Source organism: Pristiophorus japonicus, chromosome 6 (genome assembly GCF_044704955.1).
Source record: "Pristiophorus japonicus isolate sPriJap1 chromosome 6, sPriJap1.hap1, whole genome shotgun sequence".
NCBI lineage: Eukaryota > Metazoa > Chordata > Chondrichthyes > Pristiophoridae > Pristiophorus > Pristiophorus japonicus.
This window is the reverse complement of record NC_091982.1, coordinates 74,851,483-74,923,571: the sequence shown is the minus strand read 5'-3', so window position 1 is coordinate 74,923,571 and position 72,089 is coordinate 74,851,483. Positions and strand designations below refer to the sequence as shown.

General features: G+C 45.2%; 1 protein-coding gene across 2 annotated transcripts; it reads left to right on the top strand.

Annotated features, from left to right (window-relative positions):
- Window positions 1-13,403: 13,403 nt before the first annotated feature.
- LOC139265694 (TNFAIP3-interacting protein 3) lies at window positions 13,404-54,981 on the top strand. Of its 2 annotated transcripts, none has more exons than XM_070882943.1 (8): window positions 13,404-13,654; window positions 13,861-14,080; window positions 26,733-26,907; window positions 31,719-31,862; window positions 42,438-42,563; window positions 45,893-46,129; window positions 47,254-47,379; window positions 52,904-54,981. In XM_070882943.1, the coding sequence occupies exons 2-8, from the start codon at window positions 13,950-13,952 to the stop codon at window positions 53,156-53,158; spliced, it is 1,194 nt and encodes a 397-aa protein (XP_070739044.1). In that variant the 5' UTR covers window positions 13,404-13,654; window positions 13,861-13,949; the 3' UTR covers window positions 53,159-54,981. The 2 variants fall into 2 exon arrangements, with proteins under 2 accessions (XP_070739044.1, XP_070739043.1); XM_070882942.1 differs by having other exon boundaries at window positions 13,858-14,080.
- Window positions 54,982-72,089: the final 17,108 nt, after the last annotated feature.

Below are 72,089 nucleotides of genomic sequence, written 5' to 3'. Positions count from 1 at the left end.
CAGGGTGAAAAAGATGCACCAGTACCTTTTTGGCAGAAGGTTCGAGTTAGAAACGGACCACAAGCCGTTAACATCCCTGTTGTCAGACAGCAAAGCTGTCAATGCCAATGCATCAGCTCGCATACAGCGATGGGCTCTCACACTGGCTGCATATGACTACACCATACGGCACCGGCCAGGCACCGAAAATTGCGCTGATGCACTCAGCAGGCTTCCACTGGCAGCGGAGCAAAGCGCTGAGATGGTCATGGCCGTTGAAGCCTTTGACAGCGCAGGCTCCCCCATCACAGCCCGCCAGATCAAAATCTGGACCAACAGAGATCCCCTCTTATCCTTGATTAAGAAAAGTGTCCTGACTGGGGATTGGGCGCCCGCACACAGAGCATGCCCCGAGGAGGTCAGACCATTTCACAGACGGATGGATGAGATCTCCATCCAAGCCGACTGCCTAGGTAGTCATGCCAAAGAAGGGAAGAGAAGCATTCATCAGGGAACTCCACAGCGAGCACCCAGACATCGTACTAATGAAGGCCATTGCCCGGTCACATGAATGGTGGCCGGGAATTGACTCAGACCTGGAACACTATGTTCGCAGGTGCACGACGTGTGCCCAGCTGGGCAATGCCCCCAGGGAGGCCCCACTCAGCCCGTGGCCCAGGCCCACCAGGCCATGGTCACGTATACATGTAGACTACGTGGGCCCGTTCATGGGAAAAAAGTTCCTCATTGTTGTTGATGCGCACTCGAAATGGATCGAGTGCATCATATTGAATTCATGCACGACATCCACCACTGTGGAGAGTCTGTATGCGGTCTTTGCGACCCATGGCTTGCCGGACATCCTGGTTAGCAACAACGGCCCGTGTTTCACTCGCTATGAATTCTGGGAGTTCATGTTGGGTAATGGCGTCAAACATGTCAGGATGGCACCGTTCAAGCCGGCTTCCAATGGCCAGGCGGAAGGTGCGGTCCAAATCATAAAACAGGGCATGCTCCGGATTCAAGGACCCTCCCTTCAATGTCGCCTATCGCGCCTCCTGCTGGCCTATAGGTCCCGATTGCATTCGCTCACGGGAGTCCCGCCCGTGGAACTACTCATGAAACGTACACTTAAAACCCAGCTGTCCCTCATTCATCCAGTCCTGTCAGACATTGTTGAGGGCAAGCGCCAGTCCCAAAATGAGTGCCATGACCATAACTCAAAGGCGAGATGTATAGAAATCGATAATCCTGTATTTGTTCTTAATCACACTTTGGGGCCCAAGTGGCTTGAGGGTACTGTAATTGGCAAAGAGGGGAATAGGGTCATCGTGGTCAGACTTAACAATGGACAGATATGTCGCAAGCATCTGGACCAAGTTAAAAAAAGGTTCAGCATGGACACTGAGGAACCTGAGGAAGATCATGAAATGTTGCCCACACCACCGCCAGTGAACGAGCAACAAGAACATTCAGCAGCATGCACAGTCCCTGCGGCCAGCCCGGACAAGCCGGAATCACCACAGGTGACAGAGACGCATGCCAAGGCTCAACAACCAGAGCCCCAACTGCGGCGCTCCACGAGAGAGCGTCGACCGCCTGAAAGACTTAATCTTTGACCCCATAAGACGTTGGGCGGGAGTGGGGGGGGGAGGTGATGTCATGTATGTAACCTTCATGTAACTGTAACCTTCAGAACAACACTGCACACTGTGTACACCTAAGAAATGCACACGTTGACCACAGGGGTGAACTTGTGGGAGACACTCCTCACCTGGTCATCTAGGTATATAAAGGGAGGTCCCACGAAGGGTCATCACTTCTTGGTCCTGTGAATAAAGGTCCAGGTCACAGAGTGACCATGTCTGCAGAATGTGCCTCGTGTGAATTTATAGAAGTGTGTCAGGATATTACACGGCCCATTAACCATCAGGCACGAGCGGTACCTCACATGATGAGGGAGATAGTGGAAATCGAGCTGGACAGGCTGCAACGCGAGGGCATCATCTCCCCAGTGGAATTCAGCGAGTGGGCCAGCCCAATTGTTCCAGTACTCAAATGTGATGGCACGGTCAGGATTTGCAGCGATTATAAAGTAACTATTAATCATTTCTCGCGACAGGACCAATACCCACTACCTAAGGCAGACGACCTATTTGCGACGCTGGCAGGAGGCAAGACGTTCACCAAGCTCGACCTGACTTCGGCTTACATGATGCAGGAGCTGGAGGAGTCTTCCAAGGGACTCACCTGCATTAACACGCACAAGGGACTGTTCATCTACAACAGATGCCCGTTTGGAATTCGGTCGGCTGCAGCAATCTTCCAGAGAAACATGAAGAGCCTACTCAAGTTGGTACCACGCACGGTGGTTTTTCAGGACGACATATTGGTCACGGGTCGGGACAAAACCTGGAGGAGGGCCTCCAGCAACTGGATCGCGTAGGGCTGCGGCTGAAGAGGTCGAAATGCGTCTTCATGGCAACAGAAGTGGAGTTTATGGGGAGAAAGATCGTGGCGGACGGCATTCGGCCCACAGATGCCAAGACAGAGGCTATCAGGAACACACCCAGGCCACAGAACGTCACGGAGCTGCGGTCATTCCTGGGACTCCTCAACTATTTTGGTAACTTCCTACTGGGGTTAAGCACCCTCTTAGAGCCCCTACGTGTGTTATTGCGCAAAGGTGAGAACTGGGTATGGGGAAAAAAACAATTAATTACTTTTGAGAAAGCCAGAAACATTTTATGCTCCAACAAGCTGCTTGTATTGTATAACCCGTGTAAAAGATTGTGCTAGCATGTGATGCGTCGTCGTACGGAGTCGGGTGTGTATTACAACAAGCTAATGTTGCGGGGAAGTTGCAACCTGTCGCCTAATCCTCCAGGAGCTTGCCTGAGGCTGAAAGGGCCTACAGCATGATTGAGAAAGAGGCAATAGCATGTGTGTTCGGGGTAAAGAAAATGCATCAGTACCTACTTAGCCTCAAATTTGAGCTGGAAATCGATCAAGCCCCTCATATCCCTGTTCGCTGAAAACAAGGGGATAAGTACTAATTCCTCAGCCCACATACAAAGGTGGGCACTCGCGCTATCAGCGTATAACTATACCATCCGCCACTGGCCAGGCACCGAGAACTGTGCGGATGCTCTCAGTTCACTACCATTGCCCACCACAGGGGTGGAAATGGCGCAGTCTGCAAACTTGTTGATGGTGGCGCAGCCCGCAGACTTGTTGATGGTCATGGAAGTGTTTGAAAATGATAAATCACCTGTCACGGCCCGCCAGATTAGGACTTGGACCAGCCAAGATCCTCTGCTGTCCCTAGTAAAAAAACTGTGCACTGCATGGGAGCTGGGCCAGCATCCCCGTTGAAATGCAAGAGCTAATCAAGCCGTTCCAGCGGCGAAAGGACGAGCTGTCCATTCAGGCAGACTGCCTGTTGTGGGGTAACCGCGTAGTGCTACCCAAAAAGAGCAGGGAGATGTTCATCTTGGATCTCCACAGCACACACCCGACCCGGGTATAGTAATGATGAAAGTGATAGCCAGATCCCACGTGTGGTGGCCCGGTATCGACTCTGACTTAGAATCCTCTGTACGGCAATGCAGCGTGTGTGCTCAGTTGAGCAATGTGCCCAGAGAGGCACCACTAAGTTTGTGGTCCTGACCCTCCAGACCATGGTCAAGGATTCATGTCGACTATGCAGGCCCATTTCTTGGTAAAATGTTTCTGGTGGTGGTGGATGCTTTTTCAAAATGGATTAAATGTGAAATAATGTCGGGAAGCACCGCCACCGCAACCATTAAAAGCCTGAGGGCCATGTTTGCCACCCACGGCCTGCCTGACATACTGGTCAGTGACAACAGGCCATGTTTCACCAGTGCCGAATTTAAAGAATTCATGACCCGCAATGGGATCAAACATGTTACCTCGGCCCCGTTTAAACCAGCCTCCAATGGGCAGGCAGAGCGGGCAGTACAAACAATCAAACAGAGCCTTAAACGAGTCACAGAAGGCTCACTCCAAACCCGCCTGTCCCGAGTACTGCTCAGCTACAGCACGAGACCCCACTTGCTCACAGGGGTGCCCCCGGCTGAGCTACTCATGAAAAGGACACTTCAAACCAGACTCTCGCTGGTTCACCCCAACCTGCATGATCAGCTAGAGAGCAGGCGGCAGCAACAAAATGTAAATGTTGGTGACGCCACTGTGTCATGGGAAATTGATCTGAATGACCCTGTGAATGTGCTAAACTATGGACATGGTCCCAAGTGGATTGCGGGCACGGTGATAGCTAAAGAAGGGAGTAGGGTGTTTGTAGTCAAACTAGACAATGGACAAATTTGTAGAAATCACCTGGACCAAACGAGGCTGTGGTTCACAGACTGCCCTGAACAACCCACAGTAGACACCACCTTTTTCGACCAGGAAATCGAACCCATCACGCCCAATAGCCCAGCAAGGCCAGGCTCACCCAGCAGTCCTGCAGAGCCAACAACACGCCAGCCCAGCGAGGGCACAGCCAACACACCAGAACAGACATTTGTACCGAGGCGGTCCACCAGGGAAAGAAAGGCACCTGACTGCCTCACCTTGTAAATAGTTTTCACTTAGACTTTGCGGGGGAGTGAGGTTGTGTACCTGTAAAGCTTGCGCTCCCATGTTCCACCACCAGGGAGTGCATCCCCTGAAGTCCCAAGGGATTCCAGCATCCCTTGGGAGCACTGTATATAAGCCGGCCCCTAAGGCCTGTTCCTCACTCTGGGGTGTCTTAATAAAGACTGAGGTCACTGTTACTTTAACCTCCCTGTGTGCAGTCTCAACTGTGTTAGGAACACAATACCAACCTGAAGGAATAATATCACCGGTTGAGTTTAACGAGTGGACCAGTCCTATTGTTCCTGTGTTGAAGAGTGATGGCACTGACAGGATTTGTGGAGTCTACAAGGTTACGATTAACCGATTTTTGAAACAGGATCAGTATCCGTTACCGAAAGCTGATGACCTGTTCACCATGTTAGCTGGTGGAATGTTGTTCACTAAGCTAGATCTGACATTGGCCTTTAGGATACAGGAGCTTGTTGGCACTTCGAAGAATCTCACTTTCATCAACACCCATAATGGACTGTTTGTCTACAACATGTGTCCTTTTGGAATTCGTTTGGCGGCAGTCATATTTCAGAGGAATATGGAGAGTCTACGGAAGTCCATTCCTAAAACTGTCATGTTTCAATATGAAATTCTGATCACAGGTTGCGACAGTACTGAACATCTGAACAATTTTGCAGAAGTCCTACATCATCTGGACAAAGTGGGACTCAGACTGAAACGTTCGAAGTGTGTCTTCATGGCACCTTAAGTTGAATTCCTGGGGAGGAAGATTTCTGCTGATGGCATCAGGCCTACTGATTTGAAAACCAAGGCCATCAAAAATGCACCCAGGCCTCAGAATGTGATGGAGCTGCGTTCGTTCCTTGGGCTACTTAACTACTTCGGTAATTTCTTACCCAGATTGAGCACTTTATTAGAGCCACTGCACATGCTACTCAGAAAAGGTGACAACTGGTTCTGGGGTCTGTCTCAAGATAGAGCCTTTGAGAAAGCTAAGAATCTGCTCTGTTCAAACAAGTTGCTTGTTTATTACGATCCGTGTAAGCGTCTTGTATTGGCCTGTAATGCTTCATCATATGGGGTTGGCTGTGTACTCCAACAAGCAAATGAGTCGGGTAAGCTACAACCTGTTGCGTATGCTTTGAGAAGTTTATAAAAAGCGGAAAGAGCTTACACCATGGTAGAAAAACAAGCTTTGGCCTGTGTGTGTGGGGTAAAAAAGATGCATCAGTACCTGTTTGTTCTTCGTTTTGAACTCGAAGCGGATCACAAGCCACTCATTTCATTGTTTTCTGAAAACAAAGGTATCAATACCAATGCATCATCCCGTATTCAGAGGTGGGCATTGACATTGTCTGCCTATGAATAAGTTATTTGTCATAGACCCGGTACTGAGGATTGTGCCGATGCACTGAGTCATCTGCCTTTGCCCACCCCTGATCTGAAATACACCTCAACCTGCAGATCGACTGTTAGTAATGGATGCTTTTGAGAGTGAAGGAACTCCTGTCGCTGCTCAACAAGTTAGGATCTGGACCAGCCATGATCCTATCTTATCGGTTGTGAAACATTGTGTCCTCAGTGGTGATTGGTCTGCAATACCTATGGAGATGTATGATGAGACCAAACCTTACAACCGTCGCAAAGGTGAGCTGTCCATTCAGTCAGATTGTTTACTGTGGGGTAATCGTGTCAGCATGCCAAGAAAGGTAGAGAAAAATGTGAACGTGAACTACATAGCACTCATCCCGGTATTGTCATGATGAAAGCCATTGCTAGGTCTCATGTATGATGGCCTGGAATTGACTCTGATCTGGAATCGACTCTGATCTGGAATCATGTGTGCATTAGTGCAATACTTGCATGCAGCTAAGTAAAGTACCAAAGGAATCTCCGCTGAGTCTTTGGTCGTGGCCATCTAAACCATGGTCGAGGATTCACATTCATTTTGCGGGTCCGTTCCTGGGAAAAATGTTTTTTTGTTGTGGTGGATGCATATTCAAAGTGGATAGAGTGTATCATTATGTATCCAGTACACTTACAGCCACTATTAAGCGCCTTTGTGTCATGTTTGCTACTCATGGCTTACCTGACATTGTTGTGAGTGACAACGGATCTTGTTTCACAAGTCTTGAGTTTCAGGAGTTCATGAAGCTCAATGGCATTAGACTTGTGAGGTCAGTTCCATTCAAACCTGCTTCTAATGGTCAAGTAGAGCGTGCTGTTCAAACGATCAAGCAAAGTATGAAATATGTAACTCAGGGTTCACTGCAGACTCGTTTGTCATGTATATTGCTCAGTTACAGGACACGACTTCATATGCTTACTGGGGTTTCCCCTGCTGAAATACTGATGAAGAGAAATCTCAAGACCAAGCTCTCTCCTATTCATCCTGATTTAAATGATTGTGTTGAAAACAAATGTCAAAGTCAGCAATAGTATCATGATCGTGCTGCTGTGTCATGTGATATTTCTTTTAACGATCCAGTTTATGTACTGAACTATGGTCAAGGTCCAAAGTGGATCGCCGGTACTGTTACAGCCAAGGAGGGTTACAGAGTGCTCAAGAATGGGAAAACATGCAGGAAACATGTTGACCAGGTAAAACCGTGGCACACGGATGAACTGGAACCATTTGAGGAAGATGCAGTCAGTGACCAACCAACCAATGTTCATTCATCAGAGGACTCTGCTGTCATTCCTGAACCTGTACCTTCAGTCTAATGTGGTCATTACCATTCCCACCAGATCTGTTACTCAGCCTTCAGTCACAGCTGACTTAGAACGCTCGCCTAGAATTAAAGTTGAACTGAGACGATCAACTCATGAGCGGAAAGTCTCAGACCATCTTAATTTGTAAAAAGATTGCTATTAAGATCTTGAAAGGGGGATGTTGTTATGTATTGATGCCTGGGGTCACTAGATACCAGAGGGCGCTACTGTCGGAGGTCATCGGCTGTATGCGTGGTGCACAGTCACGGGTATATATAAGCACGGGTACTATGTCACGCGGGTACTTTGGGCGCGAATAAAGGTGGATCAGGTTTACACCTGACACAGTTTACAGTAACAAGACTCTTGAGTCATTACATCTCCCTGCTCTTGTATTCTATACCTCGACTAATAAATGCTAGTATTCCATATATGGAGTTGTCAAAGCCAATCTGCACTCCTTGCCTCTGGTCTCTTTTGGAGTGATAGCTCTGTTCCTGTTTTCTAGACCAGGCAAGAATGACTTCATCATTTGCGAGGGGGATCCTGTGAAGGATCGTACAAGTGTCAGTTCAGCTTGTGGCTATATGCCCCATGAATGGTGAATGGTATTTTATATTGCCAGTGCAGTCCACTCCCTCTTCCTCTTCTTCATTTTCCTTTACCAGCATGGCAGTATTTTTTTTATTACTAAAGAATAAATTATGGAGATTTAAAAAGAGAATTTTAAGTCATCCAGGAATTATCAAGCACTGGTGACCACTGGTTCACTTGTCCGGGACGAACCCTTTCAAGTCTGGGTTATTAACATGCATCAAAGATTAACTGTTGTGTCTATGACCAGATAAATTGTTATACTTTCGGCTGGATTTTCGAGGGATTTACGACCGGGTTTGCGCCGCGTTTTGACCCTCCGCCGCGAAAAATAGGATACTCAGCTGTTTTTCACCCGGTCGTGATCCTCGGCTCAGTTTTTGCGGCAGCTTTTAGAAGCACCGCCAGGGAGAGCTGCACTGGGATGTGATGACTCTGATTGTGACAATGTCCGAGTTTCAAGACTCACCCGAACCGCATGCCGCGCTCTGATGACCGCCAGGGAAAGCATGGCGGTCCAGCTCTGCCGGCAGCGGTGAGTTGAAAAAACTCAAAAAAATGTAGTTTAACTTTTTATTTTTTTATATTTTTGCGTCAATTTTTCAGGTAAGGGTTTTGGCAATATTTTTTGATTTTTTTTTCCCTTCCCAAGGCCTCTCTCGGAGCGCTCCCGCCACCACACTAAAGTTGGCGAGGACCCCGTTTTTGCGCCGCAAAAATAGTGCAACGCCTCCCTTTACGCTGCACCCCTGGCGCAGAACCCAAATACCGAAAGTTAGGCATTTAATCGGTAACGCTAATTGGGCAGTAATTTTCCCACCCCACCTCTGTTTTCACCCCAAAACGAAGAAAGCCGAAAATCCAGTCATTTGCGTTTCTTTGCTCGCTCAAAAACAGCTTTTTCTTCAGTTTTCAGGCAAGCAGAGAGCAATATTTTGAAAGTTACACTTATTTACACTGATTTCATTATTTTTATAAACTTGATTTTATTTACAATTAAAATCTTAGAAATAGTAATAGCCTTTAGAATTACCACATTGCCCCCAATCTTAGCCACCTGACTGAAGGCCAAGATCTTTCTGGTGGGAATGTGGGTGGTGGGGGTGGGGAATGCGGGATGATGAGGGGAAGTCTTAATTGGGTTACACTGTCATGTGATCAAGAGGACCATTGCTGATGGCCTGCTAACAAGATGCCCTTCCGAGCCACAAAAGATGCCGGGTCTGCAACAGAAGAGAAGCAGCAGAAAAGCAAGAGAAGGGTGACATATGTTCACGAGAAAATTATAACACCCTTTAAAAAAAAAGCACCTAAAAATTGTCACCCACACCTTTTATATATAAACAACACCTTGCATTTATATAGCACCTTTAACATAGTAAAAGCGTCCCAAGGCGCTTCACATGAGATAAAATATTTGTCACTGAGCCGACTAAGTAGAAATTAGCACAGGTGAGGTAGGTTTTAAGGAGCGTCTTGAAGGAGGAAAGAGAGGTAGAGAGGCTGAGAGGTTTAGGGAAGGAGGTCCAGAACTTGGGGCCTAGGCAACAGAAGGCTCGGCCACCAATGGCTGAGCGATTATAATCTGTGATGCTCAAGGGGACAGAATTAGAGGAGCGCAGATATCTCGGGGGGCGGGGTTTGTGGGGCTGGAGGAGATTATAGAGATAGGGAGGGGCGAGGCCATGGAGGGATTTTACAATTTTGAAATCAAGGTGTTGCTTAACCGGAAGCCAATGTAAGTCAGCGAGCACAGAGGTCATGGATGAGCAGGACTTGGTGCGAGTTAGGACACGGGCAGCCGAGAAAAGAAAAATGATTGTTAAATTTTGAGACAGGTTACACCTGAAACTTTAAACTACCTTTCTCTTTAAATGTTGATCAGTCTTCTGAACATTTCCAGCATTTAAAAAAAATCAGATATCCATTATTTATGTCCTTCATTACTTATGCGAGCCTGTCCCTTTAATGCCCAAACTTTGTAATATTGTAAACACCCAAGGTTAGACTTACAGCAACTGTTACAGGGAACCTCCAACTGGATGGTGTTCAGATGCCAAGCAGCACCAGTCTTATGTGGGACTCGTGTCTTTCCAGTCTTGCTAAATGTGTATTGATGAGCTGCTCAGGGGTCAGAGAGCAGAAGACTAGTGTAATTCATTGATCAGCTGGGCAGAGGCTTAAGGAGTCTGCCACACACAGCAGATGTCCACAGGTGGTGGGAGATCACTGGAGATAATACAGAAAGCACCAGGACATTCATAAAGTAATGGAGAGTGGAGAGGGTGATACACACAAATAGGGAAACCAAAATAGAATCTCAGAAATGGGGGGGTGAGAATAACAGACATTCAGAGAGAGCAGCAAAAAGGACGAGTATAAAGGAGGACAAATATATAGGTAAAGAGAGTCTGGAGAGTAGATAGAAGGAGACACAGACATGAAAAAGGCAGTCAAAGCAAGGTAAAAGGGAGAGAAACAGGAACACAGTGAGAGAGAGACTGATAGTAAAACAAGGGAAGAGAGGTACAAGGACCAATAAGGTGAAAGAGGGTGTAAATGTTACATAAGAACATAAGAACATAAGAATTAGGAACAGGAGTAGGCCATCTAGACCCTCGAGCCTGCTCCGCCATTCAACAAGATCATGGCTGATCTGGCCGTGGACTCAGATCCACTTACCCGCCCGCTCCCCATAACCCTCAATTCCCTTATTGGTTAAAAATTTATCTATCTGTGACTTGAATACATTCAATGAGCTAGCCTCAACTGCTTCCTTGGGCAAAATTTCCAGTCATTGCAGCAGGAACAAAACTGCTTTTTTATTAACATTACCAGCTTTTTAGTAAAATTTAATTTAAAGAGGAATATCAGTCCAAGGGAAAGAATAACACAGTCTCTTAGTGGGCAGAATCCGCATTGCGACTCTGGGAGGAGCTCTTCAGTCACTGGGAGGAGCCGATTGAGGAGGATTCTTGCGATAATTTTCCCTGTGGCAGACAGCAGTGAAACTCCTCTGTAATTACCATAATCAGACTTGTCTCCTTTCTTGAAGATGGTCATGATTACAGCATCTCTGAAATCCCCTGGCATGCTCGCCTCCTTCCAGATAAGAGAGATGAGGTAATGGATCCAAGAGTACTTCTCCGCCATGCTTTAGTACTTCAGCAGAGATTCCATCTGCTCCGGAAGCCTTTTTGTTTTTCAATTGTCGGATGGCCTTTTCAACCTCATGCCGGGCTGGGATTGTGCCGAGATAGTGAGGGGTAGCATGCTGTGGGATGGTGTCAAGAACACTCACATCAAAGACAGAGTCTTAGTTAAGGAAATCTTTGATTTGATCCTTCCAGCGGGCACATACTGCCTCTCTGTCCTTGATGAGCACCTCCCTGTTCATAGCTCTCAGTGGGATAGGTCCTTGGGTGGTTAAGCCGTAGGTTGGTTTGACTATGCTAAAGAATCCACGCCGTCATGATTGCCGGCTAGTTGCTGGATCACCTGCGCTCTTTCCATCCACCATGTATTCTTTAGGTCACGAATTTTTTGTTGGACCTCGGCCTTCAATTGTCTGTTTTCTTTCCCTCGAGTTGTGATGATATTTGCAACTCAACAACATCTTACGTTTAAGATTTATTAGCTCCTCAAACCAGTCTTGATGTTTTCTAGTAGAGTAACCAAGAGCCTCTGCACAGATGCTAATTATGGTGAACTTGAGGGCAGACCAGGCACTATGGACACTCTGTGGCTCCGGTTCATTGGGAGGCGTCAGGTTGGCAATGAGGCTTTGTCTGCATAGAGCTTTCTTTGCAGGGTCTTTGAGTGCTTTAGCGTTGATTTTTCTATGGCAGCATTTCTGTTGCCGCCGCCATTTTGAGACTAGTTTGATGGAAATAACAGAGCGGATTAGGGGATGGTCAGTCCGGCAGTCGCCAGCTCCTGTCATGACGCGGACGTCCTTGTGGTCCCTCGCTCGGACGATGACATAGTCTAGCAGATGCCAATGCCTGGAACTAGGGTTTTGCCATGAGGCCTTATACTTGTCTCTCTGACGGAACAAGGTGTTGATTATGATAAGATCATGTTCTAAGCATTTTGTCAGGAAGAGGATACCATTGGAGTTTGTTTTCCTTGCCAATCATAGCTCTCCAGAGGGCTGTGTCCTTTCCAAATCCATTGGCAGGATAGGCGTACCAACGTCAGTGTTCTCTCTCAGCCCAACATCCCCAGAATCGAGACATTGCTCATGCTCAATCAGCTCCAATGGACGGGCCACATTGTCTGCATGCCTGATACAAGATTCCCAAAACAAGCACTCTACACCGAGCTCTGTCACTGCAAGCGAGTCCCAGGAGAACAGAGAAAACATTTCAAGGACCTCCTCAAAGCCTCCTTGAAAAAATGTAACATCTTCACTGACTCTTGGGAATCCCTGGCCCAAGACCGCTCAAAGTGGAGGAGAAGCATTCGAGAAAGCGCCGAACACTTCGAGTTTCTTCGTCGGGAGCAGGCAGAAGCCAAGTACAAACAGCAGAAGGAGTGTATGACAAACCAAGCACCCCACCCATCTGTTCCTTCAACCAACACCTGCCCCACCTGTGGCAGGTCTGTAGATACTGCATAGGACTCATTAGTCACCTTAAAGAAAGACTTGGATTTATATAGCGCCTTTCATGACCACCGGACATCTCAAAGCACTTTTTACTTTTGGAGGGGAGTCACTGTTCCATTGTAGGAAGTGCGGCAGCCAACTTGCGCACAGCAAGCTCCCACAAACAGCAATGTGATAATGACCAGATAATCTGTTTTTGTTATGTTGATTGAGGAATAAATATTGGCCAGGAAACTGGGGATAACTCCCCTGCTCTTCTTTGAAATAGTGCCATGCGATGTTTTACGTCCACCTGCAAGGGCAGACGGGTTTAACGTCTCATCCAAAAGACGGTACAGCACTCTCTCAGCACTGCACTGGAATGTCAGCCTAGATTAGATTCATATTACTGTGGAAGCAAGTCATCCTCGACTGGGGGTAACTGCCTAAAGAGAAGAAGGGTGGGAGGGGGCTCGTGCGGAGCATAAACCCTGCATGGACCTGTTGAGCCGAATAGCCTGTTTCTGTGCTGTAGACTTGAGGTAACTGGAGGGTAAATGCACTCTAAATCACGCTAAACCTGACTCACAGCTGTCACTGAAGACTGCACCGCTTGAACTGGTTGGCTTTTAAGTGGAAAGTACATATTTGAAATAATAGTCTGATGCCGTGGAAAGTACAGATTTTTTTTTCCGGGGTAGTGGAGGGGATACAAGAGTCATCGTTACACATCGGACTGACCACAAAGACAAGGTCGGCAGCGTGGGCGATGAGCCGAGCAAATGACCCGTTGTCCCAGTTGCAAACAGGTGCGGGCCAGCTGGGAGCGCACTGGCCGGCGTCCAGCCGAGAAGGGGCAGGACTGTGACCCGCACCAACACTTTGTTCAACAAAAAAAACAAAAGCAAAAACCAGGATCAGCTCGGCGTGGAGCTGAGCTGTAGATCGGACACTCGCTTCCCTCTTCCGCTTTCTTGTATGTTCTGGAAAGTCCCGGGGCATTTTCTGACACCGCAGCGATCACATCCGCCCGTCTGTGCAGTCTCGGAATAGGTATTCACGTGATGAAAAGTTTCTTTTGAAATAACAAGGAAGTTTGGCATCCAAATTACAAAATGCAGCGCTTTGGAAAGACGCGAGCTGAAAGTGATGCTGTGAATAATTCATGTAAGATGTACTCACACTTCAAAATTAGTGAAACATGCGGTTGTTCGTCATTTTTAATGATCGGATTTACTGTCATTTGTTTTAATAGAATATAAACGTGGGGAGAGCTGTATGTAACTCCTGGTTGTCTGTTGATCCGCACCTGACGCTGAGTAAATTTCCTTCTGAAACTGAATCAAAGCCACTTCCTCTATTTGATCCAGTAGGTTGAAAGGCCGGCGACAGGGCTGCTGCAGTCAGTACTGGCAGGATCTGTGGGACGGTGCAGTGTGCTACCACAGTCTGGGATTGAAGAATGGAAGCCAAGGCGATGCCGATGCCCCACTCCACTCACAGCCAGAAGCTGCAGCCGACGTTCGACAAAGCTTCCAAGCTTTACCACAAAGATGAAAGCAAAGACATCACCACACCTGAAGTTGCTTTAGGGTAAGTTGTTAGAGAGATTGTTCACTTTATTTAGAGAACTGCTTCCACCCCATTCTCCTCCCCGCGTCACTCAGCAAGTCTATGCAGTGAGTAGCTGAGGTCGACAGAGCAGGAAGGTCTTCGGCTCGATTGCTGAGTCAACTGGGGTCTTAACAGGGTCATTATGATTGACTTCGGCCTTTTTGGGTTGCAAAGGGAAAATCAGGTAGGTTGTCCCGACTGATTACTATTCAGTGCCTCCTAACTGGGTCTGGGTAAAATGTGTATGGCTTTTCAGTGAGGACAGGTTCAGGCGCAGGCTCAGCTGTGATGCCTCCCATAGTCAAATATACATCGTTGAGGCTCATGTATGAATATTGGTCACTGGAGTGAGATATAAGAAAATACTCAGCAGTCATGGGATCATACTCTAGCAAGGGGTGAATACTTTTCTAAATTTAAAATATTCTTAACGTTATTATGTATAGCGTTTAATTGCTTCAGGTGTTTAATTATGAATAAGCCTCTTCATTAAATATTAACACCAGATATCCTGACTTTCACAACCCCATTTCAGAGAGTCACTGCCAAATCCATTTTCAGAAATGCTACATGCAAGTGCACATTAAGATCATTTGTTTTGTGTTTCTATTGAGACATATTTAAATAGGGGATTTTATTTACTTACCTGCATGATGACATTTCTGTCAGGGACAGGGCTGAAAGTTTTGCAGGTTATCTATTTTTGTCATGTTGTGAATTCTTTGCACAATAATTGTGTGAAATACATCAAGTCCCCTCGACTTCACAGCGCTTCAAGAATTCCGCAGACAAAAGTATTTCCCTTACAAAAAACAGCCCTAATTATGAACAAAACTGGACCAATGAGAGGTCAGAAAAATCAGGATACAGGGATAGTCCTGCAAATGAAGAAGCAGTTGGGACATCTGATGATCATAGTATCATAAGGTTTATGATTATAGTTTCATAAGGTTTAGATTAGCTATGGAAAAGGACAGGGAGCAACCTCAAGTAAAAATATTTAACTGGGGGAAGGCCAATTTCAGTGGGATGAGAATGGATCTGGCCCGGGTAAACTGGAATCAAAGATTGACAGGAAAAACTGTAATGGAACAGTGGGTTCCCTTTAAAGAGGAAATTGTTCAGGTACAGTTGAGATACATTCCCACTAAGGGGAAAAACAGGGCATCAAATGTCAGGGCTCCCTGGATGATGAAACAGATAGAGAATATGTTGAAGTAGAAAAAGTCGTGTATGACAGATGTCAGGTTCCAAATGCATATAAGAATCAGGCTATATATAGAAAGGTCAGAGGAGGTGAAAACAAAAATAAAAAGGCACAGAGGTTATCAGCGTAGAATGGCAACCAATATAAAATGTAATCCAAAAATATTCTCTCGGCATATAAATAGTAAAAGGGCAGTAAGAGGAGGGGTGGGGCCAATTAGGGACCAAAAAGGAGACCTATGCCTGGAGGCAGAGGGTATGACTGAGGTACTAAATGAGTACTTTGCATCTGAGTTCACCAAAGAAGAAGATGCTGCCATAGTCATAGTAGAGGAGGAGGTAGTGGAGACACTTGATAGGATAAAAATTGATAAAGAAGTGGTATTAGAAAGGCTGGCTATACTTAAAGTAGGTAAATCTTCAGGAGCAGATGGGATGCATTCAATGATGCTGAGGGAATTGAGGGCGGAAATTGCGGAGGTACTGGCCATAATATTCCAATCCTCCAGAGATACGGGGGTAGTGCCAGAGGACTGAAGAATTGCAAATATTACACTATTGTTCACAGAAGGGTGTAAAGATAAACCCAGCAACTACAGGCCAGTCAGTTTAACCTCCGTAGTGAGGAAGCTTTTAGAAACAGTAATCAGGACCAAAATTAACAGTCATTTGAATAGGTGTGGATTAATTAAGGAAAGCCAGCACGGATTTGTTAAAGGCAAATCGTGTTTAACCAGCTTGATCAAAGTGTCACATAGTAGGTTTTCCAGCAAAGTTGAAGCCCAATGAAATGAAAGGGACAGTGGCAGCATAGATACAAAACTTTGCTAAGTGACAGGAAACAGAGAGTAATGGTGAACGGTTGTTTTACATACTGAGGAAGGTACACAGTAGTGTTCCCCAGTGGTCGGTTCTAGGACCACTGCTTTTCTTGATATATATTAATGACTTGGATGTGGGTGTACAGGGCACAATTTCAAAGTTCACAGATGAAACAAAACTTGGAAGTATAATGAACAGTGAGGAGGAGAGTGATAGACTTTAGGAAGACATAGACAGGCTGGTGAAATGGGCGATGGCAGATGAAATTTAATGCAGAAAAGTGTGAAGTGATACATTTTGGTCGAAAGAATGAGGAGAGGAAAAATAAACTAAATAGTGCAATCCTAAAGGGGGTGCACGAACAGAGAGACCTGGGTTTTATGTGTGCACAAATCGTTGAAGGTGTCAGGGCAGGTTGAGAAAGCAGTTAAAAAGGATGATGAGATCCTGGGCTTCATAAATAGAGGTATAGAGGCCGAAATTCAGCCTCCCAAAAAGGCCTCTTACCCCCAAAAGTGTCAGCGAAGTGACGGAGTCCAATGGCCGCCGCCAGCGAAATTCACCTCGGGAGTTTTTCCTGTGGTCCCCACTTCCGCTCCACTGCTGCCGACCCGTCCTAGCTGTGTAATCAAATAGCGCACCATCAATCTCCCGCACCGCCAGCAAAATTTAGCTCCAAAAATCTTTGATCTGCCGTGCAGTGCACCCACAGCTTTTTCTGTCGGTGCACCTTGCTTTCAGTGTGTGAGCCATGGCAGTGTGGCGGCCCTTCAAGGGGAGGGCGCACTGCCCCATGATTTTTTTTTGTCGGCTGACTACCAGGTCGGGCTGACAATTATGACCCCGGGTTCGGCCGGGCCATCAACAGGCAGTCTGTCGCTCCTCTTGGGTGCCAGGCCACTGGCCCGACCAAAACCCTCCCTGGTGGCCCAGTGGACTGAAGTTTTAAAATGCCGAAGGCTCTCCCCTTTAAGTTAAGGGGAGAGCCGTGGTGACGCACACGCATCATGACATCATCACCATTCCGCTGATGATTGACAGCAGCGGAGACTCTGTCGCGCCTCCACTTCTGCCTCTCTTGTTGGTGATCTGCTGCTCACTGCCCGACTTCCACCCCCATTATGACTGACTTCCAGTCCGCCTGAAAAAAAAGACAGAACTGAATTTACCGAAAGAGACACCTCATCTGATGCAGTGGAAAAAACACTTCAGGAGCAGAAGGTGCGACCCGTTTCGGGCGGGGGTGAATTTCAGTCCCATAGAGTACAAAATTATGTGTGGAAATTCTGATGAACCTGTATAAAACATTGGTACAGCCCCAACTGGAGTACTGTGTCCAATTCTGGGCACCACACTTTAGGAAGGATGTGAAGGCCCAAGAGAAGGTGCAGTAAAGATTTACGAGAATGATTTCAGGAATCAGGGACTTCAGTTACTTTGATAAACTGGAGAAGCTGGGGTTGTTCTCCTTGGAGCAGAGAAGATTGTGAGGAGATTTGATAAAGGTGTTCAAAATCATGAGGGATCTGGACTGGGTAGATAGAAACTGTTCCCATTGGCAGAAGGGTCGAGAACCAGAGGATACAGATTTAAGGTGATTGGGAAAAGAAGCAAAGGCGATGTAAGAAAAATCTTTTTTATGCAGCGAGTGGTTAGGATCTGGAATATACTGCCTGAAAAGGTGATGGAGGCAGACTCAATCTTATCTTTCAAAAGGGAGTTGGATAAGTATCTGAAGGAAAAAGATTTGCAGGGCTACGGGGGAAGGTTTGGGAGTGGGACTAGTTGAGATTTGGCACGGGCTCGATGGGCCGAATGGCCTTTTCCGTGCTGTAACCATTCTATGATCTGTTAAAAACATTAGTGAAAAGATAGGCTGCCATTTCAGAGTTTGTAAAGATGCATAAGCCTGTATTTCAAGCATTTCTGCATTTACATACATGTCATTGAGTTAATTTCACATAGCATATAATTTAGGCCTCATACTTAAAAATGTTAAAAATGTAATCTATTATCTTCAAGATTCACTGTTCTATTTTTAATTTCAATGTTACTTGTTTTCTATGAAAACGAACCTGTCCAATCTTTTTAAATCCCTTTCTCCTTTGAAAAATCCATTTTGGGAGATGAGTTGAAAAAGTATTTTTCATAGACCGAGAACTAGCATTTAAAGTCCCTTTATTTTCAACCAATTGAATGTTCTGATACTAAAAACTGATATCATGGGTTTACTTTTATATGTGAAAACATAGATGAGGCTAAAAAGTAGGAATGTTTTTTAAAGAACATTAATCCTAGTTTTTCTCAATCAAAGTAAGACCTTTTACGATGTCAACACTGGTCCTTAAAGAAGACCAAAGCTCGTATTTCAAAATAAAATATTATGAAACAGCAGTTATTACATTTACTTACTTGGATAAAAGTAGGGATGAGCCAATAGCTGTTGTTGAGGGAACTGTTCAGTACAGGTTGAACCTCCCTTATCCAGAATTCCCTTATCTGGAAGCACCTCTCGTCCAGAACCATTCCCGGCCATTGGGTAGCACATGCGCAGAACTCCGACATGAACAGATTGAAGTCTTTCCTTGCTGCCGACTCCTGCAATCGCTGACCTGACCCCATGATCCACCCCACTCCATCGCCCCCCCCCACCGTCATGATCTCTCTGTCACGCTCCCAGCCCCAAGCCAGCCAGCCCCGATATCTCCTTGCTCAGTACCTGTACCATCCAATTTAACGTGACCACCCCTCATCCGGAAAAATTCCTTATCAGGCACAGGCCAGGTCCCGAGGGTTCCGGATAAGGGAGGTTCAACCTTTATTAACTTTGAGCTTATTCAAACAATTCAGGCTTTTATTAACACCTCCTGTAGTTTGTTTGTTAATGGTTTATATTAGAATGGAAGTAAGATGTGCATGTTATTGCTTTGTGTACCTCAATAAACTCTGGTAGTAAGTGACATCAGTTAATTGAGATGTATGGGTTGAAACTTAAGCCAATGTTTTGAAGTCAAGGGCTGGACATCACACTGTACAATATTAGTAACAAAATCTTAATCAATTCGCATGACATTCATCTCTGCTATTTTTAACATAAGGACATAAGAATTAGGAGCACGAGTAGGCCATATGGCCTTTTGAACCTGCTCTGTTATTCACTAAGATCACGGCTGATCTTCGATTTCAACTCCACTTTCCTGCTCGATCCCCATATCCCTTGATTCCTCTAGAGTCCAAAAATCTATCTTATCTCAGCCTTGAATATACTCAAAGACTCAGCATCCACAGCTCTTTGGGGTAGAGAATTCCAAAGATTCACAACCCTCTGAGTGAAGAAATTCCTCTTCTAATCTCAGTCTTAAAAGACCGACCCCTTATCCTGAGACTATGGGGGTGAAATTGGGGAGCGTCCCATTTGAGACGCTAACTTTTAAAAGATAGAAAAATTAGCAGCAGGCGCTAATGATTTAAATCTTTTAAAAAAAATTTGTGTTTGTGCTCCAGGAAGGAAGTGGAGTGCTAAATCCAGCTTCCTGGAGTGCACTGGCCAGTAGATGGAGCGGTGAGTGGAGCAGTGCTGTACACTGGGCCGTGCAGTGCTGCCGCGTTGAAAGGCTCCTTCCCTCCCTTAAAGCAAAGGAAAAAAACTTACCTTCTCCACGACGGCAGCTACAATCCCGCCCGATCAGCCTGGCACTCAAGCAGAGTGCCGGGCTGATCGATCGCGGGCAGGAACTAGCGTGAAAACCTGCAAGAGAGAAGGTACGCTTTTTTTTAAATTACCTCGGCCACCTTGCCTTTAAGCATCACCCCCGAAGCAGCCGGCTTGCCGATGCACGCCTCCTGCTGCAGGGGGCGGAATGCAATTTCGGGTACGCAGCACTACCGGGACGATGCACACGACGATGATGTCACGATCTCCAGGCGAAGGAGATCGGGGCGCAATGCCGTGCTGCCACCGCAAACCTCCCACCGAATTTAGCGGGAGACGCTAACGGGAGGCGCAGAGGAGTCCAATTTCGCCCCCTATACCCCCTAGTTCTAGACTCTCCAGCCAGGGAAAACAATCTCTTAGCATTTATCCTGTCAATCCCCCTCAGAATTTTATATGTTTCAATGAGATCACCTCTCATTCTTTAAACCCCAGAGAGTATTGGCCCAATCTACTCAATCTCTCCTCATAGGACAACCCTCTCACCCCAGGAATCAATCTAGTGAACCTTTAAATTTTTGTTTAAAGTCTCTGCCATTTATTTCCTTGTTCCCCATACAATTTCTCCTGGCTCAGCCTCTAAGATTTTGCTTGATTTTGCTACCCTCTTTCTTTTTACATACTGGACTGTGTTATTCTCAGAGACTCTTGTTGGTTGAAATATTACATTCTTGCTGCGTGACTTGAAGCAGGTCTGAGAAAGTTATTTGAGTTAGACTCAATTAATGTTCTTTTTAAGATTCTGGACAATTCTAGAAGATTTCAGTGAAAGCAAGAATCAAGTAATAGCTAGAAAAATAATATTCCATGCATATAAAGATTGGACCTTTAACATATAAAAGACAAGGTAGTCTATACATTACTAAAAATCTTGTCCACAAACTTTGTTTCCTGTTATCATGAATTTTGGTCACGCTTTTGTGTCAATATTCACCATTGTAAATTGCTATGTAAACATTTCCCATTCAATTTTACTTTCAACTGCCACAACATAGTAGCAAACTTTGACTACTAGGTTGTTTGGTGGGGTGTTTTTTTGGAGTCTCTCTGAATGTCATTGACATTGTTTATAAAAAAATCTCTCGTTTTCATCAACTGAATGTGGTCAATTTACAGGTAGAGCTGATCCGTTTATGCATTGCATCCATGAGTAGCATAAAAATTGGAAGATTTGCTCTGGTCACTTTTGGTTGCTTCTTTTTAAGCACATTTCTGATTTTGCTACAAACCTTGTCCAGAAAAAGTCAATGAATTATTTAGGATGTCGCTATACATAGAAACCAGAGCAATTTTTCCCCAATCGTATCACAACAGAGCCCATGATTATACTTCTCAAAGGGAGGTAATGAGATGTCAAAAATTCCATTGTATTATACATTTTTTCTTCTCAATAAAAATATATTATTTGAATTGAAATCAGTGTGTTTACTTTTCCAAAGGTAAAGTGGTAAAATGGTCCAACTATGATCTGACTAATGCAACCTTCCAGCAATGTGTTGCAAAAATTCTGAGTGGCCAGTGAAGTATGGCATAGACCCTTTATGAAGTGACTTCCTTCAAAAAGAAGCAAACATTTGTGATCTGTTCCAGACTTAGCGCTCAAATCAAAATTGTTGGCTGATTTACTACTTAATCTAAATTGCAAAGTAGAAAATTTATTTTATGAGAATGAATTGGGAGAAAAATTGCAATTAGAGTAGCTTCTATTAGAGGACTATTGTTAAAAGCTTTTTCATGCAGTGCATGACCTCGATTAAACAGCTTGGCACTAATTATTTTCATGTTCAAATCTAAAGAGATGTGCTTGCTCTGTGTAAATTAACTCTTAGGTACCTTTACTGGAATTTGTTATGGATCACACTAACGTGAATCTCAGTTGTAATCTTTGCATGAGAGATGCCTAACTGTGTTGTAAAGGTGACTGGAAGTTTGCTATTTATTTTGCATGGCTAACTTTCTGTTATTTGACAATGATGTGTTACTGACAATACAACACTAAAAGAGCATTAATGTTCTGCAAAAGTTACTGCCATTGTATTGGGGTGTAAGTAGGAGTGTGCAATCAGGTGATTGCTGATATAATTGCATAACTTATCATGTCAACCACTGAATAATTTCTGTTTTATTGAATATTAATGAAACATCACTGTGCAAAAACCACAACCAAGTCGTTAGTACTGCAGCTGTTGTAACATGGGATGTGGCACACTCGTGCTGTGCCACATAAAAGGATGGCACTGGATTTTTGTGAAGAAATTGTTTCATGAACTGGCAGTGCCTAAAATTCCCTGAATTTTAAAGATGGCCCTTTAGAACATGTAGGTGATACGTAAATATTTGATTTCACAATTTACCATCTTCTCAACTGCACTGGAGGCACCAAATGCCATGAACAGAATATGATTAAAACATAATGAAAAGAAGTGAATATTTTGATCGAATTGTTACCAGAGAAATATGGTACAATGCCATGAAATAAGCATCACACATCATGGTTGTTAGGCTTGAGAAACACATAAGAGATTTATAGACTTTAATTATTGAGTTCTCTTGTGTAAATGTGGATAGTACTTTAGATGTTGAAAAATATGACAGTCTGGTATGACTCAGGTGATCTTTTCCAGTTCCTTCATGTCTCATTTCTTTTTTTTACTTCATAACTTGGGAGTGCTGCCATCAATAAATCAAGAGTAGCATATCTATAAAGATACATTGGCATGTGCAAAAGCACAGAGCTCGCAGAAAACTGCCTCTATTATAGAATTACTGAACACTGGTTTTCCATGTTTTAATGCCTTGTTATGCTGCATTATCAGAGTTCCAATTCACTACATAATTTATCTCATTACCAAGGATTGTGTTATAAAAAAAGACAATACTGGGAGTTCTCTCACACTAAGGCCGCGATTTCGCCAACCGAGGTGGGCTAAGTGCGGCCGAGGTAGGTGGCAGATTGAGACCCCGCTCCTGGTTCCATCACGTTCTGTTGAAGTGATTTTGCCCTGATTGGGCTTCTTAAGCCCACCCAGCGAGGTTTCCGGCCAAGTAAAGGAAGCGGGTCTGATGACTTCATTTGATGATGCGTCATCAGCCGGTTTCATTAAAGGGACCATGCCCACATTCACCTTGACAGTTGTGCCGTCACTGTTCTGCAGCATTGAGATTCTGAAAACACTGACAAGCACTGCACAAAGGTGCATGACTGCACCCAGGCTCTCCCATGACTCCCTCCATATGCTTATGGAGGGAGACACAGCACGCAGGGAGGTGTCAATCTTTTAGATTTTGACAGCAGACCCGCCTCCGAATCCACCCTCTAGAGCACCGGCAAAATCCAGCCCTAACTTCCCTCCTTCCCTCTACCTGGCTGAGAAACAAAGTAGTGTCAGCTTCTAAGTAACAGCAGCTTGCTAATCACGTCATCTCTATTCTTTCTCTACTGTTGCTGCACTTAATTCTTTTGAGGCCTGTTGCAGCTCTGTCCAACACGATTAGATCAATGTTTCAGGAAATTAACATTTGATTCCATTTCTTTCTGATTAAATGATTATTAATGAGGACAAATAATCATTCAATGGAATTAAAAACAAACAAAAAATCTTAAAAGGACAAGAGTAACTTTTGAAAGCATTTGTCCAGCCCCAGGTGTAATGTGTATATTACTTAACTGTAATATATAAGTGCCAAGGCAAAAATGTTTATTTGTAGATTTTGATTAGTCAGAAACTTCTCCCAGTGTTGTATTGCAGAATAACTCTGCCTGACTTCAGCAGTGTAGCACGAGTGTGTTATATTGCTGAAGTAGGGCAACTTTATTGGGGAAGAGCAGAATGTGTCAACCATGGCTCAGTTGGTAGCACTCTTGCCTCTGACCAGATGGTTATGGGGTCAAGTCCCACTTCAGAGACTTGAGCACAAAAATCTAGGCCAACACTCCAGTGGACTACTGAGGGAGTCCTCCACTGTCAGAGGTGTTGTCTTTTGGATGAGACATTAAACTGAGGCCTCATCTGCACTCTCAGATGGATGTAAAAGATCCTATGGCATTATTTCAAAGAAGAGCAGGGAGTTATCCCCAGTGTTCTAGCCAATATTTATCCCTCAATCAACATCACTAAAACAGCTTATCTCGTCACTTTCACTGCTGTGGGACCTGGCTGTGCGCAAATTGGCTGCTGTGTTTCCTACATTACAACAGTGACTACACAGCAAAAGTACTATATTGGCTGTCAAGCACTTTGGGACATCCTGAGGTCATGAAAGGCACTATATAAATGTAAGTCTTTCTTTTAAATTAATGGATGGAAAATGAGGGGCCATGCACCCAGATGTGACCTCTGCAAGCATCACTCCATTACTGGCTTTGTGAATTGCAGAATCTTCTCTGACATTTGGCTTTGTTGTACCAAACCTGAGAATATTGGTGCACAAAGAGAAAAGTTCTGTTGTCAGCAGGATGTGCCTTATCTTGATGAACAGAAAAGGCATTTGAAAAGCTTTTAAAAGGTAGGAAAATATTATGTGTTTGGAAGCTAAACAATTGGAGGTTGATAAATAAGGACACAGCAGGAATAATTTTCACTTTCGCTGCCTGGGCAGGTGATCTGGCAGAGTGGATTTCAATAGGATTAAAATCGAGGGGATTCTATAATGGGCAGGTGATCTTTTCCACCAGGTTGATACCTAGCCAGTGAAATTGAAAATGAACCCCAGTGCATTCAAATGAAATTAGCATTTTCCAGAAAGCACGCATGTAGTGCAGAGGGGCTTTAAACAGATTGATTTTAGTAGGGATAACACTGCAAGGAAAATGGCCTTTCTCTAAAACCATAGCACAGACAGGAGCATATCGGTCTCAATGGACCTCGCATTGCTGCACTCGATCTGTCATTCCACAATGTACCTTGTTTCTACAAGTAACCATGTTCCAGTTTACACCAGATGTTGCATCCCCCCCTGCTGTAATAAAGTCACCCTCTATATTGCAAACGTCTGGGACATCAGTCAGAGCAGGTGATGCACAATCTCTGTCTAAGAAAGGAATCATTTAACTCCTGATTCACTGGCTACATCTGACATTGATTGTTTGTGGCATTGGGTCTCTGCCACGTTCTCTACATGTGCGGTGATAATGAGTTTATTAAAATATTATTGGTGTAAAGACATACATTATTAAACAAGAACTATTTGCCGCTTCAGGTTAACCCGACAACGACAGCAATCTACTTATGAGTGAACAGATGTTTACATTGGATATTTCATCAGTCAGCTGGCTCCAGAGAAGTTAACCTCTTTATTGAGGAAAGTGGTGTTTGAATAATTTGTGTGTATCCGAGATAGGTTCCTTCAACAGTACTTTGCGGAACCAACCAGGAAGCAAGCTATCTTAGATCTTGTACTGTGTAATGAGATAGGGTTAATAAATGATCTCCTAGTAAAGGATCCTCTAGGAATGAGTGACCAGAACATGATTGAATTTCAAATTCAGTTGGAGGGTGAGAAAATTGGATCTCAAACCAGTGTCCTAAGCTTAAATAAAGGAGACTATAAAGATATGAAGGCAGAGTTGGCTAAAGTGGACACAAAAATCTGCAAAGACAGGCTAAGTGAGTCGACAAACATGTGGCAGATGGAGTATAATGTGGGAAAATGTGAGGTTATCCACTTTGGCAGAAAAAATAGAAAAGCAAATTATAATTTAAATGGAGAAAAAATGCAAAGTGCTGCAGTACAGAGGGACCTGGGAATCATTGTGCATGAAACACAGGTACAGCAAGTAATCAGGAAGGCAAATGGAATTACAAAAGGGATGGAGCATAAAAGCAGAGAAGTCCTGTTACAACTGTACAGGGTATTGGTGAGGCCACACCTGGAGTACTGTGTACAGTTTTGGTCTCCGTTTTTAAGGAAGGATATACTTGCATTGGAGGCTGTTCAGTGAAGGTTCACCAAGTTGATTCCGGAGATGAGGGGGCTGACTTTTGAAGATAGGTTGAGTAGGTTGGGCCTATACTCATTGGAGTTCAGAAGAATGAGAGGTGATCTTATCAAAACATATAAGATAATGAGGGGGCTCGACAAGGTGGATACAGAGAGGATATTTCCACTCATAGGGGAAACTAAAACTAGGGGACATAGTCTCAGAATAAGGGGCCGCCCACTTAAAACTGAAATGAGGAGGAATTTCTTCTCTAATGGTTGTAAATCTATTGAATTCTCTGCCCCAGGGAGCTGTGGCGGCTGGGTGATTGACTATATTTAAGGTGGAAATAGACAGATTTTTGAGCGAAGGGGAATAAAAGGTTCTGGGCAGGGAAGTGGAGTGGGCAGGGAAGTGGAGCTGAGTCCATGATCGGATCAGCCATGATCTTATTGAATGGCGGAGCAGGCTTGAGGGGCTGGGTGGCTTACTCCTGCTCCTATTTCTTATGTTCTTATGTTCTTTTGGCTCAGTTTGGACACAAGCTGAGCCTGTTATTCATGTGTCATGCGCCTTATTATGTTTTAATTTATGAGGAACTGAAGCTTTGAAATAATATAAAAATTGGAAGTGTTTATATTGGCAGTATGATTGGATGAAATCCAAGTTGAAATGAAAATACCTCAATGGGAGATTTTGAAATATTATTGGACAGTTGAGAACATCATAGTTTACAGGACAACAAGATGTTTTTCTCATTGATGGGAAGCTTTGCACTCATCCTCTACTGCTTGTGGCAATGGTTTGAATTTCCATGCACTGGAAATGAACATTGGCGCCGGAACATAATTTACCTACCAGCTATTCTAAGTATTGCAGTGTTAGTGGTCCAGTGTGTTGTGTTATATGATTGCCTGACTGCAATGTCCTAGATTGCTGAGCTCTGATATTAAACAATATCTTCTTTTTAGAGAAAGTATCTCAAGAGCACCAAATGAACCATTCCAACTGATCCAAACTGTGAATGCTTTTGGAGATGAGGAGAATGTGACCTTTATCACAGAAAGCATGAGTGTCACTACTGCAGATGAGGAGAAACTACTGCTGCTGAACAGGAACACTGAATTGAGACGCATGAACAAAGAGGTATTTGGTCCTCTTGCACTTCTCTATTTTGTTCAGCAACATGCGTACACTTGATCATTTGCATAGGCAAAATCTATTGAGCAACACCCCACTGGAGTTTCCCTCCTGAGCAAAGAGCAACACAGACAGCACTTTAGAATTAGCACAGTCCTCTTCACTACAAAATAAAATCAATCAAGCACATAGTTATTAAAATGCCTTGAGGATATTTATGTTTCAACGTACGCTGTTGGAAGTTTGCCACTGAAATACCAGGGATGTTGCCAGCACCACATCAAAGCAGCACATATAATTAGCTGGGAAGCCAAGTCCATTATTATAAATGTCATTATGGGAGAGGTTGCTTACGTTGACCATCAGATCGAGGCATTTAGACCACATTTGGTTTCATTCCATTCCATTCTATAATTAAATGACGTTCTGTGTACATGTCAGATTGACTAAAACACCTAGCAATATGAATGAATGTAAGTGACTCTGAAACTATATCATAGGTGCAAGTGCTCAGCTGAATTCAAAAACGGAAATGACCCAAAGTGAGCCATTTTAAGTTGGTTGGAAAGAAATAAGAAAGAAAGAAAAAACTTGCATATATATATAGCACCTTTCACAACCTTAGGACATCCCAACGTGTGTTATAGTCACTGTTGTAATGTGGGACTGGGGGAGGGGGGAGCGGGGATGGTGGGGGGAGGGGTATGGGTGTGGGACTGGGGGAGGGGGATGGTGCGGGGGGAGGAGTAAGTGTGTGGGACCGGGGGTGGGTGGGGGGAGAAGTAAGGGTTTGGGACTGGGGGAGGGAGGGGTAAGGTTGTGGGACTGGGGGAGCGGGTGGGAGGGGTAAGGGTGTGGCACTGGGGGAGGGAGAGGGATAGGTAAGGGTGTGGGACTGGGGGAGGGGAAGGGATAGGTAAGGGTGTGGGACTGGGGGATGGGGAGGGAGGGGTAAGGGTATGGGACTGGGGGAGGGGGTGGGAGGGGTAAGGGTGTGGGACTGGGGGAGGGATGGGTAAGGGTGTGGGACTGGGGGAGGGAGAGGGATTGGTAAGGGTGTGGGACTGGGGGAGTGGGAGGGATGGGTAAGGATGTGGGACTGGGGGAGGGAGGGGTAAGAGTGTGGGACTGGGGGAGGGGGAGGGAGGGGTAAGGGTGTGGGACTGTGGAAGGGATGGGTAAGGGTGTGGGACTGGGGGAGGGAGAGGGATTGGTAAGGGTGTGGGACTGGGGAGGGGGAGGGATGGGTAAGGGTGTGGGACTGGGGGAGGGAGGGGTAAGAGTGTGGGACTGGGGGAGGGGGAGGGAGGGGTAAGGGTGTGGGACTGTGGGAGGGAGGGGTAAGGGTGTGGGACTGGGTGGGTGATGGTGGGAGGAGGGGTAAGGGTGTGGGACTGGGGGGGGGAGGGAGGGGTAAGGGTGTGGGACTGGGTGGGTGATGGTGGGGGGAGGGGTAAGGGTGTGGGACTGGGGGAGGGAGGGGTAAGGGCGTGGGACTGGGTGGGTGATCGCGGGGGGAGGGGTAAGGGTGTGGGACTGGGGGAGGGTGGGGTAAGGGTGTGGGACTGGGGGAGGGGGAGGGAGGGGTAAGGGTGTGGGACTGGGGGAGGGAGGGGTAAGTGTGTGGGACTGGCTGGGTGATGGTGGGGGGAGGGGTAAGGGTGTGGGACTGGGGGACCTGTCGATATACCAGCTCTGCTAAGTTGTTGTGTGGCGTGGAGGCCCCGACCTGCGTAAGAACACCAGTGGCAGATCGGGGCCATAAAAGATGCGGCGAGTGACCCGAGAGCAGCGTGGAGGCATACTACTCCAGGGAGCAGCGTGAGCTGGTGCAGGAGGGCGACGGCAGTGAAGAGTGACATCATCAAGGTCCAGGTCTGTGATTGGAGCGTGGGCCAACACAGCAGGAGCGGCAAGAGACTGGAGGGATGTGATCAGGGCCCAGAAGAGGCCTGAGTTCGCGGCCAGGGGCCCAGGGGCAGCACAGGCCAGCCCACACTGCGATATGCGTGCATTAGGTCCGTGCAGCAGAGCTGGTCTCCAGTCGTCTTGGGTAATCCTTGCCACTGGACCAAGACCTAGCTCTGTCAAGCCCATGTGGTGGCTGATGTGCAACGGCCACCCCACGTTAAAAAAATCCACGCACAAGCATCTTCCACCCTTGAGGATGTAGATCGGATCCTGGAATTTTAGGTCCTTCATTGAAACACCTGTGAACTCATCCTTTTTTGGTGTGGAAGCAAGTCATCCTTGTTTCGAGGGACCGTCTATGACTGATTATGAATGTGTAAAATGTGGCAGCCAATTCGCACACAGCAAAGTCCCACAAATAGCAATGAAATAAGTGACCAGATCACCTTTTTAATTGTTGGTTGAGGGATAATTCTTGGCCAGGCAAATGGGGGAACACCCCTGTTCTTTGAATATTTGACATTTTGACAAGTTTGAATTATACAGAATTCTGTCCCTTAAAATCCTATAGTTGTGCATGTACAGGGGGATCATGTATACCCAACATTATTTTATATGTTACTTGTCTTCCTTTAGCATTGCTCATAATAAGTTAGAATTAAAGTAGGTTATATCTGGAGTGCTGTCATTGTCAGCTGACATTGTACTCCCAAAGTCTGTGACCCACTATAAAATCTTGTGTCAGAACATTTTATTTGGTCGCTGGATGTGCTCTGCTTGTTTTGGTGCACCTTATTTTCTCCCTGTGGATACACATGAAACAAAATATGCTGCATATTATCAAGAAAGGGAATGGAAAACAACAGAGAGACAATGCAGTGGATCGCAGAGTAAGAGAGTGAGTGTACTGCAGAAAAACTCTGAGTTGGATGACACGGCAGCATGGAGCGAGGTTGTAGAGTAGGGATGAGACTTCTGAGTGGCCGTGGAACTTGGCATGGTGCATTTGTATGGGTTAGTCAAAAGCATCGTGTAACACAGGTGTCAGTTGTGGCAGTGGGTAATATGACTATAGAGTGAGATCGGGGATAGAGTCTGCCTGTACGTGTTGTATTCATGGATCAGCAAGCAGCAGGAACTGGTGCAGGCATTGGTGACAGAGAGTGGCCAAGAGAGATGTGGGCCCATTCAAGACAGACGCAGGGAATATTACAATTGACCACAAGGCAATGGTAGATTTGCAAAGTGAGTACTTTGTATTCATTTTCAGAGTAGAGGAAGAGGATAAAATATCAGTGATAGAAGGGAAATGAAAAATAAATCAAGGGGAAGAACTTATTGGATTCAATATAAGTAACACAATGGTAACAGAGAAAATAATGGGACTTAACATAGATAATTCCCCAGGACCTGATGGTTTCCAACCCAGGGTATTAAAGTAAATAGTTGAGGGAATTGCAGAAGCGTTAGTCATAATCTTTCTTGGCTCTCTTGATTTGGGGATTATACAGTTCGATTGAAAAATTTCTAATGTCACTCCATTATTTAAAAAGAGTGGGAGAGATAAACTAGATAACTACAGGCATGTTGGTTTAACAATAGGTGTGGGGAAACTACTAGAATCTGTCATTAAGGATAGAGTGACTTAGCACTTGAACAAACATGAGCTGATCAGAGAGAGTCAACATCGCTTTGTTGAGGGTACGCCATGTAAGACTAATCGAGTTGAATTTTTGAGGAGGTCATTAATAGGGGGATAAAGAAATGTCTATGGATGTTATCTATATGGACTTCAGAAGATATTTGATAAGGGATCACAAAAAATTATTAGGAATAATGCGAGCACATGGAATTGGTGTTAGCTTTTTGACTTGAGTTGGAAATTGGTTTGGAAGTAGGGGACAGAGAGGGGGGAATAAAGGTAGGCACTTTGTTTGGTGGGATGTGACAAGTGGTGTTCCCCAGGGATCTATTCAGAAGCCTCAACTTTTTACCATATTTATTAATGACTTGCATGAAGGAATAGAGAGCTATATATTCAAGTTTGCAGATGACACTAAATTAGGAGGCACAGTAAGTAGTGCAGATGGGAGCAGGAAGTTGCAAAGGAACAAAGACAGATTAAATTAGTGGGCAAAACTGTGGCAAATGGAGTTCAGTGTAAGCAAATGTGAGGTCATTCACTTTGGACCCAAGAAAGATAAAGATAAATCCTCAGAGTATTTTCCAAATGGTGAGAAACTAGGAACTGTAGAGGAGCAAAAAGATTTGGGAGTCCAAGTACACAAATCATTAAAAAATAATAGATGGGTCCAAAAAGTAATCAAAAGGCTAATGGAATGTTGGCTTTTATCTCAAAGCAGCTGGAATACAAAGGGGCGGAAGTTTTGCTTTAGTTGTATAGAGCCTTGGTCAGACCCCATCTGGAATACTGCGTTCAGTTTTTGACACTGCGCCTCAGGAAAGATATGTTGGCCTCGGAGGGGTGCAATGCAGATTCACCAGAATGATACCAGGGCATAGAGGGTTAAATTATGAGGACAGGTTGCATAAACCTATCTTGTATTCCCTTGAGTACTGAAGATTGAGGGGTGATCTAATCAAGGTGTTTAAAATGTTTAAAGGATTTGATAGGGTCATTACGGAGAAACTCTTTTCCAAACAGAGTGGACACATTGTCATTCAGTGAAATCCATGTCCCTAACAGATGATAATGAACTATCGTTCGTTTGGTCAATACTGCTTATTTACTAAGAAATAATGCCCAATTGATCAGGAAATTCCCTCTCCAGTAATTGATTTAATACAGTAAAAGGAAAACTGGAGATTGGGGTGGTAGGTAGTCGCTGAACACCAGCTAATATGGATTACCTGCTTCCATTCTTTTCATATGAACCTTCTTTCAGCTGATGAAACTCAATCAAGACTGGGACCAGATGTTTCGAGCAACCACTACAGGACTTCAGCAAAGAGTGGCTGTGTTGCAGATGGAGATTTCTGATACCAATCAGCATGCAAGCACACTTTCCAAGAAACTGGATAATGAGCAGGTATAGACAGCACCACCAACTAGATTTACTGATCAATGACTATTACTCAAGAGCATATTGTTTCCTCGTAAAATTCCTTTGTTTATAGATGTCAAGCATTAGTGCTTTGCCCCGACATTTAGCATTTTGGGGGGCTGATCAATGTTTCCGTGTTTGATGGCACAAACCAATGTCACTGAATCTATTTCTGAACCGGCTCTTCCCGAGTCTAATGGCTCATACACCAGAGGGCCATTTTTATGCTTTTGTGAACTGGATGGTGGAGATTGATGTGAGACAGTGACAGCTGGAGGTTATGTGAGGGTTAGTGACAGTTGAGGTAACGTTTGGGTAAGTAATGCACTGTTCAAAATCTATATGTTCCATTGTTTTTTTTACTTTTCAGCTTAAAAATTGATTAATTTGTGAAATGTAAAATTGTTAGGGACAAATTTCCTCGGGTTCCACCGGTTTCCTAGAGATGGGCCTGTAGTGGTGCTTACACCCACCTTCCCCCATGCAAAAGAGGTATCATCCCACTAACCCCACAAACTCTGGTAAGATCAGTGCTGGGAGGTACTGGTGGGAACAATCCAGGTGTAAACAAGGAATTTTGGCCCCCTTAAAATTAATCATAAATCACTTAAAGGCTGTTCTTGGGTTGTCAACATTTTGTGAGTTGTGTCAGCTTTTCTGAAGCTGTTGATCAGCTTTTGCTACTTTTCTATGTTGGCATGGATATTTTCTTGCAATGTGATGAAGAATGCCTTTGTTACAAAGGTGTAAAATATAATCTCTTCCAGTTGTGATGTGAAGAGAATGTTCTTGTAAACATTTAATGGTGGCCTAAAATATAATGGCACCCAATAGACTGAAGGAGTAGCAAGAAGACTGTCTGGTATAGTGCATAGATGGATATATTCGTAAAAGCATAAAATAAATAATCCATGACCGAGACAGCGGTATGAGTTGTAACATCCTCAAGGATCTTGGGAGCCTTGCCAAAGTGACTCCACTGGTCTGGATGCTGTCAGGAGCCCTAAATTATATTGCAACCTTAAACTATTGTCCCAGCTCTTCTTGGATAGAAATAAATGTTCTCTTTCATTTATTTCAGAATGTTTTAAAAGTCTACATGGGAAGAATATGTTTCTTTGCAGTAACAGTGGTCTCTACTGATGACCCCATTTTAGAAGTCTGTATTTATAACTAGAATTCAAGCACAGTGCTGCTTTTTAAAAAAGAGTTAAGTTTCATAAGATGCAAAATCATAAGCATAATCATGACTAGTTCTCTGCTTGTGGGATGAATGTGCAATCTTTTGGTAACCTCATACAGTAATGGGCCCACTCATATAGAAGATAGCTTTTTTCCTCAGAACACAATCATAACAGGTTGAGTTATATTTTCTGAAGGAAAGTACATTTTAAAGGTATATATTTGAATAAAATGATCTTTAGACCTGCTAATTGGTTAAAGCCCACGTCATTTATTTTACTTCTTGCTAGATGACAGTAAACTGCTGCATAGAAGCTTCTTGCTCTTACAACACAAGCTCAAATCCAGTAAAGTTGGATAATAGTAAACATGCGGAATCTACAATTTTTAAAGTATCAACTTGAATAAAGTCAGTGGTGGATTCTTTATCTCAAGTGCATTGGTATGAAGGTCACATTGCTGAGTCTCCGTAATTGTAACATTGTGGCGGGTTGGATTTGTCTCAGCACTGTTTTTGCTGTCGCCAGACATGCTGTTGTAACTGCAGCAAAGGCTGTATGTTTTGCAGTAATTAACTTCAATTCCTCATTTCAAGCAGGGTACTTATAGAAACATAGAAACATAGAAGCATAGAAAATAGGTGCAGGAGTAGGCCATTCGGCCCTTCTAGCCTGCACCGCCATTCAATGAGTTCATGGCTGAACATTCAACTTCAGTACCCCATTCCTGCTTTCACGCCATACCCCTTGATCCCCCTAGTAGTAAGGACCTCATCTAACTCCTTTTTGAATATATTTAGTCAATTGGCCTCAACAACTTTCTGTGGTAGAGAATTCCACAGGTTCACCACTCTCTGGGTGAAGAAGTTCCTCCGCATCTCGGTCCTAAATGGCTTACCCCTTATCCTTAGACTGTGACCTCTGGTTCTGGACTTCCCCAACATTGGGAACATTCTTCCTGCATCTAACCTGTCTAACCCCGTCAGAATTTTAAATGTTTCTATGAGGTCCCCTCTCATTCTTCTGAACTCCAGTGAATACAAGCCCAGTTGATCCAGTCTTTCTTGATAGGTCAGTCCCGCCATCCCGGGAATCAGTCTGGTGAACCTTCGCTGCACTCCCTCAATAGCAATAATGTCCTTCCTCAGGTTAGGAGACCAAAACTGTACACAATACTCCAGGTGTGGCCTCACCAATGCCCTGTACAACTGCAGCAACACCTCCCTGCCCCTGTACTCAAATCCCCTTGCTATGAAGGCCAACATGCCATTTGCTTTCTTAACCGCCTGCTGCACCTGCATGCCAACCTTCAATAACTGATATACCATGACACCCAGGTCTCTTTGCACCTCCCCTTTTCCTAATCTGTCACCATTCAGATAATAGTCTGTCTCTCTGTTTTTACCACCAAAGTGGATAACCTCACATTTATCCACATTATACTTCATCTGCCATGCATTTGCTCACTCACCTAACCTATCCAAGTCGCTCTGCAGCCTCACAGCATCCTCCTCGCAGCTCACACTGCCACCCAACTTAGTGTCATCCGCAAATTTGGAGATACTACATTTAATCCCCTCATCTAAATCATTAATGTACAGTGTAAACAGCTGGGGCCCCAGCACAGAACCTTGCGGTACCCCACTAGTCACTGCCTGCCATTCTGAAAAGTACCCATTTACTCCTACTCTTTGCTTCCTGTCTGACAACCAGTTCTCAATCCATGTCAGTACACTACCCCCAATCCCATGTGCTCTAACTTTGCACACCAATCTCTTGTGTGGGACCTTGTCGAACGCCTTCTGAAAGTCCAAATATACCACATCAACTGGTTCTCCCTTATCCACTCTACTGGAAACATCCTCAAAAAATTCCAGAAGATTTGTCAAGCATGATTTCCCTTTCACAAATCCATGCTGACTTGGACCTATCATGTCACCTCTTTCCAAATGCACTGCTATGACATCCTTAATAATTGATTCCATCATTTTACCCACTACCGATGTCAGGCTGACCGGTCTATAATTCCCTGTTTTCTCTCTTCCCTCCTTTTTTAAAAAGTGGGGTTACATTGGCTACCCTCCACTCCATAGGAACTGATCCAGAGTCAATGGAATGTTGGAAAATGACTGTCAACGCATCCACTATTTCCAAGGCCACCTCCTTAAGTACTCTGGGATGCAGTCCATCAGGCCCTGGGGATTTATCGGCCTTCAATCCTATCAATTTCCCCAACACAATTTCCCGGCTAATAAGGATTTCCCTCAGTTCCTCCTCCTTACGAGACCCCCCGACCCCTTTTATAACCGGAAGGTTGTTCGTGTCCTCCTTCGTGAATACCGAACCAAAGTACTTGTTCAATTGGTCCGCCATTTCTTTGTTCCCCGTTATGACTTCCCCTGATTCTGACTGCAGGGGACCTACGTTTGTCTTTACTAACCTTTTTCTCTTTACATATCTATAGAAACTTTTGCAATCCGTCTTAATGTTCCCTGCAAGCTTCTTCTCATACTCCATTTTCTCTGCCCTAATCAAACCCTTTGTCCTCCTCTGCTGAGTTCTAAATTTCTCCCAGTCCCCAGGTTCGCTGCTATTTCTGGCCAATTTGTATGCCACTTCCTTGGCTTTAATACTATCCCTGATTTCCCTTGATAGCCACGGTTGAGCCACCTTCCCTTTTTTATTTTTATGCCCGACAGGAATGTACAATTGTTGTAGTTCATCCATGCGGTCTCTAAATGTCTGCCATTGCCCATCCACAGTCAACCCCTTAAGTATCATTCGCCAATCCATCCCAGCCAATTCACGCCTCATACCTTCAAAGTTACCCTTCTTTAAGTTCTGGACCATGGTCTCTGAATTAACTGTTTCATTCTCCATCCCAATGCAGAATTCCACCATATTATGGTCACTCTTCCCCAAGGGGCCTCGCACAACGAGATTGCTAATTAATCCTCTCTCATTACATAACACCCAGTCTAAGATGGCCTCCCCCCTAGTTGGTTCCTCGACATATTGGTCTAAAAAACCATCCCTTATGCACTCCAGAAAATCCTCCTCCACCGTATTGCTTCCAGTTTGGTTAGCCCAATCTATGTGCATATTAAAGTCACCCATTATAACTGCTGCACCTTTATTGCACGCACCCCTAATTTCCTGTTTGATGCCCTCCCCAACATCACTACTACTGTTTGGAGGTCTGTACACAACTCCCACTAACGTTTTTTGCCCTTTGGTGTTCTGCAGCTCTACCCATATAGATTCCACATCATCCAAGCTAATGTCCTTCCTAACTATTGCCTTAATCTCCTCCTTAACCAGCAATGCTACCCCACCTCCTTTTCCTTTTATTCTATCCTTCCTGAATGTTGAATACCCCTGGATGTTGAGTTCCCAGCCCTGCTCATCCTGGAGCCACGCCTCCGTAATCCCAATCACATCATATTTGTTAACATCTATTTGCACAGTTAATTCATCCACCTTATTGCGGATACTCCTTGCATTAAGACACAAAGCCTTTAGGCTTGTTTTTTTAACACCCTCTGTCCTTTTAGAATTTTGCTGTACAATGGCCCTTTTTGTTCTTTGCCTTGGGTTTCTCTGCCCTCCACTTTTCCTCATCTCCTTTCTGTCTTTTGTTTTTGCCTCCTTTTTGTTTCCCTCTATCTCCCTGCATTGGTTCCCATCCCCCTGCCATATTAGTTTAACTCCTCCCCAACAGCACTAGCAAACACTCCCCCGAGGACATTGGTTCCGATTCTGCCCAGGTGCAGACCGTCCGGATTGTACTGGTCCCACCTCCCCCAGAACCGGTTCCAATGCCCCAGGAATTTGAATCCCTCCCTGCTGCACCATTGCTCAAGCTACGTATTCATCTGAGCTATCCTGCGATTCCTACTCTGACTAGCACGTGGCACTGGTAGCAATCCCGAGATTACTACTTTTGAGGTCCTACTTTTTAATTTAGCTCCTAGCTCCTTAAATTAATTTCGTAGGAACTCATCCCTTTTTTTACCTATGTCATTGGTACCAACGTGCACCACGACAACTGGCTGTTCTCCCTCCCTTTTTAGAATGTCCTGCACCCGCTCTGAGACATCCTTGACCCTTGCACCAGGGAGGCAACATACCATCCTGGAGTCTCGGTTGCGGCCGCAGAAACGCCTATCTATTCCCCTTACAATTGAATCCCCTATCACTATCGCTCGCCCACTCTTTTTCCTGCCCTCCTGTGCAACAGAGCCAGCCACGGTGCCATGAACTTGGCTGCTGCTGCCCACTCCTGATGAGTCATCCCCCTCAACAGCACTCAAAGCAGTGTATCTGTTTTGCAGTGGGATGACCACAGGGGACCCCTGCACTACCTTCCTTGCACTACTCTTCCTGCTGGTCTTCCATTCCCTCGCTGGCTGTGGACCCTTCTCCTGCGGTAAGACCAACTCGCTACACGTGATACTCACGTCATTCTCAGCATCGTGGATGCTCCAGAGTGAATCCACCTTCAGCTCCAACTCCGCAACGCGGACCGTCAGTAGCCGGAGGTGGACACACTTCCCGCACATGTAGTCGTCAGTATGTCAGTACAGTACCTTGAAAAAAGAACGTAATTGACCAAACATTAAACATTCCAGTTCTGCCTGGGTGGATCACATCAGGAATTTGAAGTATTATAATAGTGAGATCTGCACTGTAACTTGCATTTCAGGCAGCTCCACATAGCATTCTCACCTCTGAGTCAGAAGCTCATGGGTTCACACTCCATTCCAGAGACTTCAGCACATAATCTACACTGAAAGAGTACTGTACTGTCGGACGTGTCCTCTTTCAATGAGTTGTTAAATTGTTAATCTGTCCTCGAAAATGAATGTAAATGATATGATGATCCCACTCAAAAAAGAGCAGGAAAGATCGTATGGTGTCTAGGCCAACCTTTATCCCTCAACCAACCCCACTGAAAGAGTTTATCTGGTGATTTATCTCATTGCTGTTTGTGGAACCTTGCTGTACTCTCTGCATTACAACAGTGACTGCACTTCAAAAAGTACTTTGTTGGCTGTAAAGCGCTTTTGGACATCTTGTGGACATGAAACGCTCGATATAAATGCAAGTTATTTTTTTTACAAGAAATGTTAAACTGCCTGGGCAACTAACCCACTTAATCAACAATGGACAAATTCAAATAACTATTAAAATATTCAAAATCCAAGCACAATCATCCCAAAAAATTCAAGTAGTCATTGTTTAACTGGAGTTGTGCTTATATTTGTGCCCACTTCATTGAGCACTGGTTTAATCCAGTTGTCTAGCCAGTTAACAATTTATAAAAAAACAAGGTTTTAAATTGGTTCATTGGTTCAGAAGTATTCAAGAAAGCTGTCAAAATAACTTAGTTTATAGCCGAGAAGAGAATGCTTTTCCTCAAAACATTGTCACTGGAGTGCCTTGCTGATGTGGGGGAGGCTGATAATAAAGACCCTTAGACACAGGAATCATTCAGTTACAGAGGGACAGCATGAATCCTCAGAAAGCCTTTCTGAATAGTATTTCAATTATTCTAATACACTCCAGTTGAATACTAAACTGAATCCAAACTCTGAATTGCTTAAGAGATATGACCAAATTTTTCTGTGGTTTTTGTGGCAACACTTATTTCCCACATGTAAAGCCCAGTAAAAAAAGAGTGCGATCCATGGTGGCAGCTCCCCACCCCTTTCTGTTGCCTCGGGATTTCTGGACTTTCCCCTGGGAGAGGTGCCATCACAATGCTTGTGTCAACGATAGCTGTAGGCATGTTAGTGATGTGGGCGGGACCATTCCTGCCACTTCTACCTCAATTTCTGAGTATAGCTTGAAGAAGGCCCCACTGCTGAAAGCCAAACCCACTGCCTCTCAGGACAGCCACAGTGCCAAGCTTTCCAGCCTCAATTCTGAGTGCAAGCCCCTGTCATGGGGAACAGTGGGGCAGAACCCACAAAGGTGTGTGGGCCGGGAACATTCAGGTTGGATTCTGCCTAGTGCTCTTTAGATGTGCTGTGTTGGACCAGCATTCAGGCTCGGGAGGAATTGAAAAATCACTAACAGGCGTAGATTTGTAAACAGTCCACACTTGTGCCCAGTTTAGATTCAAATATGGTTGTTTCTATGAAATCAAGTTCTCGCTGTAGACTTTACTATTGTCTTAGCCCCTGTTCACTGAAGCTGAGTAAAATATTGAAGCCCTTCGGTATCACTTTCTCTGTAATACTGTGGCCTCTGATATAATCATCACTCCTTCTGGTTTTAACTATACATTGGGGATGGTGGCAGAGAAATCAAGTGGCACAAAGCTGTAGATCTCACAAATATCACACACGAGAGATTATGGCATCTTTATTACTATCCTCAATATTACTGCCAGCCAGGGCTGAACGGGTTACTGGTGGATGGTGAGAGCTGAGTGGGGATTTCACGAGACTCTGAATTTGCCACCAGCTTTTGTAAGGTCTATTTTCAATTAAATTAATCAAATTATATATCCAGCAATATTTTGTTTATAGCAGGTCAAATGCTTTACCTCATAAGCATTCTTCACGTGCTCTCCCCTACGCTGTGGCAGCTGCACTCGACATCCCCCGCACCCCATACTGCCTCAGTCACACCGAGACACTCCCCCCCCCCCCCCCACGACCCCTACACTCCCCACATCCACCCCCACATTGCCTGAGTCACGCCCAGAACCCCCCCAACCCCTAAACCCCCCTCATCCACCCCTACACTGCCTGAGTCACACCCAGACCCCCTTCCCCAACCCCTACACTCTCCCTCATCTACCCCTACACTGCCAGAGTCACACCCAGAATGCCCCCCCCTCCCCTACACTGTCTCAGTCACACCCAGATCCCCCCTACCCCAATCCCTGCACTGTCTCAGTCACACCCAGACCCCTCTCCCAACCCCAACACCTAGTTGCATCATGAAGATGGGGTCATCAGAGGAACCAACAAACTCCACATCAAACCAGGAAGCTCATTTTCCGTTCTGTTAATAGTGGTGCTTCCATCTTGGATACTTGTATCATTCAGCTTGCCGGTATTATCAAACAGTTACCCTGTAGCAGCGTTATATGATGGCCAGTATATTTTATTTTACTATTTAATAATATTCCAGCACGTAAAAATGACTAAACCATACAGTGATTTCTAATCTGCAGTTACTAGCAGCAAGCTGCTGTAATAACGTAAAAATATATCCTGATTTCTTGCACCTGAGCAGAACCACAGTTGCAGCAGTCTGGCCATAGCAGAAGAGCTCTGCTGAGCTGCATTATGGGAAGTTTAAATCTCCTGTTCCTGTTTTGTCAGCAAATGTTAACAAGCAAACAGTAGAGTAAAAATGCTGATGCCTGGCTTGTGTGCCTACTTCCTAATTTACGTCTTAGTTATAGTTGAAATAAGTCCCTAATTTGAACATCAACAGTACAGACAGTTTCCCTAGCTTAACCTAGGGAGTTTTAGTGTTTGCTACGGGTCATAGAAACATAGAAAATAGGTACAGGAGTAGACTATTTGGCCCTTCGAGCCTGCACCGCCATTCAATATGATCATGGCTGATCATGCAACTTCAGTACCCCATTCCTGCTTTCTCTCCATACCCCTTGATCCTTTTAGCCATAAGGGCCACATCTAACTCCCTTTTGAATATATTTAACGAACTGGCCTCAATGGCTTACCTCTTATCCTTAGACTGTGACCCCTGGTTCTGGACTTCCCCAATATCGGGAACATTATTTCTGCATCTAATCTGTCCAATCCCATTAGAATTTATATGTTTCTATGAGATCCCCTCTTATTCTTCTAAATTCCAGTGAATATAAGCCCAGTCAATCTAGTCTTTCTTCATATGTCAGTCCTGCCATCCTGGAAATCAGTCTGGTGAACGTTCCCTGCACCCCTTCAATGGCAAGAATGTCCTTCCTCAGATTAGGAGACCAAAACTGTACATAATATTCCAGGTGAGGCCTCACCAAGGCCCTGTACAACTGCAGTAAGACCTCCCTGCTCCTGTACTCAAATCCTCTCACTATGAAGGCCAACATGCCATTTGCCTTCTTCACCGCCTGCTGTACCTGCATGCCAACTTTCAATGACTGATGTACCATGGCACCCAGGTCTTGTTGCACATCCCCTTTTCCTAATCTGTCACCATTCAGATAATATTCTGCCTTCCTGTGTTTGCCACCAAAGTGGATAACCTCACATTTATCTACATTATACTGCATCTGCCATGCATTTGCCCACTCATCTAACCTGTCCAAGTCACCCTGCAGCCTCTTCGCATCCTCCTCACAGCTCACACTGCCATCTAGCTTAGTGTCATCTGCAAACTTGGAGATATTACATTCAATTCCTTCGTCTAAATCATTAATGTATATTGTAAATAGCTGGGGTCCCAGTATTGAACCTTGCGGTACCCCACTAGTCACTGCCTGCCATTCTGAAAAGGACCCATTTATTCCTACTCTTTGCTTCCTGTCTGCCAACCAGTTCTCTATTCACATCAATACATTACCCCCAATACCATGTGCTTTAATTTTGCACACTAATCTCTTGTGTGGGACCTTGTCTAAAGCCTTTTCAAAGTCCAAATACACCACATCCACTGGTCAGTAGATTGGCAGTGTCAAATATATGACGGAGAGGTAAAGACCCTCTGGTCCATCGAGCATGTCACACACAATTGCGATTCCTTATGTATCATAATATATATTGTCCAGCGCACCTGAATCCATGTGGAAGAGCCGATAAAAAACAGGAAAACAACAGGCCAATTTAAGGGGAAAAAATTCCTCTCCGACCCATCTAGGCGATTAAAACTAGTCCAAGAGATCACTGAATTCCCTGCAGTACCTACCTTTGGGCAGGGAAATGGAGCTGAGCCCATGATCAGATCAGCCATGATGTTATTAAATGGCAGAGCAGGCTCAACGGGCCAAATGGCCTACTCCTGCTCCTATTTCTTATGTTCTGTAAGAGGTGATCTCCGCCCCAGCCTGAAACAGTTGAGAAGTTTAGAATTCTGTATTTTAATCGGACATGCATGCTCTCGTCTCTCAGAGAGTTTAATTGTTTAGCTAGGTCTTAACAATGGAAACTAAGAATGTCAGAATATCTCACTTAAGTCTGTTGTGGGAACAATTTCTCTTGCCATTCATTTGGTCAATATTTGTATTAGTGCAGTAACTCCAGCCTCATTATTTGAATGGACATAGTGCCAAAAATGTTGTTTGCTAATTAATGCTAAGTAGGTTCACTTGACCAGATACCATTAGAACCAGATAGTCATGTCATTTTTAATCAGTGCATACAGTGTATTTAATATTTTTTGTTCATTTTGAAATTAGCGCAAAAGGGAATATTATGAACAATCCTTAATCCAAGAGATGAAGAGGAATCAACAGCTCCAGGAATATGTGAGACAATTGGAAAATAAATTACACAGCATGAGAGAAAGAGTCCGATCACCATTGGTAAGTCTTTAACCCGTAAAGAGCTGGAATAGAGTTTAACATGATGTGCTGGGCGAGATTTATCGCCCCTTCATAGTGAATGGCCAGTAAATCTTGCTTCAAGTCAAGGACAAAGACCTTTCTGTCCACCAAAGCTCAATCCCTGCAGCACTGTAAGCTCATCAAGCATTGTAACCAACTACATTTTAAATGTTCTCAATGTCTCCAGCTTTAAATAAATTATTCCAAGCACAAAAGATTTGGTACAATGTGGCATCCTGCGAATTTCTACACTTACCATATGTAACAACATTTGCTGCCCCAGTCACTGCAGAAAAAGTGCAAGTATTTGAGCAGTTATTCACAATAATAAATCGCTTGTCCTAATAATGCCAAACATTTATCACACTTTGGGATAAGATTTATTTTTCTAATAGCCATTGTAAAGTTCCATTACACTAATATAAATTTATCTTCGGTGTTTCGACTGACCTGGCTCAACGTGAAGTAATGCTCTGGGATTACTTCAACTGTAACCTTTAATATTCTAGATACCACAATAAGATCCTTCCTTAATTTTTTTCTGTAGACTGTATGGCCTAAGTTTCTACGAACTTTTCCTACTGGCTCATCCCATTTACACAGATCATTCTTGGTCATTTTGGCACTTTCCCTGCTGCATGTATGTTCATGTTGCACGTTGATGAGCATTACTCCAATTATGCTCTGACCACTATATTTTAAAGTCTTACCGAGTATGATAGCAATGTGCAACAGCCCCCTTGCCCCCCCCCCCCCCCTTTTAACAAAGCAGTGGAAGACTTGGAACTAGAATTAAAACATATCCCAATGATGATGGGATGTCTGTCCCATAAAAGTATATAACCCATTGTTATAGCCTTGCAGTGCAGTGGTTTAAAAAAACATTGATCTTATATTTAGATAGATCGAGGATTAAGTCCTGAGCCAGCACGTGAAGCAATTTGATAAAGGGAAAAAAAATGCTGATCCCATTTTACCTTGCAACAACGCAAGTTAAGTGACGTCTGTAATAATATTTCAACATACGATGTAGAAATATCGATTGCAGTATGGGGAAGTCCTCATTCTATCATTCCCCATTTGACACTTAATTCAGGCTAATCTACTTATATTGAGCAATTTCAAATTATACTTCCTACTCTCTGGTATATGACAGTACTTTAGATAAATATGTTTAATAACTATGGTACTTTAAATAAATAGGTTTAATAACCACTACAAGCAGTGCAAATTAAGATCTCCCTACATAATTTGTAGTACTGTGCATATAAAGAAGTCCTGAACTTCGCCCATTATGCAAATAATTACACCTCCCAAATTCACTGATACTATAGAACTCTCTGTTCATTCCAGTATTCTTCCTTGTGCAAGTAAATTTATCACTGCACCAGTGCAAGTTTTACTGATCTGGTGAATCAGGAAGCAAATTCCAACATCAACACATTCTCCCTGTACTATACTCCCGGCCATAGAAAGTTCCAAATGCAGTCTGTTTTCAGATTATCTCCAACAACCATATAAGATGGATGAAGCACTATGTCTAGTTTCTGTTATGTTAGGTGCGTGTGCATGCGTACATATATAATAGTGTAAACTAATAACTGAGTAAGTACTTAACTTTAAGTCTTCCTCAAGTAATTTTCAAATATTTTTCCTTTCCTATTCCACTGATGTCCACAGAATATTAACATTGCACCTGAATTTGCTAAAAACTTGGTATGATATGAAAACTATGGTAGGGTAGGGTATGTATTACCTGAATATTAAGAAATTTATGGATCTGAATTATCTGAAAACTGCACCATAGATCTGTGACATACAGCATTTTTATGGTGCAGAAATTACAGGAAATTATGGCTTCAGTAACTTATGCCATTCTGTACACCGTGTCGTAATTTGCTGGGACTTTTGTGCTGCTTCAGAATCATTATTCAATCACTCTGCAGGTTGTCTGAGGATAGACTTATTCCAGGAACTTAATTCAAATCTTGAATCTCAGTTAAGTAACAGAATAAGTGTTTTGAATGACAGGTATGTTCTGATTTTACCCTGACTGATATTATTTGTATATTAATATTTATTGAGCTTGTGCGCTAAGCATGGATTGCAACTGGTATTTAAATACAGTAGGGGATCACAGGGATTGGGAGACAACCCTATGCATACAGGTCCCTTCTTAACCGCTATTTGTTTCAGTACAAACTCATCAATCAAATTAAACCCGACCTTGTCAGACCATTCTCTCCATACGGACTGCGACCCATCCCCAGGTTATCAGATCGGTGCCATTGATCCTACATGCCACCCTATTAAATAACCTGTTGTTCCATTCTGCATCGGTCCCCGACGCCTTGGTTGTGCATCAGACATTTGCAGCCTTGCTCACGATCCATCACAATGTAATTATTTTCCAGCAAATTGTGGCATTAAAAATTTGCCACTGGAGGATCAGGGAGCATAAGGGGCCCTTCTGATAAGGCCTCTGGCCGTCTGAAAGTGGCACCCACAGGGCGATGCGGAATGGCTGCCGAGTTTCTGTGGAGGGGCTGCCATTTTGAAATTGCCCTTCCTCAGTTTTGGAGCGGTGTCCGGGTCCGCTCCACCTGTTATCCCGCCGCGGTGATCCCTTACCGACTGGCGGGGACCCCTTCACGAAATTGCCCCTCAGGAGATTGCTCCTTTCCCGCAAGAGCAGCCCCGCCGCGGATTGATGCCTCCGACAGCTTTTGCTGTCTGTACACTCTCTGTGGCATGGCTGCTCCACTACCCTTAAAGGAGAGGGCGCACTGCTGTGGCCACCTAGTCGGGCCGACAATTATGACTGCGGGTTCAGCCGTGCCGCCAACTGGCAGCCTTGGCACCCCACTATTCGGTGCCAGGCCACTGGCCTGGCCAAAACCCTCCCAGGTGGCCCAGTGTTTACCTCTAAAGTAGCTGCAGAGTTTGCAGCGGGGGAGGGACGTTGTGACGCACCAGCGCGATGATGTCATCAGCCCGGCGCTGATGACTGAAAACCTCGGCTACTCCATCCCCACTTCTGCTCCCATGATGAGGCCACTTCCGCCCCACTCAAAAAAAAAATCTCCGAAGTGCTGAATTTCAACAGTTAGGTCGCCCCGTGCATTGGGGCAGCCAGAACACATCGAAACCGGTAGGTGCGCTTCATTTCGGGCAGTGGGCAATTTCGGCCCCTAACAGTCTAAGTTGTGGCGTTCATCATCAATATCGCCAGCACAGCAAATTCCAGGCCATTATATTACACCTACTAATATCCCTCAGGGCATGTTTGTATTATGTACTTTGTTTAGAAAGATGAGCTGTGGAGACAAATTCTAAGCGATGAGAAAACAGGCAATGTCTATCACCAACCACAAAACGATGCAACGCTCTCATCAACAAAAGATGTGCTGGTCCCAGAGAAGACAAGGGACCACAGTCAGTGCAGGCTGCCCAAACCAGAAGCAGTCCGACATGTAACCAGCAATGGAGACTCACAAAAGGAGTGCAAGGAGCTTCAGGACAAAGTAGTGGCTCTCGTGTGTCAGGTAGGGTGTAATGTTTCTCCTTGGGGTTTGTTTTCAATCTGTGATAGAACCTTACTTACCATGGAGGGTGAAGGAGGATTAAAAATGTTAGCCTTCTCTAGACCAAGGAGGGGGAGAATATTGGTTTTGAGAGCAAGAACGACCAAATATAAAGGAAGGAGTCGGTTCTCTTTCATCATATGACTTTTGATTGTTTCTTTTTTCTTGAATTTATCTCAAAGCTTCGACAATGGCATTCATTAGATCCTGCAGCAGAAGAGATTTAATATTCAATTGTTTCTGTCTGCCAGTATAAGTTTGACAGTTTATATTTTGAGGTGATCATGTAATGGCAAATAATGTTGAAGAAATGAGTTCAGCAGGACTAGATTGTACCTGTGCTGTATGTTAGACTAAACAAATTAACAATAGCAGCTGGAGCTGATAAATGCTTTTTGGACTAAAGATTGTTCAAATCCAAAAGTAGGTCTGTGTCTGTGATAGGATAAAATTGTTTGGGGTAGAAATTTTCGCATGCAGGCTAAGATACCTGCACTTGAATGGTGAGGTCCGAGGTGTCTCTGAGATTGGGCCTCAGGACTCATTTCCATTAAGCTGGCCAGGTGTGAAGAGCCTGCCAAGGAAGAGTCAATGAAGATCGTCCTGCTAATAGCATTGTGTGGGCCTCAGGCAAGTGAGGACCCGGGGTGTGGGGGGATATCGAAGGTCCAGGTTCATTCAGTTACGGATAATGTAATTCTTACTTTATTGGTAACATGCAATCCCAAGACCTGGTTTTACTGAGTGAAACTGACCTGGGGCCGACTTCCTCAGGGCAAACCAATCTTGTAGTGGGGGCCTCAAAAAGGTGTTAAGCCCTTTATCTGCATTTGTAAAAGCCTAATATCTGTTTTGGGCCGGGATAACGATTCTTTATCTTTTCCTAATGTGGCTGTGGCGTACTTCCAGCCGGAAATGCGTGTGCGGTTTGTGTCCGCCACATTTGGACCTTAGTCAGCCGATTGGTGCCCGTAAAGCATGCACTGCACGGTCAAATTTGTAGGCCATTGATTCCAACTATACCAGAAATTAAGTTTTAATCTAGAATGAGTCCAATATTTGATTCACAATTCTCTTAAATATAGACAAAGCTCTATGAATCTGATTATAAGACAGAACGCAAAGACCGACAGCGCACTCAAGTTGAAAATGAAAAGCTCAGGAAAAAAACAGAAGAAATGTATTTGCAAATGAACCTTCTTCGGGAACAGGTTAGTTACACTTTTCTTATTCCAATTTCTCCCCATGGTGCAGACCATGAGTAACTGCAGCACCTGCTCAACTTTCTATGCTCATGAGTAAACCTGGTCACTGGTGATAGGCAGGCAGCTTGACTAGAGAGCAGTGTCGTGGAGCCCATCCTGTTCACGCAATTTCCATCAGGCTGTGGTCAGACGCCAACCAATTTCACAAAGGGGCCTGAAATAGGCGTTAGGGGGCCGAAATTGCCCGGCAGCCGGTGATGAGGTTGCACTAAAGGGTTTTTGCCCGGGCCCAGGATTGCCCCGGGGGGTCACCGGGTGAAAAGGAGTTTGCGCTGCACATTGCCGTGCGCGCCAACCCCTTATCACCCCGTGCCAACACCTTTGTGCCCCATGGGGAAAATTGCTCTGCGGGAGCAAGGTCTGCGCGGGGCGGTGCCACTGACAGCTTCTTGGTGCGAGAAGCTGTGCTGGCTGCGGCACCCCGGCTGCCTTTAAAGGGGAGGTGCCATCGCGGCGGTCGCCATCTTTTTTTTGCCAGACGACTTTTCAGTTGGCCCGACAATAGCGGCCCTTGGTTCGGCCGGTCTGCCAAGAGGCAGTCCGGCACCCCCTCTTGGGTGCCGTCTGCTGGCCCGGCCAACTCCCAGTGGGCAGCACTAAATTGCGGCTCAGATCGCAGCGACCCTCCCCTTTAAGAGAAGGGCAGGGAAGCGATGCGCTGACGTCATCAGTGCCGCGCTGATGTGAGTGGCGCGGCGCTGAGCATCGGGCACCACGCGAGCACTCCAGGAGCACCAGAAGAATGCCTGGTTATCGCCCTCACCATTTTTTTCCCCCTGTGCCGACACAAAACCAATCATTAATTCGCATTATGTGCTGAAAATCCAGCACGTGACAATTTTGGCCCCTAGGTCCATTACTTTCCAAAGCAGGGGCCTAATGCCACTTTTAGGAGGGCATCCTGGACAACTACTTGGCGCCCTAACCAATATGCCAGCAGTGCACTCCATACAATCAGTGTACGCACACCACCTCAGATCCTTCAGCACCCATCTTCAGCCTGAAAAGCAAGCAGTGTGTGATACAATTTCTAGGAACATAAGAATTAGGAGCAGGAGTAGGGCATATGGCCCCTCGTGCTTGCTCCGACAGTCAGTAAGATCATGGCTGATCTTTGACCTCAACTTCACTTTCCTGCACTATCTATCTCAGCCTTGAATATACTTAACGACTGAGCATCCACAGCATTGTGGAGCAGAGAATTCCAAGGATTCACAATCTTTAGAATAAAACCAACCTATCCAATCTGCCCTCATAACTAAAATTCTCCATTCCAGGCAGCATCCTAGTAAATCTCCTCTGCATCCTCTCTAGTGCAATCACGTCCTTCCTATAATACGGTGACCAGAACTGCACGCAGTACTCTAGCTGTGGCCTAACCAAAGTATTATACAATTTACGCATAACCTCCACGCTCTTATATTCTGTGCCTCGGCTAATAAAGGCAAGCATTCCGTATGCCTTCTTAACCACCTTATCTACCTGGCCTGCTACTTTCAGGGATCTGTGGACAAGCACTCCAAGGTCCCTTTGTTCATCTACACTATTAAGTGGCCTACCGCTTAATGTGTATACCCTTTCCTTATTAGCCCTCCCAAAGTGCATTAACTCACACTTCTCCAAATCAAATTCCATTTGCCACTGCTCTGCCCACCTGACCAGTAGATTGATATCCTCCTGCAGTCCATGACTTTGCTCTTCATTATCAACCACACAACCAATTTTAGGGTCATCTACAAACTTCTTAATCATACAACCTATATTCAATCTAGATCATTGACGTATACCACAAAAAGCAAGGGACCCAGTACTGAGCCCTGCGAAACCCCACTGGAAACATCCTTCCAGTCGCAAAAACATCCATCAACCATTACCCTTTGCTTCCTACCTCTAAGCCAACTTGCCACTTTGCCCTGGATCCCATGGGCTTTAACCTTCGTGACCAGTCTACCATGTGAGACCTTATCAAAAGCTTTGCTAAAGTCCATAAATACTACATCGTACGCACTACCCTCATCGACTCTCTTGGTTACTTCCTCCAAAAATTCAATCAGGTTAGTCAAACATGATCTTCCCTTAACAAGTCCACGCTGACTGTCCCTAATTAATCCTTGCCTTTCCAGATGTAGATTTATCCTGTCTTTGAGGATTTTTTCCAATAATTTTCCCACCACTGAGGTTAGGCTGACAGGCCTGTAATTACTCGGCCTATTCCTTTCTCCCTTCTTGAACAAGGGTACCACCTTAGCAGTCCTCCAGTCCTCCGGCACCATACCCAAATCCAAAGAGGACTGGAAAATGATGGTCAAGGCCTCTGCTATTTCCTCTTTTACTTTGCTCAACAGCCTGGTAATCAGCAATGTTTGTTGTTGCACTCCTCCTATATTGATCAGCTTCTCACTTTTCATTTTTTTTGATAGTCGTAAGCCAGAGCCAGATTGACGACGTGGTTCTTCCTGTGGTTTAATTAAACCTTCCACATATGCGCAGGCCACCAGAAAGAATTCGACCACACACAAAACACAACATTTTGTAATATCTGCAGGTTGTTAATGTAATGAGAATGCCGAGAGACATACAAACACCATTAGAATCCGATGACACATCCATCAGCATCTCCAGCCACTGGACACTTCCCCTGCAGTTTTGGTGTGCTTCTTCCTATAACTCTTAACTGATTCTCATTCAATTCATGGTAGAGTTATCTCTATTTCAACACCCTTACTGGTTTATCCCAGAGTTTTTGATGTCAGAAGTTTTTTAAGCTTGCTCCAATGGGAGTGTAAGAATACAAGAAAGCAAGGAACAGTTTTTTTGGGGAAAAATAACTTGTTGCTAAAGAACATAAAAAAAAATAAAGCTTTCCTTATCTGGGCCATGATTGTAAAAGTAGTGCAGAGCATTTTCTCCCAGTCAAGGTCTGTCCTTTGAAATGTGCTCCTGTGCCAGTGAGCATAACATGTGCTGAATGCAAGAACAATTTGCAGAGCAATCAGCTGATCTTCTATTCAGCACACATTCTGCTGATCGACACAGGAGCACGTTTCCACAGGCAGGTCACGGCTGCTTCAAGAGGCTCGAAAATGCAGTACAGGTAAACTTAAAATAAATTGCTGCTGCACTTCTGGACCGTTGGGAGCAATTTTAACATTGATTGAAACACAAAGATTTAGTGTTTCAACTGTAGCACTGCATTGGGAATTGAGGATTTGTTTCCCTTGCCAAATGTTGCATTAAATAGAGTTTACTGTTTATTGGAAATGCTGAGAGTGAGTTACTGGATTTTGTTTCTTTCCATGCCTCTGTGTAGTGCCTTGGGATGTTTTATCATATTAAAGGCACTATGTAAGTGGAAGTTGTTGTTGTTGAATTGAACCAGTTATATTGGGTGTCTTCAAACTGCATTAAAATCACTGCCAAAGTAAAACCAGTCCATGGGTTGTGTCTGCATTGCCTCAGTACTGATCCTGACAAGCTATACTGCAAATTGACAGTCAAAGTACAGCCAGTTTGTGAATGTTAATCAGGTCCTGCCATTAAATTTGGCAGGGCCTGAGGGAAACCTATTCTTCCAAGTTTCCCAACCTCAATCAAGCCCCCTGCTCCTTCCCTGCCTCCTGAGTAAAAATCCAGCCCTAACTTTCTGATAGGCAACATTTAATGAATTTAATGCCATATGGGCTTTATGGGCTGTGAGTGTTGCACAAGGCAAGGGTTGGAGGGGGTAGTGCAGTTGACACTTAGCTTGTTTTGTTATGCAGTAGGCGTGCTCCCACAGCACAGCCAGACATTCTGACATTTGCCATGATGCAACTATACTCCCACAGAATCATATGTCCATCAAGTCAAGTGGGTGGATTGCTGGGAGGGGGGGTTTCACTGAGCAACTTGTCACGACTGAATCATAAAAACTGTAGAAAGAAGAAATGTCACTTTATCCTTGTGGTAAAAAAACTGCAATACATTTATCTCCATTCCTTCAGAAGTTACAAGAAGTAGGACAAAGGATTGTATCATCGGTGACCGATTGAAATGTGCAATTCCTCTTTTTAAGTACATATTTCCACAAAAATGTTTGAAAAAACCTTTGGTTATGACTTGTGGTCCTTATTTGTCAGTTTTCAGACCTCACAAGAGGTAGACTTGTCCCCTTATTCAGAACACACTCAAGAGAAATTTGACAACTTCTGACCTTGAGTCATGTAATCTGTGTTGAAGCCAGTGTCCCATCTTCCCTCCTCTCATTCTTGACCAGGAGGCTGATAATTAGCTTTTCTTTAATTAGAAAGCATTGACATGCATCCATCAGAATTAATAGAAACATAGAAACATAGAAAATAGGTGCAGGAGTAGGCCATTCGGCCCTTCGAGCCTGCAGCACCATTCAATATGATCATGGCTGATCATTCACTTCAGTACCCCTTTCCTGCTTTCTCTCCATACCCCTTGATCCCTTTAGCCATAAGGGCTACATCTAACTCCCTCTTGAATATATCCAATGAACTCCAATTAATGAGCTATTAATTAATATTTCTCTTAATTTCTTTAAACGTTATTCCACTTTTCACCCCTGGCTAGGCAGATGACCCTCTCACAGGCCAACATCAATGTTACTGTGTAACCAGACACTAAAAGATGTATAAAAGCATCTCCAAAAAACTTGTCTCTGTATATCTGTACTAGCATCATTCCCCCTGAGAAAGTGTCTGCCTCCACTCAGTTTTTCTCCCAAGTGACTTGACTGCAATCAAGAACCCATCATGAGGGAAGACTTCAACTGTGTCAACTATTATATAAGCATATTCATAGTTGTGTGATACCCAGTGCTTAGACAATACCTTCTTCCTATGAGACAAATAATAGATATACACATGCATACAGCTTCTTCATCAAACAACCCTTTACTGCACCAACATACCTCAACTCCAGCACAGCAGTCTTATTCATTATATGGTTCGAAGAGATGTTCCTACAGATACCCTTTTACTTCTTTATTTTTTCCATGGTTTTATACCTGGTGGCATTAGTGCCCAACCAAGTAAAATATTTTCCAAGCGTGTCTCTATGGGCATTAATGACATATCAGTGCGGATGAACCACTGTAATTGGGGAGATATCAACGCGACGACATACCCGTTTCCAATTTTCAACTTTATTTTTAACCGTTGCTGCAAAATATTTGTTAAGAGCTACCTTCTCCACGTGGCTGGAGTCACATCATCAATGCGGAGGGACTATAATCTCATCTTATCAGCATTTCACGGCCAAACAGCTTGTATATGTTTGATTCTTATGTGAAGAATAGCCCCATGTATCAGGTACTGAAAGGCTGCCAGCACCTGTACAATCTACCTCAGCAAGAGTCAAATCCTTCAAAGGAAGAGGGGATAAATTGGAGCAGGGACTAAAATAAAAAAGCAGTATATATTGTGAATTGAAATGCTAACTCTGTACTTTACTACTTTCTTAGCTCAAGGTTTACGAGGATGACTTTAAAAGGGAAAGATCCGATAAACAAATTCTACAGCGCCTTCTCAAGAGTAAATCTGAAAGTCAGGAGCCGGTCCTTGTCCATCGGTGCAATAACACTCATCAGAAATCTCCAGAGATCAGGAGAGTACAATGTGGCAAGCACTGCACTGAACGGCATACCGACTGTTCAACTCACCACAGGTACAGAGGTGCAGAAATTCAGGCAGAGCCATACTCCATGGACTATCATTAAAGCAAATGTTTGGAAGAAGACAGGCACTGACAAGAGCACTGCCAATACTTTGGAAGACCTGCCACAATCGTCAGTTTTTATTCACAAATGAAGTATGAAAAACCAAGACCATAAAATATAGTGTATAAGTTACACCCCAGTGTGAGTTTCATGCCCTCTAAATATAGGAGAGCAACTTATACACATGAACGCATTAACACATGTATAAAACGTCATTGTTTGTCATTTTATAAATGGGTTCATTTAATGCTATAGTTAAAATAGCAGACTAAAGTATGTTACATGAACACCTTAATGGGGATGAATTTGCAGCCCCTATGGGTGCGTACGAGGTGCACACTCGCCCGTTTGGGGCCGCACAAGTTCCGGGTTTAGGCATGCATTGCGAATGCACTGGAACCCAGAACTTGCGATCTGTCAACAATCCTTTTGCCAGATCGAATGTTTCCAAAAGTAAAGGGCATTTGCGGGCGGAGAGCTGGGCTATTTGCTCAACTTCTGCCCAGCAAATGCCCTTGAAATTATTAGGCCTGGTAAGGCCTGCTTTGGAGTTTTAAAAAATAGAAAAATAAAATGTAATCACTCATTTATACATTAAGGTAAGTTTATTTTTAGCCCCGTTAAAGCATATAGGCCCTGAAATTGCCCCTTTCCTAAAGGCCGCTTAACACCGGAAAGCAGCGGCCACTGCAGAGTGCAATGGCTGCCGATTTTTCGTGTAATAGCCGCCATTATCAAAATTTCGCTTCTGTGTTATCCCAGTGGTGACCCCCCACCCCACCACTCCGCTGCTGCCGATCCGTGCTAAGTGCGTTATCACAGTGCGCACCGCCGATCTACGCCCCCACCCCCCGATGGTGAAATTCCATCGTGAAAATCTTTGGCCTGCCTGGCGGTGCCAAAACAAGCTTTTCCGCGGCGGTGCAGTGAGGCTGAGACCTTCTGCAATGTTGACGCGGCTCCCCTTAAAGGGGAGGATGCGCTGCCGTCAATTTTGGGCTGCTGGCCCAGTTTAAAGATCGAAGTTTAAAGATCACGTAGGCTCTCGCCTTTCAGTGAAGGAGAGAGCCGTGGTGACACGGCGCCATGATTACGTCATTGTGGCGACCACACCGCTACTCCCCCCCCACCCAACTTCCGCCCCTCTAGTGTTGTCACCGCCACAAAGCCGTCCCCATTAAGAGCGACTTCCGGATTCGAGTGGAAAAAAAATCGAAGAGCAGAATTTTGCTCAAGGGACCACCTGAACCACCCGGTGGTAAAAAGCATAGTAACAGGTGCATGTGACCCGTTTCAGGCGGGGGGCAATTTCAGGGCCATACATTTTACAAAAAATACATTTTTGTTTAAAATATGTAATTAACTGGCAATTTAATTAATTTTAAATATGTAATGTTTTTTAAAAATGTATTTCATGTGTTCGTGTGTTTTTTTAAGTGATTCCCATTCATACTTATGAGGATTCTGTATAAATGGGAACCCCAAACATATGAATAGCGATTCCCTTTTGTTGGTTGGGCAAGCCCATGTGATCCCGGGGCGCTTGCAAACCGCATGCACCCTGGGATACGTGGCCCTCTATGCAGGCCTACACGTAGAGGCCCAGGAGCGCAAATCTACCAACCAGGTAAATTTGTAGATTTTTTGCAGGTCGGAGGCATCCGCCCGCAGGAAGCTTTCAGCTGCAAGTTCTGCACCAATATGTTTGTTACTAATATCCCACAGCACAATTTCAAACCAAAAGCATGACTTCAAAACAATGTATTTTTAAACAAAACATTTATCATAAAAATATTGGAACATTTTTATACATGCAATTTAAATCTAGATTTTGTTATTCTGTCTTTTATTGGATAAAAGGGGTCAACAGAGACCACTCCTGAATGTTTAGGTCACAGTCACCTTTCCTCAATTGGTCAAAAGACAAAATTACTTTCTACTTGCTTGAATGGGTATCTATAATGTTGAATATGCATAAATATTACAGGTGTCAGCACCTGTCTATCACCTTGAACCAAAAAAAAAATTATCTTTGTGGTTTATTTTGAACTGCAACAAATTGGTGACATCACAGTGCTGCTGATATTATTCATTCTTGGAATGAAAACATTGATAGTAGATTTTTCCAATGAATTGCTGCCATACACATGACAATTCATTGGGAACAGACCCATGACTTAATTCAACAAAAGTGAGACAGATCTGAAGCTGAGTCCAGTAGTCTTCCAGACTGTGATGAAGTTGACAATCTCATCCACAATATCCATCATCCCTGACACGCCGCACTTTCATGCCATTTTTTTAAGTTAGTGTTTTACACTATTTCACAGAATACTGTGAGTATAGTATATTTATCAAATGGTGGGAACGACAGCACTGCAATCTTGGACCCAAGTGTAGAATTTGAGTTCTAAGTTCAGGCTTGACTCATCCTCACACTCGGACTTTGCATGGGGTTGAATTCACCAGCTTTGGCCAGATTGCTAAAAATTGTGGATAGGGCTAGTGTTGGAGCTGAATTGTCTAAATCTGGGGAACTGACTAGCACAGTGAAATTGAAGCTTCTCTCAGCCTGTCCAGGTAAGACCACTCTAAGCATTAGGGCAGTAATTTTCAGTGTTACCTGGAGCTAAGTGAAAGAATCTCAGCCCCCACTGACACATCTACCCTGACAAACCCTGCTGATGAATCAGGCTGACAGGTGAATCTACCGGAACATCCTTGATTACGGCAGACCTCCCGGCTCACTTAGCTGATTTCAGAATCTGCCACAGAGGATCACTCCATTCCATCTCCCATCACCAGGCTTGACCCCAAAGTGTCAAGGAAGAATCATTTTTAGTCATTAGGCAACTGAAAAGCATGAGTTTGAGTCCTTGCGAGGCAAACAGTAGGATGTGATGATAACCAACACAACTCACTATTAGATGTTTGAGTTCATTGCCATTATCTTCCTGACTGCAATGTGGATCACAGCATCCTCCATCGATTGGGGGCTTCCACCAGTTGGAGGTGAGGTTCAATAGCAACTGTAACCTAGTCAAGGGAGGTATGAACTTTGGATATATGACCATATTTGTATACCCATCTTCCAGGTAATGATTCCTGCAGTTGTCACCTGACATTTCCTCACCACCTATATGAGAGACATCTGCCTTCAAAGTGGTGCAACAAACTATGCAGGATAGTTTATGACATGCCAGTCACCTTGATATTTTAGATGCCCAAATTCAGTGCCATATTCTAGGCTTGTCACCAACTAATTAATTAAGGTTCAAATTGAAGTGCTTTGGCAAAGTGATGTGCTTGTCATGAAGCTGATTCATCCTGCTAGTACTAAGTGAAGGGTTCTGTCCTAGCCAATGCTTATCCCTAAACATCACTGAAAATAAATAGATTACCTAGTCATTATCACATTGCTGTTTATGGGACCTTGCTGTAGGCAAATTGGCTGCCACGTTTCCTACATTACAACAGTGACGACACTTCAAAAGTACTTCATTGGTTGCAAAGTGCCTTGCAGATGTCTTGCGATTGTGAAAGGCGCTATATAAATGCAAGGCATTCTTTCCAATATAAATGACGATATGTATCTTATGTTGCTAATATTATGGTGTGCTTTTAACTTTCATATATTTACAAATATATAAACTATTTTATATTTCGATTTTTAACTAATTTGGAGAAAAAGATAAAAAAGTAGAAATTATTTTGAGCGCTATTTGTAACCTTTGTTAACTTGGTAGTCTTTTGTGCATAATTTTAGAATAAACAGGTTAATGACTGTTACAATAGAGTATGAGACCTTTTCATGAGCTTGTCAAGAATTGTGTTGAGAAATTTCTATCTCATAGTTCTTAACAGTCATAGAACAAAGTAATGTAGAACATAATTTTTGGGTTACTGCGTTGTAAGGTTTGTAATTTATAGCTAATATGACTATTGGGTGTAAATACGGTATTGGTTTCTTCTCGATATTAATAATTTAAGTGATTGCTAACTTATATTATTATCCATTCTTGGTCAGAGAATTATATCACTGTTTAATATAAAGGCAAACCTGATGTTATTTTCACTTTGACAACATAAATAAAAAAATTAAAATATCATAATTACTATTAGATTCTGAGCCAGTGCAAGACTAAGAACAAGTTGAAAGATGGTATTTTACTTTAAAGATGTCGGGGGGGCGAAATTGCCCCGTTTATTGATGGCAGGCGCTAACAAGCACAAAATGGTTTTTGCCCGGGTGCGGCGCAATAATCGTCCCCTGCGGAATTGGGTGGGGAGCGGCCCGCTGGGCTGCACGCCGCAATGACGAGGTCATCACTGTGCACATCGCCCCCTTACCGCCCCAGAAGTTAAATTGCCTCGCGCAACCTACCTTAGCGCCTGGCGATAACGACGATCGGTTCAGCTGCCGAGTTGCAGTCGGGGACCGGATGGAGCAGAGCTATTTGAAGGCGCCACCTTGAAAATATTTTCGGTCGGCCATTACTTTTTTCTGCTTTCCAACAGTTAGGCAAAGTGGCTGATGGACCGAGAGCAGTGATTTTTACCTTAAAAAGTCTTCTGCATCCTAACTTTTCCCCTGTATAACTCACGGCAGCTTTGAAGTTAAAAAATTCCTGTTGCTTCATGAAACCTGCTCCGACGTCACTGTTAGAGGATGCTTAGACAAGGACAAAGGCACCATCAATCACAGAGAGAAAGCATCGAGAGAGGGAGAGAGAAGGGCAAAGACAAAGGCAGAGAGCACCACAGGGAGAGGCCCAGACAAAGATCGGCAGCAGCGCAGGGCCAATCACAGCAACATGTTGCCAGAGAAAGGTCTCACAGGGCTGGCAACAGGAGGCCTTACTCTCCCCAGATATTCCGGCAGCTGTTCTCCTATATCAATTTCCCTGAGAACCAGTGTGTGCGAAAGCTGCGTTTCAGCAAGGGCGTGGTCACAGAGCTCTGCCATCTACTGCAACCAGACCTTGAGCCTCACACCAGGGTGAGGACGGCTCTCTCAGTGGCAGTCAAGGTCACCATTGTGCTCCATTTCTATGCCAATGGACTTTTCCAGGGAGCAACAGGAGACATCTCCAACATCTCCCAGTTTGCTGTCCATTGCTCCAACCGCGAGGTCAAAGATGTTCTGTAAAGAAGGAGGAGGGACTACATCTCCTTCCCCATGAGCAGAGAGAAGCAGCACGAGTGTGCATGTGACTTTGCCAGGATAGCGGGTTTCCCCATGGCGCAGGGTGCCAGAAACTGCACCCACATCACTTTGAGGGCACGATATCACAATCCTGAGATTTTCTGTCACTGCAAAGGCTACCACTCACTGAATGTCTGTCTAGTTGGTGTATGTCCAGTTGATGTGCAACCACACATGCAGAATACTCACTGTCAATGCCCACTATCCTGGCAGCAGCCACGATGCCTTCATACTGCGCTAGACCGGTGTGCGAGCTCTGTTCCAGCCCCTAAATGAAGCTTGAGGCTGGCTGCTTGGAGACAAGGGCTATCCGCTATCCTCCTAGCTCATGACTCCCCTCTGCAACCCCACCACTCCTGCCCAGAACTCATACAATGATTGGGAACATCATTGAGCAGACCATTGGAGTGCTGAAGCAACGGTTCCGCTGCCTTGACCACTCGGAGGAGTCCTGCAGTATATGCTTGAGCTGGTGTCCCTATTTGTCGTCGTCTGCTGCATGCTGCACAACCTGGCAATCATGAGGGCACAGCCATTGCCACCAGGCATCGCCTCACCACCTCAGGAGGAGGAGGAGGAGGAGGAGGAGCAGGAGGAGCAGGATGAGGAGTAACAGCTGGAGGATGAGGAGGAACAGGAGCAGCAACACCTGCGACGGAGGAGGTAGCGACTCCATCGCGATCCTGCAAGGGAGGTCCGCGACCGTCTCATCAGAGCTTATTTCCACTGATTTCCATCACACTTCCTGGTTCCTCTGGATGTCCCCATCACAACATCAATTTGCCCTTCCATATCAAAGCCACAAGACTGAAATGAGAGACAACAGCAAACATTAAACATTCCAATCAACATTTATCAAACAACAATAAAATGTATAACTGTGTATTTATTCATCACCCTTGTATATTTCCTTATAGCCCCTCTTTCATTGACCTATTGTAATACTCCTCCGCAGTGTGTTCTCTGTGGCTGCAGCACGGCTGGTGGAAGGCTGCTGTGTGTCAGGGCCAGAGACGACAGATGGCCTTGCAGGACACCCTCGACCAGTTCTGGGTCTGGAAGGCCCGGCTGTAGACTGCAACACCTCAGGCTGTGCGGCGGCAGTCTGGGCTGGCTGGATGACAGGCAGCAACCAGTGCAATGGCGGAGTGGCAGTGGTGGGATCAGAAATGCTGTCATCCTGAGAGAGGACAGCAGGTTCCTGCTCCACTGACCCACTGCCACTTCCCTGGGGCAGCACCCCAGCATCCTCCCCAGTCTGCTGCAGGGCAAATTGCTGGGCTGCTGCGACACCGTGAGATCCCCAGTCGACTGTGGTGGACCCAGCAGAGATAGCAGCAGTCAGGGCTTACGTGGCATGCAGCTGAGACTACATGACAATACCAAGATGTTGCATGGCATCATGCTGAGACTGCATAAGAGCAGTCTGAGCTTCCATGCGAGCAACCATTGATTCCATTATAGCACCAAGACGTTGCGTTGCTTCTGCCTGGGCCCCAATGGAAGTTGCCACATCACCCATGACAGACGTCATGAGGTCTGGATCCGCATGGTCTCTCTGGGAGTCCACCATCGTCTATGCACTGGCAATGATGGGCTCCTTGGTGCGCGCAGAGCTGTATACAACGTGGGAGGCAGACGCCTCCATGCTCCTTACCACTTCCGACAGGCTCTCGAGCACCCTTGCCATTGCACCTATCATGTTGGAATACATGGCCATCACCCTTTGTGTGGAAGTCTCCCAATTGAGGTCCTCATCTGAGCCCTGTGCAGCAGAACTCACATGCGAACTTGCCCTCAAGGGAGATAGCTCCCGAGGTTCCCTTCAACCTTGACCATGCTGCAGCCCACTAGGCCCCCATGCATCTCCCAGTGCAGATCCCTCTACTAATCTAACCACTAAGGACCACGTAGTGCCAGTATCTGAGCTGGTGCCTGTGGGTGAGAGAAACAGTAACGCAATGCTTGCTTCTTCCTCCTCCTCTCCCCCACACCTTCCTCATCCTTGTCCCCTTCTTCTCCCTCATGACTGGGTTGGGGGCGGGGGGGGTGGTGGGGTCAGGCACATGCTGCATGTTTATCTGAAAGCATAAATGCCACAAGAGTTGCATTAAGGTGAGGGCAGAGGGGGCAGGAATGGAACAAGGAAAGCAGAAAGCAATGGTTGCAGAACAATGGGACACCTCCAACGAATGTGCAGGCGAGCTGCAAACCCTGCAAACCACAACTTTGCAGAGGAAGATCGATCTACAGAGGATCAGGCTGAATTGGAGACTCATACTGAGGGGGCAGAAGTGTACGGGGTACATGCATTCACTATGAAATGTCCACCAATAATGTTGAAAGTTAACTGAACGGCATTCCAGTATAGATGGAGTTAGACACGGGGGCAAGTCAGTCCATAATGAGTAAGAAGGCCTTCGACAGGCTGTGGGGAAATAAGGCACACAGGCCCAAGCTCAGCCCCATTTACACTAAACTAAGGACGTCCACCAAGGAACTTATCCCTGTAATTGGCAGTGCTGAAGTCAAAGTCTCCTACGATGGAGCAGTACACAAACTCCCTCTGTGGAGTGTACCAGGGGATGGCCCCACGTTGTTTGGCAGAAGCTGGCTGGGAAAAATCCGCTGGAACTGGGATGACATCCGAGCGCTTTCTTCCGTCGACGACGCCTCATGTACCCAGGTTCTGACCAAGTTTCCATCGTTGTTTGAGCCAGGCATTGGAAGCTTCTCGGGGGCAAAGATTCATTTGGTTCCCGGTACGCAACCCATCCACCACAAGGCACGGGCGGTACTGTACATGATGCGTGAAAAAGTGGAAATTAAGCTGGACAGGCTGCAATGTGAAGGCATCATCGCGCCGGTGGAATTCAATGACTGGGCCAGTCCGATTGTCCCGGTACTCAAGGAGGATGGCACGGTTAGAATTTGTGGGGGCTATAAAGTAATGATTAACTGTTTTTCAATGCAGGATCAGTACCTGTTACCCAAGGCAGATGATCTATTTGTGACCCTGGCTGGAGGGATGATGTTCACCAAGCTGGACCTGACCTCGGTCTACATGACGCAGGAGCTGGACGAGTCTTTGAAAGGCCTCACCTGCATCAACAAGCACAAAGGTCTGTTTATCTACAACCGGTGCCCGTTCGGGATTCGGTCGGCTGCGGTGATCTTTCAGCGGATTAGGGAGCGCCTGCTAAGGTCGGTTCCTTGTACAGTGGTCTTCCAGGACGACATATTGGTTACAGGTCGGGACACCATGGAGCACATGAAGAATCTGGAGGAGGTTCTTAGTCGGTTGGATCACGTGGGGCTCAGGTTGAAATGCTCGAAGTGTGTTTTCCTGGCATAGGATGTCGAATTCTTGGGAAGGAGAATCGCAGCAGACGGCATCAGACCCATCGACGCCAAGACGGAGGCATCAAGAACGCGCCAAAGAACATGACGGAGCTGCGGTCGTTCCTGAGACTCCTTAACTATTTTGGTAATTTCCTACCTGGGTTAAGCACCCTGCTAGAACCCCTACATGCGCTACTGCACAAGGGAGACGACTGGGTATGGGGAATTCACAAGAGGCTGCCTTTAAGAAAGCCAGAAATTTATTGTGTTCAAACAAACTGCTTGTCCTGTATAACCCTTGTAAATGATTAGTGCTAGCTTGCGATGCATCTTCATATGGGGTCGGGTGTATGTTAGAACAGGCTAATGAATCGGGGATTTTGCAACCGGTCGCCTATGCGTCCAGGAGTTTGTCCAAGGCCGAAAGGGCCTACAGCATGGTTGAAAAAGAGGCTCTGGCGTGTGTATACGGGGTAAAAAAAATGCACCAGTACTTATTTGGCCTCAAGTTTGAGCTTGGAACTGACCACAAGCCGTTCATATCGCTGTTCTCTGAGAGCAAAGGGATTAATACCAATGCCTCTGCCCGCATCCAAAGATGGGTGCTCACGCTGTCGGCATACAACTATGTAATCCACCACAGACCGGGCACAGAGAACTGCGCAGATGCTCTCGGTTGGCTGCCATTGCCCACCACCGAGGTGGAAATGGCACAGTCAGCGGACTTGCTCATGGTCATGGAGGCATTTGAGATCGAGAAGTCCCCCGTTATGGCCCACCAGATCAGGGCCTGGACCAGCCAGGATCCTTTACTGTCCTTGGTAAAAAACTGTGTCCGTCCATGGGAGTTGGTCCAGTGTCCCAGTGGAGATGCAGGAGGTGATTAAGTGTTCCACAGACGCAAAGACGAGTTGTCCCTGCAGGCGGACTGTCTATTGTGGGGCAATCGCGTGGTCTTGCCCAAGAAAGGCAGAGATACGTTCATATGTGAACTGCACAACACCCACCCAGGCATTGTAATGATGAAAGCCATAGCCAGATCCCATGTGTGGTGGCCCGGCATCGATTCAGATTTAGAGTCATGCGTGCGCCAGGGCAACACTTGCTCTTAGCTGAGCAATGCACCCAGAGAGGCACCGCTAAGTTTGTGATCGTGGCCCTTCAAACCGTGGTCGAGGATCCATGTAGACTTTCTGAGCCCATTTCTAGGCAAAATGTTTTTGGTTGTCGTGGACGCTTATTCAAAATGGATTGAATGTGCAATAATGTCTGCAAGCAAGTCCACAGGCACCATTGAAAGCCTACGAGCCATGTTTGCCACGCACAGCTTGCCTGATGTCCTAGTCAGCGACAATGGGCTGTGCTTCATCAGTGCTGAACTCAAGGATTTTTTGACTCGCAACGAGATCCAACACGTTACATCTGCCCCGTTCAAGCCCGCATCCAATGGCCAGGCAGAATAGGCAGTTCAGACCATCAAGCAAAGCTTGAAACATGTGTCGGGAGGCTCCCTGCAAACACGGTTGTCCCGAGTGCTGCTCAGCTACCACACCAGACCTCACTCACTCACCAGGATTCCCCCAGCTGAGCTGCTCATGAAAAGTGCACTTAAAACAAGGCTCTCTCTTGTCCACCCTGATCTCCATGATCATGTGGAGTGCAAGCGGCATCAACAGAGTGTGTACCATGACCGCGCAAACTTGTCATGCGATATTGAGATCAATGATCCTGTGTTTGTGCTCAATTATGGACATGGTCCCAAATGGCTTGCTGGCACGGTCACAGCCAAAGAGGGGAGTAGAGTGTTTCAGGTCAAATTGGCCAAATGGACAAACGCACAGAAAATATTTGGACCAAATCAAATTGCAGGTCACCAACAGCTACGAACAACCTGAAGAAGACACCACCAACTTTGAACCTCCAACACACACACAAGTAGCAATTGACTTCATGGTTGACCACGAAACCTAACTCATCATCCCCAGCATCCCGGCAAGGCCGCTGCCCAATAGCACAGTGAAGAACTGACCAACCCATTCACACCCGCATTTCTACCGAGACGATCGACAAGGGAGCATAAAGCCCCAGATCGTCTCACCTTGTAAATACGCGTACTGTTGATTTCACGGGGGAGTGATGTTGTGTATTTAACCTTTTGTAACCTGCATGACACCTGACCACCAGAGGGCCCACCTATTGGAGTCCCAAGGGATCCCAGCATCCCTTGGGAGCACAGTATACAAGAGGCCACCCACGAAGTACCTTCACTCTGGAAACTAATTAAAGGAGCTAAGGTCACACTTGCTCATTACACACGGTACTCAGTCTCGTCCTTTATTATAGAAACATAGAAACATAGAAAATAGGTTTCTATTTTCTTCGAGCCTGAACCACCATTCAATAAGATCATGGCTGATCATTCACCTCAGTATCCCTTTCCTGCTTTCTCTCCATACCCCTTGATCCCTTTAGCCATATGGGCCTTATCTAACTCCCTCTTGAATATATCCAATGAACTGGCATCAACAACTCTCCGCGGCAGGGAATTCCACAGGTTAACAACTCTCTGAGTGAAGACATTTCTCCTCATCTCAGTACTAAATGGCTTACCTCTTATCCTTAGACTATGTCCCCTGGTTATGGACTTCCCCAACATCGGGAACATTCTTCCTGCATCTAACCTGTCCAGTCCTGTCAGAATTTTGTATGTTTCTAGGAGATCCCCTCTCATCTTTCCAAACTCCAGTGAATACAGGCCCAGTCGATCCAGTCTCTCCTCATATATCAGTCCAGCCATCCCGGGAATCAGTCTGGTGAGCCTTCGCTGCACTCCCTCAATAGCAAGAACGTCCTTCCTCAGATTAGGAGACCAAAACTGAATACAATATTCCAGGTGAGGCCTCACTAACGCCCTGTACAACTGCAGTAAGACCTCCCTGTTTCTCTACTCAAATCACATAGCGATGAAGGCCAACATACCATTTGCCTTCTTCACCGCCTGCTTTACCTGCATGCCAACTTTCAATGACTGATGTACCATGACACCCAGGTCTCGTTGCACTTCCCTTTTTCCTAATCTGCCACCATTCAGATAATATTCTGCCTTCGTGTTTTTGCCATCAAAGTGGATAACCTCACATTTATCCACATTATACTGCATCTGCCACGTGTTTGCCCACTCACCTAACTTGTCCAAATCACCCTGCAACCTTTTAGCATCCTCCTCACAGCTCACACCGCCACCCAGCTTAGTGTCATCTGCAAACTTGGAGATATTACACTCAATTCCCTCATCCAATTCATTAATGTTTATTGTAAATAGCTGGGGTCCCAGCACTGAGCCCTGCGGCACCCCACTAGTCACTGCCTGCCATTCTGAAAAGGACCTGTTTATCCCGATTCTCTGCTTCCTGTCTGCCAACGAATTCTCTATCCACGTCAGTACATTACACCCAATACCATGTGCTTTAATTTTGCACACCAATCTCTTGTGTGGGACCTTGTCGAAAGCCTTTTGAAAGTTCAAATACACCACTTCCACTGGTTGTCCACTCCTTGTCCACTCTACTAGTTACATCCTCAAAAAATTCTCGAAGATTTGTCAAGCAGAATTTCCCTTTCATAAATCCATGCTGACTTGGATCGATCCTGTCACTGCTTTCCAAATGTGCTGCCATTTCATCTTTAATAATTGATTCCAACATTTCCCCACTACTGATGTCAAACTAATTACCCATTTTCTCTCTCCCTCCTTTCTTAAAAAGTGCTGTTACCTTAGCTACCCTCCAGTCCATAGGAACCGATCCAGAGTCCATAGACTGTTGGAAAATGATCACCAATGCATCCACTATTTCTAGGACTACTTCCTTAAGTACCCTGGGATGCAGATTATCAGGTCCCGGGGATTTATCAGCCATCAATCCCATCAATTTCCCTAACACAATTTCCCGCCTAATAAGGATTTCCTTCAGTTCCTCCTCACTGGACCCTCGGTCCCCTAGTATTTCCGGAAGGTTATTTGTGTCTTCCTTCTTGAAGACAGAACCAAAATATTTATTTAACTGGTCCGCCATTTCTTTGTTCCCCATTATAAATTCACCTGAATCTGACTGCAAGGGACCTACGTTTGTTTTCACTAATCTCTTTCTCTTAACATATCTATAGAAGCTTTTGCAGTCAGTTTTTATGTTCCCAGCAAACTTCCTCTCATACTCTATTTTCCCCCTCCTAATTAAACCTTTGTCCTCCTCTGCTGTATTACAAAATTCTCCCAGTCCTCAGGTTTGCTGCTTTTTCTGGCCAATTTATATGCCCCTTCCTTGGATTTATGAGCGTAATAGGGTCATTGAATATATTTAAGGTGGAGTTAAATAGATTTTTGAGCGATGAAGGAATAAAGGGTTATGGGGAGCGGGCAGGGAAGTAGAGCTGTGTCCATGATCAGATCAGCCATGATCTTATTAAATGGCAGAGCAGGCTCGAGGGACCAGGTGGCCTCCTATTTCTTATGTTCTTATTACACTTCAAAGTAATTTATTCGCTGTCAGGTACTTTGGGAGATCCTGAAGGATGAAAGTCATTATAAAAATACAAATTCTTTTTCTTTGGGTTAGATTTTCTACTATGATCGCTATCGCCAAAAAATGGGCGATATTTCTGGCTTTAGTGATTTTTTATTTTCTAGGATCGTTGGAATATCACCCATTTTGTTGACCGCTAGTTTCGACTTTTTATTTTGGGCGATAGCCTTAGCGATGTGAAATGGGCCTTAGCGATCGGAAATGGACGTTAGCGATTCATTCAGCAAAGTTGCCATCCATAGCAACGGCCGTTCTACGCACGCGCTTTTTTTTAGCAAACAACTTTTCTCGTGATTCGGGAGGTCAGCGGTCATCTGCGCATGTTCAGAAGATAAAGGGAGAGAGAGAGAGATGGAAGCTTTTGAAGAGGGTTGATTGTGAAGGAGTGATAAAGTTAAAATGATGCAGATGTCCCAGGAGGATTCGGGAGAGAGTCTGCAGGAGGTTGCAGGGAGAAGGAGGGCAAAAGCCTTCTCAGACGAGGCTAATGAGGCCTTACTTAATGAGGTCGAGACTTGGTGCGGCCAATTAACCCAGGGTGGATGTGGGAAACCTCCTCACCAGATTGATCAAAAAATATGGGACGGGATTGCCGATATTGTTTCCTCGGTGTCCCCCGATAGGCGTGAGTTGGACCAGTGCCGCAAGAGGTGGAACAGCCTAGTTGCTTCCGCAAGGGTAAGTATTAAATTATGAGATTTTAAATTGTAATGGTCCACTGAATATTTAAATCTGCCAGATTGTAATTAAGCTAGGTAATCTTACGTAGCTTCCCGACTAAAATTTGAACTGGGGTCAGAACCTGCACCCTTTAAGTCTAATTTGGGCACCGTCTCCTTTTTGGTTACATTGGTGGATGGGGCACAACTGAGCATGGAGGGGTCTGGTCACCTTTACCAGACTGTGTGAGTCTCTCTGGCTGCTGTCACTCACACAGTGACCCAGCCTGGACTGGGGGAGAGCTGCCCGAGCTCACTGTCTACCCTGGGACACTTTGGGACATTAGCTCTAGCCACATGGTGGTCTCTGAGCACAGCCCATGGACACGGTGCCCCCTCCCATTACACTCCTGTAATTGCCGAGCTCACCAGTGGTCCTGATTCCCTCCCCGGGGGACCTCCATCGATTCAAATAAACCGCCTACCTCCCCTCAGGCGCCGAATGGCACGGCCCGTGGATGGGGCCTTTCCTGGAGATTGTACGCAAGATATTTGGTGTCATCAATTCCTAAATATAATCTTATTAAATATTTTCTCTCAATATAGATGTTATAACTATGCATCCATTGTGGATACAAACCGTATTAGCATATAACGTTAGAATCTGTTATCTTTCCGTAATAGCACCTAGTCAATTAGCTTAGGCCATGATCTTGTCACGTTTGCAGAGGAAGATATCTAAGAATCGAGTGGAGCAGAGGCACACCGGAGGAGGCCCTGCTGAACTACAGCCCTTCACCGACTTGGAGGCACGTGCTGCAGCACTGGTGAGCAGTTACAATTGTTCTGCCACCGATGGTGGTGCAGATCCCGTTGTTGTGCCACATGGGTAATGTGTAAAGCAGTGGTAGACCAGTGGTAATTTAAAGTAATTTAACGGCATTTCATTATAATATATGAATGATATCATGTTATGCATGCAGCTTCTATACTACTCTCAGATTAAGAGCATAAGAACAAGAAATAGGAGCAGGAGTAGGCCATTCGGCCCCTCGAGCCTGCTCCACTATTCAATAAGATCATGGCTGATCTGATCCTGGACTCCGCTCCACTTCTCTGCCCGCTCCCCATAACCATTTACTCCCTTATCACTCAAAAATCTGTCTATCTCCGCCTTAAATATATTAAATGACCCAGCCTCCACAGCTCTCTGGGGCAGAGAATTCCATAAATGTACAACCATATGATTTAATCAGATGTAATGTTTCTTGTTCACATTGATTGCAGTAGTGTTGCTCCTTGTATATATGCTAGTGCAGTGCAAGCATTCTCATGTCTACCCTTTTCTTCTAATAACCTCAATTATATTTTGCAGCTACTGAAACTCCCGAGGTGCAACGGGAGGCCCCTGCAAGAACCCTTTTGCCGCTGCAGGTGGTCATTACATGGGTGCAGAAGAGGAAACAACTGAGGAGGAGGAAGATGAGCACCTGTCATCCGTGGTACCTACGGCCACATCTTCATCGACAGATGAAGTAGCGGGGCCAAGCGACTTGCAGTAAGCCGCTCCAAGGCGACCAATGCCCACGCCGGCCACACGAAGGTTGAGTCAGTGAGGTAGGCACGCACTGCGATGGGCAGATCCAAACGAGGACATGGTCTCACTGTCAAGGGCGAGTGTCGACATAGGTCGAGAGCACCTCCAGGCACTTGGTGGGTTGACCTGAATCATTGCCACAATATCCGCACGAATAACGGAGGGCATGGATCGGATAGTTGTGGCAATGGGGCAAACGACCGACGTTGTCCATGCCTTGCGGCTTGCGATAGTGTCGGGAGACTGCACTGCACCCCAAGGTGCCTTCCAACCAAGCACCAGGACAGATGCGAGACAGGAGGTAGAACTTCCTTCTGACTTGGAAGACGTTTCTTCGGAAATGTCTTCTCCTCCAGCCACTGAGGAGATTCTGCCGAAGTCACCCATTCCCCCCCCCCCACCCCCCGCCCCATAGCAGCAGATCTTGAGATTCCCTGCTGCAAGACGTCTTGGCCCCATTACACGGGTGGTTAATACAAGGTGGGGTAAAGTTGCAGAAGGGAAGCATGGCCGCAGCTAGGGATGGGGGGGGCGCTGTATATAGTTCTTGTTAAAAGTAAACTTTTGTTAAATATTCACTGTGGGTGATGGTGGGAAGGTGTTGCTATGTTATTGTTGTGTTACAAATGTTCTTGACTGTTTGGGGTTGTGGAGGGGGGATGCTGTTCTATATGTTCTAAAACATTTCTAATTTGTCTTTAATTATTAATCATTTTTATTTAACTTTACAATTGTCCTGAAGTGTATTCTAATAACGTAATGTAAAACATCAATAAAATGCTTGGAAACAATGGCCATGGATAGGCCCGGCAATGACGAAACATAACGCAACTGTAACTGTCACCAATGTAAGTTCACGCAAAGCGTTCAGAGGCGGGAGTCGAGAGAGGCAGCGGCCTATAAAAGGCTCAGCAGTCCGGGGAGCGTCGAGAGAGGCGGGAGTCCAGAGAGGCAGCGGCCTATAAAAGGCTCAGCAGTCCGGGGAGCGTCGAGAGAGGCGGGAGTCCAGAGAGGCAGCGGTGCAGCTCCAGCTGGGAGAGAAGGCAAAAAAGAAGTAGAAGGAAATCAAAAGGTGACGTCACAGCCAACGTGGTAAGTGATTGGCTGCTGATTGGTGAGTAGTTTTTCTTTTTCTTTATTAGTCAGTAACTTTTAACATTGTTGTCGGCAATTTAAGTGTATCTAAGGGTTAAGTCATGGCAGGACAGCTCGGTCACGTGATATGCTCCTCCTGTACCATGTGGGAACACGGGGACAACACCAGTGTCCCTGACGACTACATGTGCGGGAAGTGTGTCCACCTCCGGCTACTGACGGTCCGCGTTGCGGAGTTGGAGCTGAAGGTGGATTCACTCTGGAGCATCCACGATGCTGAGAATGACGTGAGTATCACGTGTAGCGAGTTGGTCTTACTGCAGGAGAAGGGTCCACAGCCAGCGAGGGAATGGAAGACCAGCAGGAAGAGTAGTGCAAGGAAGGTAGTGCAGGGGTCCCCTGTGGTCATCCCCCTGCAAAACAGATACACCGCTTTGAGTACTGTTGAGGGGGATGACTCATCAGGGGAGGGCAGCAGCAGCCAAGTTCATGGCACCGTGGCTGGCTCTGTTGCACAGGAGGGCAGGAAAAAGAGTGGAAGAGCGATAGTGATAGGGGATTCAATTGTAAGGGGAATAGATAGGCGTTTCTGCGGCCGCAACCGAGACTCCAGGATGGTATGTTGCCTCCCTGGTGCAAGGGTCAAGGATGTCTCGGAGCGGGTGGAGGACATTCTAAAAAGGGAGGGAGAACAGCCAGTTGTCGTGGTGCACGTTGGTACCAATGACATAGGTAAAAAAAGGGATGAGTTCCTACGAAATGAATTTAAGGAGCTAGGAGCTAAATTAAAAAGTAGGACCTCAAAAGTAGTAATCTCGGGATTGCTACCAGTGCCACGTGCTAGTCAGAGTAGGAATCGCAGGATAGCTCAGATGAATACGTGGCTTGAGCAATGGTGCAGCAGGGAGGGATTCAAATTCCTGGGGCATTGGAACCGGTTCTGGGGGAGGTGGGACCAGTACAATCCGGACGGTCTGCACCTGGGCAGAATCGGAACCAATGTCCTCGGGGGAGTGTTTGCTAGTGCTGTTGGGGAGGAGTTAAACTAATATGGCAGGGGGATGGGAACCAATGCAGGGAGATAGAGGGAAACAAAAAGGAGGCAAAAACAAAAGACAGAAAGGAGATGAGGAAAAGTGGAGGGCAGAGAAACCCAAGGCAAAGAACAAAAAGGGCCATTGTACAGCAAAATTCTAAAAGGACAGAGGGTGTTAAAAAAACAAGCCTAAAGGCTTTGTGTCTTAATGCAAGGAGTATCCGCAATAAGGTGGATGAATTAACTGTGCAAATAGATGTTAACAAATATGATGTGATTGGGATTACGGAGACGTGGCTCCAGGATGAGCAGGGCTGGGAACTCAACATCCAGGGGTATTCAACATTCAGGAAGGATAGAATAAAAGGAAAAGGAGGTGGGGTAGCATTGCTGGTTAAGGAGGAGATTAAGGCAATAGTTCGGAAGGACATTAGCTTGGATGATGTGGAATCTATATGGGTAGAGCTGCAGAACACCAAAGGGCAAAAAACGTTAGTGGGAGTTGTGTACAGACCTCCAAACAGTAGTAGTGATGTTGGGGAGGGCATCAAACAGGAAATTAGGGGTGCGTGCAATAAAGGTGCAGCAGTTATAATGGGTGACTTTAATATGCACATAGATTGGGCTAACCAAACTGGAAGCAATACGGTGGAGGAGGATTTTCTGGAGTGCATAAGGGATGGTTTTTTAGACCAATATGTCGAGGAACCAACTAGGGGGGAGGCCATCTTCGACTGGGTGTTATGTAATGAGAGAGGATTAATTAGCAATCTCGTTGTGCGAGGCCCCTTGGGGAAGAGTGACCATAATATGGTGGAATTCTGCATTAGGATGGAGAATGAAACAGTTAATTCAGAGACCATGGTCCAGAACTTAAAGAAGGCTAACTTTGAAGGTATGAGGCGTGAATTGGCTGAGATGGATTGGCGAATGATACTTAAGGGGTTGACTGTGGATGGGCAATGGCAGACATTTAGAGACCGCATGGATGAACTACAACAATTGTACATTCCTGTCTGGCATAGAAATAAAAAAGGGAAGGTGGCTCAACCTTGGCTATCAAGGGAAATCAGGGATAGTATTAAAGCCAAGGAAGTGGCATACAAATTGGCCAGAAATAGCAGCGAACCTGGGGACTGGGAGAAATTTAGAACTCAGCAGAGGAGGACAAAGGGTTTGATTAGGGCAGGGAAAATGGAGTATGAGAAGAAGCTTGCAGGGAACATTAAGACGGATTGCAAAAGTTTCTATAGATATGTAAAGAGAAAAAGGTTAGTAAAGACAAATGTAGGTCCCCTGCAGTCAGAATCAGGGGAAGTCATAACGGGGAACAAAGAAATGGCGGACCAATTGAACAAATACTTTGGTTCGGTATTCACGAAGGAGGACACGAACAACCTTCCGGTTATAAAAGGG

Excerpts from the sequence above, each read along its gene's own strand:
- LOC139265694 (XM_070882943.1), top strand. The coding sequence starts at position 13,950 with ATGGAAGCCAAGGCGATGCCGATGCCCCACTCCACTCACAGCCAGAAG. Across the intron at positions 31,863-42,437 it reads AGAAACTGGATAATGAGCAG|CGCAAAAGGGAATATTATGA; the intron begins GTATAGACAGCA and ends TTTTGAAATTAG. Across the intron at positions 42,564-45,892 it reads AAAGAGTCCGATCACCATTG|AAAGATGAGCTGTGGAGACA; the intron begins GTAAGTCTTTAA and ends TACTTTGTTTAG.